This window comes from Ascaphus truei, chromosome 7 (assembly GCF_040206685.1).
Source record: "Ascaphus truei isolate aAscTru1 chromosome 7, aAscTru1.hap1, whole genome shotgun sequence".
In the NCBI taxonomy this organism is placed as follows: Eukaryota; Metazoa; Chordata; class Amphibia; order Anura; family Ascaphidae; genus Ascaphus; species Ascaphus truei.
This window is the reverse complement of record NC_134489.1, coordinates 3,699,539-3,771,627: the sequence shown is the minus strand read 5'-3', so window position 1 is coordinate 3,771,627 and position 72,089 is coordinate 3,699,539. Positions and strand designations below refer to the sequence as shown.

At 45.8% G+C, this 72,089-nt stretch overlaps 1 protein-coding gene and 1 long non-coding RNA gene across 5 annotated transcripts; one reads left to right on the top strand and one right to left on the bottom strand.

Moving 5' to 3' along the window:
• Nucleotides 1-14,134: 14,134 nt before the first annotated feature.
• Nucleotides 14,135-32,894, bottom strand: NOP53 (NOP53 ribosome biogenesis factor). Of its 2 annotated transcripts, XM_075606873.1 has the most exons (14): nucleotides 32,657-32,894; nucleotides 32,225-32,289; nucleotides 29,153-29,234; nucleotides 24,776-24,972; nucleotides 24,265-24,335; nucleotides 23,667-23,762; nucleotides 22,990-23,094; nucleotides 22,561-22,581; nucleotides 21,819-21,980; nucleotides 19,075-19,250; nucleotides 17,505-17,571; nucleotides 16,667-16,743; nucleotides 15,581-15,637; nucleotides 14,135-14,223 (listed from the first exon to the last, which is right to left on the bottom strand). In XM_075606873.1, the coding sequence occupies exons 1-14, from the start codon at nucleotides 32,860-32,862 to the stop codon at nucleotides 14,217-14,219; spliced, it is 1,389 nt and encodes a 462-aa protein (XP_075462988.1). In that variant the 5' UTR covers nucleotides 32,863-32,894; the 3' UTR covers nucleotides 14,135-14,216. The 2 variants fall into 2 exon arrangements, with proteins under 2 accessions (XP_075462988.1, XP_075462989.1); XM_075606874.1 differs by lacking the exon at nucleotides 22,561-22,581.
• A 52-nt stretch (nucleotides 32,895-32,946) lies between these two features.
• On the top strand, nucleotides 32,947-63,564 carry LOC142498637 (uncharacterized). 3 transcript variants are annotated; one of them, XR_012802511.1, is made up of 5 exons: nucleotides 33,036-33,349; nucleotides 36,111-36,199; nucleotides 43,613-43,853; nucleotides 53,401-53,499; nucleotides 60,276-63,564. It is a non-coding gene; the product is annotated as an uncharacterized LOC142498637 (long non-coding RNA). The 3 variants fall into 3 exon arrangements; XR_012802512.1 differs by having other exon boundaries at nucleotides 56,474-63,564; XR_012802513.1 differs by lacking the exons at nucleotides 33,036-33,349; nucleotides 36,111-36,199 and adding an exon at nucleotides 32,947-33,029.
• Nucleotides 63,565-72,089: the final 8,525 nt, after the last annotated feature.

Sequence of the window (72,089 nt, the reverse complement as noted above, 5' to 3'; positions counted from 1 at the left end):
GCACTGAATGCTGGTCCCCCAGAGAGAGCACAGCTGATGGCTTCCTGGACACGGGGTTAGACATACTACATGCCGCAGCGTATCGTGAACAGAGTCATCAGACAAGCCCAGCTGAGTGATCTCGTGTCGTCATTTCCATCGACGGGCTGGGGAGTTGGCATGATCGCCAGACAGCAGAGCAGTAGCGGCATCCATTAGAGCTTTACGCAGGAGCGCCCTGCTTTTCCGGTACCAGCAGCAGCTTTTCCGATGCCAACAGCAGCATACCTGCAGATACAGGTTACGGGTGCTTCACTTACACAGCTCAGCTGCTGGGGTGGCAGGGTACTTACCGGTTAAGGGCAGCTTACATTTGGGTCATGCATTGAGGTTACAAGTGGTGCTGCTGAGGTCACATCCTTTTGTATCTCTAGTTCCTATCTGTTATTGGGCCCCCGGTTAGTTTTATCATACCTTATAGCCACCCCTTACCCACATACTTTTATACCATTATTGTTACCTGCATTGAGACCACTTCCTTCGCTGTGCCTGGACATTGGCTAAATATATGCCTATACACCTACACATGATTGTCAGCATTGGAACACTGAAGGTCATTCTCCACCTTTTTATCTGGCTTTAGCAGGAGCTCGCGCACGCTACCGCAAGCGTGCGGAAGCGTAGCCGACAATCCAATTTTAGTTTTGGCGCTCACGGGAGCGCAGGGCCGGTCACGTGAGCGGTTCGCTCAATGAGGGCGAACCAGCTCCGGGACGTCACTGGCCTGCCCCCCCCGACACGCCCCCGGACAGCACGCAAAGTAAGGCAAGGGAAAGCATCCACTTTCCCTCAGCCTCAGCGCGCCTCCGCACAGCTGTAATCACCATGGACTCCGCCTAATTGTGGATGGGAACTGTCACTCTGCAGATGCCTTTGTGTTAGATGTGACTTTACAGTCTGCATGAGTGATGCAGCATAGTCAGAGATTAGCATAGATAACAGATATCAGCTGCTTTGACAGTAATTATAGGTATACCACTTTTTGTAGCACCACTACTCAGTAATCTGTTTTGCAATTCTAGACTATCCTGTATTGTGGTTAGTTCCCTTGACTATAGATGCAGCACACAGGAGTAGGAGTAGTTTTTACCATTAACTGGTTATGTCATAGGTCTTTATACATACATACTGTGCTGCACTGTGGTTTTTTCTTTTTGCTATATTTACATTGCATGTCAGCATAGGGGGTAGCTCCCACACGTGAGCCACTGGTTACCCTTTGCATGTAATAGAGGTATGTTGTTTATGGTTAGCGCATACAGAGATAAAAACACAATATAGATATGTCTCTCACTTTTGCAGATAAAGATACAGTGTTTGGGGAAGTGGCAATAAAATATATAAGTGCAAAAATACTCACACGGCCATGTGTGAGTTAATTCACATCAAAGAAGTCTTTGTGGTCAGGGATATGGACCCTCCTGTTCAATCCACCAATTGGATCGGACACTAATGGTGAGTAACTACCGTCTCACCCGAAGTCCCAATAAGAAGATAGGCAGATCCACCGTCAAAAGCATAAACAGTTTATTGATAACACAACGAATATCGAAGACTCACACATTAGAAGGCACTGCTCAGCTCGACACCGCCTCGAGTCCTCCATTTGCAGTGTGACCCTGCAGTCGTGTCCGACGTCGGGACCGCTTGCAGAGGGCTCGTCAATGGTACGGAAGCCGACGGTGATCAAAACTCCCAAGTATGCACTCGCTTCCTCAGGTTCCTGACGGTCGCATGCCTACCCTGTCATACTTATACCCTAATAACTGATTGGCAATTCGAACTTGATAGGCAGTTGTTTGCCAGAGACATGGGTATATAACATACTAAGTCGCTATGTTTACACAGCGTGATGTGTACACATAAAGGGATATTCCTTGTGATGTAATCATGCATCACTAGATGAATGAAAATAGCATTTCCCAAAAAAATAGGGGATAGAGAGTAGAGTTAACTACAAACGGTGACTCATCATGGTTAATACCTTACTGTTAACATACACGTATGGTATCTAGATATACAGATGGGTTTATTCATATAAGTTATACACAAATTAAAAAGCATCAAATGAATGCCAATATAGCAGACAGAAATTAAAAAATTAAAAGTGTTCATTCAACACAAGACCACAATAGAAGAACATAAAATTCTGGTCAGATAATATACGGTTGCCTCCCATAAATCCTTTTTGATAGTTTATCTAGTGTGGGCACATAACCAAATAGTCAGTATAAATGCTAAATATAATAATTCAATAAGACACACGTTATAAAAAGTATACAGACGTACTCCAACTCCAATATACAAGATATAATCCCGAAAGATGCAAATGTAATATCAATACAAACAGAAACAATTCAGATCTTAGCTTTAAAAATAGATATATTAAAAGCAATAACATTAAAAATTGAGTTGACACATGGTTCCAGCTCCTTCTTCATTGATTCTATGGACAGAAATAGATCTTAGTCGGATGATCATAGATTAAAAACTTCACTATCAAGGTGAAGTAATAAGAATGTTGGATAAAACATATATATATACATATATACATATATATATACATATATATATATATATATATATATATATATATATATATATATATATATATATATATCAGACTGCACATTATTCAATAAATGCACCTAGGTCAATATCTGCATTTAAACCCTGGGGTATCATTGTTTTTAATTTAAAAATCCAAAAAGTCTCTTTTTGGGCCAACTTGGTCATTCTATCCCCACCGCGCCTGTTGGCAGGGACCTGTTCTATTGCCCTATATATAAGGCCGGAAGGGTCACTATTGTGTTTGGACGCAAAATGACTAGACACACTGTGACAGTAATTTTCTCCTAATGTTGCCAATTTGCTCCAGTAGGCGGACCCTCAGTGGTCGACTGGTACGTCCCACATACTGGAGACCACATGGACAACACAGCAAGATGCTTTGTCTTAAAGACCTCACCCGTAACCGTTGACTTAAAATCTGTCTTCTCGTTAGAACCCTGTTTACAGGCCTTACATGTAAAGCATCTAAAAAAAACTTTGGGTTTCGGTAACCAATTCTGACCATTTACTGAATTACTCGACTTAAAAAGACTAGGTGCTAATTTAGTTTTCACATTATCTGCTCGTTTAAAAATTACCTTCGGCCTATCCGGTAGATGTTCTTTCATAAGGGGGTCACTCAAAAGGAGATGCCAATGTTTTTTTAAGAATGGCTTGTATCTTCCCATGATCATGGTTAAATTTGGTGATAAAAGGAATTTCGAATGTGCCGACTGGCTCCTTAACTTTTGTTTTAAGTATGTCTCTCTCCTTATAGTACTCGTTCTTACGATAGCATTCTCCAATGCTCCACTCTCATCGTTTCTATCTAAAAACCTATTCTTTAAAACTTCAGACTGTGCCTTGAAAATATGATCGTCTGTACAGTTTTGTATAACTCTTTTAAACTGCCCGGGTGGGATATTCTTCAGCCACCTTTGATGGTGACAGCAGTTTTTAAGCAGGTAGTTATTACAATCTTGTAAAACATACAGGACACCTACAAGCTCATATTGAACCCCCAAAATAACCACAACATATATATATATATAAGCATATAAGTGTCACAGAGGAGTGCTACTGAGCATGGCAATATATATTTTAAACCAGAGACCGAACATGAAACACAGACAGAGCTCAGTGCACATCCAGTCAAACTTATACACGGTACAGTGCCTAAATATATATGTGACAAATCTAATACAGAGTGCTTTTCCTGGTAATGTACAGGTTAATAAAAGCTTCAATCAGACTTAGAACTATGCAACTAATTTTGACAGATTTATTATAAATCATTCTTCCTGGTAATGCACAGGTTATTAAGAATTTATATTAGTGTTAGGGACCCTTGAGATGTGGTCTGCCGTGTAGTGGCTCAGGGGCTTACAACCATTTGACCAAAATGTTAATCTAAAAGACCATTTTATTGAATAGATATCTATACATATATATTTAGGCGCTGTACCATGTATAAGTTTCACTGGATGTGCACTGAGCTCTGTCTGTGTTTCATGTTCTGTCTCTGGTTTTAAATATATATTGCCATGCTCAGTGGCACTCCTCTGTGACACTTATATGCGTATATATATGTTGTGGTTATTTTGGGAGTTCAATATGAGCTTGTAGGTGTCCTGTATGTTTTACAATTCTTGTTCAGCTGGTCTTAGCTGATTGGAGGGTGGCAACCTCCTACCTAATTGAAGCTCACCCCCTCCCACATTTAAATGGTTAAAAGCTCACTCCATAGCATCTCCCACTCTCAGGGGAACTTGCTTGATTGTGACAAATCTAATACAGAGTGTTTTTCCTGGTAATGTACAGGTTAATAAGAGCTTCAATCAGACTTAGAACTATGCAACTAATTTTGACAGATTTATTATAAATTATTCTTCCTGGCAATGCACAGGTTATTAAGAATTTATATTAGTGTTAGGGACCCTTGAGATGTGGTCTGGTGTGTAATGGCTCAGGGGCTTACAACATTTTGGCCAAAATGTTAAACTAAAAGACCATTTTATTGAATAGATATCTTTATATATATATTTAGGCACTGTACCGTGTATAAGTTTCACTGGATGTGCACTGAGCTCTGTCTGTGTTTCATGTTCTGTCTCTGGTTTTAGTTATTACAATCTACCTGCTTAAAGAAAGTTTAAGTTTTAATCTGATTCATTTCTACATATATGGTCAAATCTAGGAAATCCAGACTCGGCACTTTTTCGTGATGCGAATACAAGATTGCGGTTATTCTCATTGATGTATTCCAGGAAGAGCCCAAGGTTTTCTTCGCTTCCCTGCCAAATAAAGAATATATCATTGATATATCTGCGCCGAAATCATGGGTTGACCAAATATGGTCTTTTTCCCATGCGCAAATAAACAAAAACAAAATTTTTGTCTGATATATTGGCATTTATTTGATGCTTTTTAATTTATTAGTATAACTTATATGTTTAAACCCATGGATACCATACGTGTATGTTAACAGTAAGGTATTAACCATGATGAGTCACTGTTTGTAGTTAACCCTACTCTCTATCCCCTATTTCTTTGGGAGACGCTATTTTCATTCATCTAGTGATGCATGATTACAACACAAGGAATATCCCTTTATGTGTACACACCACGCTGTGTAAACATAGCGACTTAGTATGTTATATACCCATGTATCTGGCAAACTGCCTATCAAGTTCGAATTGCCAATCAGTTATTAGGGTATAAGTATGACAGGGAAGGCATGCAACCGGCAGGAACCCGAGGAAGCGAAAGATTTCGCGAAACGCGTTGTTCCCTGCCGGTGCACGCATGGGGGTTTTGATCACCGTTGGCTTCCGTACCATTGACGAGCCCTCTGCAAGCGGTCCCGACGTCGGACACGACTGCAGGGTCACACTGCAAACGGAGGACTCGAGGCGGTGTCTGGAGCTGAGCAGTGCCTTCTTATGCGAGTCTTCGATATTCATTGTGTTATCAATAAACTGTTTATGCTTTTGACGGTGGATCTGCCTATCTTCTTATTGGGACTTCGGGTGAGACGGTAGTTACTCACCATTAGTGTCCGATCCAATTGGTGGATTGAACAGGAGGAGGGTCCATATCCCTGATCACAAAGACTTCTTTGATGTGAATTAACTCACACATGGCCGTGTGAGTATTTTTGCACTTATATATTTTATTGCCACTTCCCCAAACACTGTATCTTTATCTGCAAAAGTGAGACATATCTATGTTGTTTTTATCTCTGTATGCGCTGACCATAAACAACATACCTCTATTGCACTACGAGGATCAAGAGAGGATTCTCACCTTGTCAAGCTGCAACACTACCAAAGGGGCCAGTGTATATGTTTTATCATTGTATCCAGGTCCAATTGCATTGTGTTGGTGTATTTTGTTTGAATTTCTGGTACTGTAACACCTATTACATTACTCACAGGGAGCGCCCGTTATTCTGTTTCTATTACGCTTTGCGTGTATCTGAGGTGACGCATTCACCTATACATGAGATCTTGTACACGGACTGCCGACATTATGGTGTGCTATTTCATGCTTGGGAAGTACCCAAGTCGCTTTGCCTGGGACTCGAGAAATGGACCCGAAGTGGTAGCTGACCCCAAAACGTTGCCCCCCACACCTACTTTCCATTAAGGGTTGTTTACCCTTCCGTGATATCACTATCCCCCCACCCCCCACAGACTGTGCCTGTTTATCTTGTACCATTTTTTAGCCTGTATTCTTTGTTCACCCTTTATTGCGGTGTGTTACTTTGCTGTGTCAATATATGTGTCAATCATTACTTATGCATTACTACAGTTCTGTGTATTCATTGTGAGTGCTGGGGATGGCAGTTCTGTTCTAATATAAAATCAATAATCTAAAGTGAAATATAGATGCGTTTTAAAAGTTTTACAGTTAATGAGTAGAAAAATATTTGAAAAACATAAGGTTTTCTATGATCTGAGTGTAGAAATCTGTAGTTCGTCTGCTGCTACAATTGTTTAAAGCAAACAGTATCCCCAGCTCATGTTATAAATTGCCGTCAAGCTCTAATGAGTATTAGTCTTGAAGAGACTTGGGGAAATTTTATTTAATTTTTTAAGGGTAATAGTGTTAAAAGAGAGACGAAATAAAGAAGCTAGTAGTTAGAACATGATGAAGTCAGCAGCAGTGTCTTAGTGAGGCCACAAAAGAAATCACTTGTAGGCTCGGGGAAGAGAGGATAGGAAGAGAATAGTAATCCTGTAGGTACGCCGACTTTCTACTCTCGATCTCCGACCTAGTGATGCATGACATTGCTGAGAACGTCTGCCGTGAAGATGCACCCAACGCGTTTTGCCATAACAGCATCTTCCAGGGTCTTAGAGGGAGTGCCTTGTGATTTAAATGAAGGGGTAATTAAAAGTTAAGCTTTAAATGTCAGTTTGGCAATTGACCTATATAGGATTACTATTACAAACTAGTACACTTTCACTGATAAGGAGTGTACCCCAAATGAAGGCATGTGTGTATATTAAGCTGCTTTTCTAAGCTCAGTCCTGAGGTTACACCCTACAGAGACATTCTTACTCAATACATAGAAGTAGAGCAAGGTTTTTTTCTCTGCAGCGGAGTTGTTGATCCAGGAAAAAAAAAACAATAGAAACTGGTGACCTCTCTACAGTGAGAAGTGGGTAATGCAAGTTAGCAACACATCTAAAGCTCCATTGAACAAATGGCTAAAAAGTGCTGCTTCAGACTGTATAGACTAGACCACATAGCCTTAATTTAATACCAAAATAGCCTTGATAAATTTACTGCACTTACCAAAGGCCCATTCAGTCTGTGACTCTTTCTATCACTATTGGGCTGCGCTTATAGTGCCTGCTAAGGATGACATCACCCGTCTCCGTAGCCATTGCGAAAGTTGTAATTTGAGTTTTGAAGAAAGTCTCTGGCTACAAGGGGAGTGATGTCTCTGCTCCTCTGCCTGACAAGAGCAAGGGGGAAGGCTGAAACGGAGAGGAGTTGTAATTTGTTTGTATGCTGAATTTACTTTAAATTACAGCAGGGCCTCGCTCACACAGCGGTATCCGTTCCAGGCCACCGCCATAAAGCAGAAATCGCCGTAAAGCGGGGCCCTACTGTACTGTATTGTACCTTTGAAAACAGAGATGCAGAGCTGTAAACCAACTGTTACGCTGACAAATGGCATCTGAGAAGGAGTTGCGCATGCGCTAAAACTGTTGTTTAGTGACAGCCGGATACTTTGCTGCTGTGCGCGTCATGCCGAAAATCGCCGGAAAAACGGAACAAGCACCGAACCTAATGAATATGGGTGTACATTGGGAAGCGCTGTATGAGCAGAACGCCATAAAGCGGAGCACTGTAAAGCGGGGCCCTACTGTACGGGAGAATTTACTATGTTAAAGTTGTTAAAATAGTGTGTTTCACTTGACAGACACACAATAACACACAGGGCCGCCAACAGAAATCATGGGGTCCAGGACAAATGAAAGGAGCAGGGCCCCCACGCACCCCGAACCCCTAGTGCACCTACCACGAAAAAATATTTTTTAGCGCACAACTTTTACTTAACTGTTTTCTTCGTATTGTAATACGGAAAAAACATTACAATTCAATATGTTTATTTTTATATTTTCAACAAAAGACATGACTGCCTGCCTGGGTTGCTGAGTGACTGCCTGGGTTGCTGAGTGACAGGGTGGGTGAGTGTGAGACTGTCCTTGACCGGTGGGTGCTGTTTCCTTGCCTGCCAGACGCTTGCCCCCTGCCCCCAATATACCCGCAGCGGCTGCCCAGGACGGGAAGGTAGGCGGCGAGACTGGCGGGTTAATTCTGCGGCTGCTGCACGGGGCAGGAGGCAAGTGCGGGGGGGAGCTAGGTTGGTGGCCGCGGGCACACCCCGGTGCTTCCCATCCATCCCATGTTGGGAGCGGGGCCACAAGCAGCAGGCCGGACACCCTGCTTTCCCTGCGCGACTTCGGCTCTGCGCATGCGTACGGGAAGCGGCACTTTTTTAAAAAATAAATAAAACGGCCACGACCACGCATGGGGCCTGACTCACAGGGCCCGAGATGCCAACCCCGGCAGACCTCCCCCCCCCCGTAGGCGTGCCTGATCTCACACACACGCCCCCTCCCCCTGCACATCACACCCCCACCCCACACACATTCCCTCTCTACCTGCATCAGAAGCTATCTGATTGGTTTATAGCCTGTCACATGGTGAGTCGCTGTAAAAATTCAATTCTACTGACTACAGAGATTTAGGTTGCTCCGTAGCCATCACGCCTACTATAAGCGCATGCAACGCCTACTATAAGCGCAGCCTTACCCTGTGGTGGGAGGGACGGACTCCATGGAACATAGGTCCATTCTCTGTGGAACATATTCAATTCAGTCTATGTTACCCTGCACTACGAGGTACAATTTGAAAAGGATAAAAAGTCTCTTCTACTTTTGTCACTGTGTAACCATGCTGTAGGTGACTGTGACTCCATGGGCTACAGGACCCACTTGACCTTGCCAAACACCCATGCACAATAAATGCAATGTGTCTCCCTGCAGTGACAAGCTTACACAGAGCTTCTCACTCTACCTGTAATTGTACATTGAATACTCATGCAGGAGTACTCATGCTGAAAAATTCAGCCATGCACTGCACTGTAAAGTGATGCAGGCAGTAGTGGCACTTAGGAGGTTAAATAGGTGCAGCCACACCACTGTGCCTGCTTCTATTTCTGGCTCCTACAGCAAACACCTCTCCTTGCTGCTCGGCACAAGAAGCAGCACCCAGACGCCTCGCCTGTCAGAATAAATTGTACGCTGTGCTGGAATTTGCTTGACTGTGTAGAGGAGGGCATCCCCCAGGCATGAGCTGCACAGAAATAAGTGTTTCATCTGCTGATTTACACCGAGAAGCAGGTGCAGAACAGCGACGGAAGCCTCCCCCTCCTCACACACTGGTGCACCATGACCTGTATACACAGCATAGATACCACATGGGCGGCGGCACTTCTACACCATTGCATGCATATACAGCAAGTACAGTATCGGTAGTGCCAGCCTTCCTCATTGTTTAACCTGACATATATATATATATATATATACATACATACACTGTCCAGTATGGGCAGCGGCAACACCAGCTTGTCCCCCCATACACACACATTGCCGAACCTGACATGTATATACAGTATGGCACACAACAGTATGGACCCTGGCGGCACTGTCCTCCCCTCACACAACGTATACACAACACAGGTACCGGCAGTACAAGTCTTCCCTCACAAATACTGCCAAACCTGAGAGGCACCACATGGACAGCTGTAGTGCAATCCTTCCACCCAAACACACACTGCTTGCTAATTCCCTCTACTTAAACAAAGAACAGGTTAAACAGCTGCCATTCTGAGAATAGAACAAAAAAGACCACACGAGAACCTCTCGTGTCTCTAAGTCGATGCTTTCAGTTAAGCCACCCTTCCATCCAAAGGGAGGATGGTGGGTGCCGAGTCTGAGTGCCGACATCTCACATATGTTACAGCGAGAGTATTGCAGACACTGCCCAGCGGCAGACCCTGTGAGGCTAAACCTTGCAGATACCAAGCACACAGACTGCAGCTGCCAGTCTAAATGAGATCTACCACTGCTGCATATATGCATCTTGCACACATCACCCATCCCATTAATGCAGTCAGCATGGTGATGAATTCATGCTAAGCCTCATCGTATGCACCATTCTGCCTACACAGATCATCCTTTAATCAAGCTGGTTAAAGTACACTCCTTATGGACCAACAAAGGGGCCCTCTAATGAACATGTACTTAACCTAGCTGTAATTATCACTACAGAATTTTGCTTAGGTTAAATACTGAATTTGGAGCACCCTGCGGCACTTAAACCATACAGGGGAAATGGCTGCATTATTTTTTTTTTATCCAGAGATGCCCTCACCACCGTATCTTGACAAAGGTCCTACGGTGCACCGAAACATTGATCCTTTTCTCATTAGATTTCTCTGATGTTTATAAGACCATAATAACAATACAGGAAGCGCTCTAGCAAAATAAAGGTCCAAATTTTGAGAAGACATTTGCTATGGTGCAGCTTGAAAAGTCGAAATTGTTCCCAATTCCCAGCAGTAGTAAATGTTCAAGGTATTCAGCGCTCCTCGCTGAGAGGGAAGATAAGAGAAAAAGAGAAAAGTACAATAGTGAAGTACGTTCATAACATACAGTCCATATGTAGAAGTGGCGAGATATGCACTTACACTTTGAAACGCGTAGGGTTGCCGGGAGGACCAGTTTCGATGTGACACCAGAAAACCGGAAGTGACGTAGACCGCCGACTGGATCGGCGGTGGATGTCGGAGACTGGAGAGAGTAACGGAAACCCACGAACTGGTCTGTCCTTGGGTGTTTTTACACTGTTTGTGTACAAATTTATGCCCGATTTTATATAAAGCGGAGCTTTAAAAAGAAGTTCCTTTTACGGCTGTACAGAGGCCAAAAAAACTTAAAAAGATACCTTTATATGCCTGGTACAGGCACTATAATGTAAGTGCATATCTCACCACTTCTACATATGGACTGCATGTTATGAACGTACTTCAATATTGTACTTTTCTCTTATCTTCCCTCAACGAGGAGCGCTGAATACCTTGAACATTTGTTTATAAGACCGCAGTGCCATGCTTTGTTTTTTGTCTCACCATAGACATTTCCTAGCCTAATTGATCAGAAAATATATTTTTAAAAAGAAGCAATTGGGTATTGAAAACATTTCTGGGCCCTTTAAATAGAGATCCTGCGTAATACCTTTGCTTTAAATTTGTTTGACCCCATCCAGCACCGAAAGGGGTAATTACCATTCTGGCCCCCTCCAGCAGCATAGGAGTTAAAAGGATTTCAGTGGCAGAAGGAAGAAACCAGGGCACGGTAACCTACAAGACCAGTTCTCCCTTCTAAACACACGCGCGCCTCTCTGCGTCGCTCAGCACTACGGGGCCAGCTCGCAGCTAAACTTAGAATGTAAAAATAACAGGAGGGGGAAAAAAATCTGTGTTTCTATTTTTGTGCCATCAGTAGCAGGAGAAAGAGGCGCTGTGTCTATAAGGCAGGGAGACAAGCAAACTGCATTAAGCCTTTGAATAATACATGGAAACCAGCCAGAAAAACTCAGATCAGCAGGAGAGAGACAATTCAAGGCTTATAAGAGAACTAGATGACAACTCCACAGGAATGTAGGACAGAGGAGACTGGGAACCCTTAAATCCCCAGATACATTTAGGGCTCTATTCAAAATGCTGTGAAGTTATTTCCCAATGCTGGAGAAGAGATTAGCTCAATTCAAATGTGTGGGAGTGAAATGTTTTCAAGGGTAGGGTATCCTGCTCCACGGCATATTGAATAAGGGCCACAAATAAAATGGAAAAAGTTAATTGTTGTGTTTTCTTCCTTTAGAGTTCCCTCGCAGAAATTAAAATGACGGTATAAATGCACCAAGTGCCCATTTGCATGTCATTATCTAGTCTGTGGCTGTAGTGGAAGTACTGTATACTGCATGATTATGGGGTCACACAAGCTTACAGGACCAGCCGGAGACGTGAAGGTGCTCATCATTACTGTAATAAACACACACAGTTGTGCTTGCACTGAAAATTCTGACTGAGCTATAATCCCACAGCACCAGCCTCCTATTGCTTGATATATCCACACCATCAGAGTACAGCGGAATTATAGGCTCGCTATAACCACTGCCCAAAACACTTTCTAATGCTTCATAGAACGCCTCCCATTGCCATCTATAAATGTTCCTTTTGTTCCACAGAACTCCCTTCTCCAACACCTAATGCTTCATATAACTTCTATCTATAGTGTACATATTTGCTACGTTTGTCCCTTATAACCCTTTCTCAAACTCCTCCCATTGTATTACACAACTGTCCACTATCACTCCTGACTTCTGTATATAATCCCTCTCCAGTACTCCGTGCTATAGTATGTCTTTATTTATATAGCGCCATTAATGTGCATAGCGCTTCACATTAGTACTACACGTGGCAATCATATAAATAACAAATAATACAAATAACAGATCATGGGAATAAGTGCTTCAGACATTAAAGTAACATTTCGGAAGAGGAGTCCCTGCTCCGAGGAGCTTACAATCTATTTGGTAGGAAGAACGTCAGAGACAGGAGGGCGTTCTGGTAAGTGCGTCTGCAGGAGGCCAAGCTTTATGTATATAGTATTAGCCACGGTGCTACTCATATGCTTCTTTAAGCAAGTGTTTAAGCTTACAATAGCTCCTGTATTGGTATTCCATGTCACACATCATCGATTTCATTATTTTCATGGTCCTCTTTACACTGGGTAATTTCTATTTATACTACTTCAGTTTCATGTTCAATTTTAGGAACTCTTGCAAATACTGCCACCTTTCCAGCTACTATATAACCCTGGTCACTCCATATTTTCTACTGTTAAACTGTGCCCCTCACATAGATGAGCCTTTGCTTATTGCAAAGTTAATTTGCGTATCACTTATTTTAATAATGTATTGCCAAAGTAGTTTTAATATTTCCAATAAACCACACTTCCTCCACTACTCAACCAAGTCCCTTCCGACAATCTTACAAGAAATACTTAATCTTTTGCTGCTGTTTTGTGGATAACTGGCAATCTTGATGAGGCAATCTTCACACATACATATGTGCAGGCAGGTCTAGAAACCCTACCTGTCATCATTTTCCTCATGTAATTGTTAGAACCATCATGAACTTAAAACCTTAGAAATAATGTTAAAATACGATGATTTGCTTGAGTTTGTTTCATGTTCAATCATTCTGAATTTGTCTAAAAGCAGATAAACAAGCTGCATGTGTTGTCTTATTAAAGATACATAAGCAGGCTGTAAAAAAAGAGGAATACTCAATAAACCATGTATTTTACAACAGAGGGAACAAGTGTTTTTTGTTGATTGCAAAGAAAAGCTGACAGGCGAGCCGCTTTTCCAGAGAAGCAGAATTTGTAACATCTGTTTTGATAAGTGGGTCAAATCTCACACAGCTTCAATTACATCTTTGCACACATTAAAGAGGGTCTATGAGATTTCTCAGCCAAGTGACAAAGCAAAAGGGTGCCATTATTTCAACTTCTAGTTACACCATTTTGACCAAATTGAAGCAGGCCTGTAAAAGTGGTCAGTCAAAGCTGAAACATTTACAATGGTCAAAGCAGAACCGGGAGGAGGAGGGGGGAGAGAACAAAAAGGTTCACTTCAACTATTTTTAATCCTATGAAGGCAGGCCAGTCGAATGCAGAACAAAAAATGTAAATGCAGAATACAAATAATGGATGTTTAAATAATTCAGTGCTTTCAATGATGCTAATCCAATATATGGAATTAAGAGACAGCAGCTAAAATAAATGGCTGGAGGGTCAGTAATAAAAATACCATCTCCTTCAGCAAGCAGTGATGGTAACTAGCTTGCGCTTGCCCCTCCACCACCACCTCTACTGTGAGACACCCAGACGAGGCATGAAGTAAAAAGAACTTTATTGCAAGAGCCAGGTGTTGACAAGACAGCGGGTAAGGACATCAGGCGCGTCACAGACTTCACATTATAGCCTGAGGGAAGAGAATACATTTGTGATTATCTTAACCAAATACATCTGGTGAACACAGGACACACGCACAATGATCTCACCCTGAAGCACTTCATCACATGTGATGGAGAACCATCATTTATAAGCAATTCTAAACTGAATGTCACCAACGATCTCTAAAATATCAACTACTTTTAGTGAAAGTTTTGCAATAGTAAGAGTGCTTAAAAAAAAAAAGTTCACTTTTTAAAAATCATATCGATATATTGCCTACTCTAGTAGACACCTACTACTCACACAAACCATGTTATTATGATGCACATATTAGGAATACAAAAAGCACAGACGTTGGCAACACTAGTTACATAGTTACATAGTAGATGAGGTTGAAAAAAGACATATATCCATCAAGTTCAACCTATGCTAAATTTAGACAACAGATACTTTATCCTATATCTATACTTACTTATTGATCCAGAGGAAGGCAAACAAAAAACCCCATTAAGGGGAAAAATTAATTCCTTCCTGACTCCAAGAATTGGCAATCGGATTAATCCCTGGATCAACATCCTTCCCATATATACTTATTTGGTATATCCCTGTATACCTTTATACCTATAGTTAAAACCACAGTAACAAGAGAACATGAAGCAATTACAAATGCACATGGTTTTATACTCTTCTACCTTCACCCTCCAAGCAGTGGTTTCAAAACTTTTTTGGGTTAAGAACCCTACAACTATATTAGTATGAAATTCTGCGTAACCCCAACCCTTTAATATCACGTCTGAGATCAGATGCATTGTGTATTCTTCTGTATTTCATACAATTTAAGTGATCTGAAAATTACAGGGTACCCTTTGGTTCCTAGGAAACCCTGTGGGAAGAAAAAAAAAAAAAAACACTTCTATAGAACTGCCTCACTTTTCAATGAGTCAAATGTTAGATAGTTCTTCCATCCATTTAAAGACCGTCCAAACAGCCTGTAAGAAGCATGTGTAAGAAGCATGGTAAGGAACTCCTATTCCCCTCATATTGTGATGGTAATTTGTTTTTGTATGTTTGTCTGAGGGCCACTATCCAGAAACAAAAACATACGCACTAGTTGTTAAAAAAAAAAAAAAAAAAAAAAAAAGGGGGGGGGGGAAAGCAGACATTTAAAAATGGACAACGATACATTACGACAGAGGGCACCACTGCAAAGTGCTTTAGTGCTCAGAGAACCAGTTTCTTTATGAACACTTTTTTTGCATGCGCATCTTTTAGGACTTAAGAATTCAAGAAACGGAAAACTTTGGCCTAAGCCAGACTGCATGGACCAAATGACAAACAAGATGTTATATGGGAAAGGCATTGTACATAAACCAGTCGTAACTTACGTGATCTCACGGAAAGCACGCTTCTCCAAATATTTCACTTTTAGTTTTCTCTTGAACCTGTGAAACAGAAGCAGTCAAAATTGAAGCATAGAAAGGATAGAGGACAGATCTCAGACACGAGAGAAGTATTCATGGTGCTGTCCCAGACTAAAAACAGAATTCATCTTATTGGCTCGATTAAACTAATCCAACAACTAAAAGTAAATATTTGACTGCTAATGATTCAGGGCCTCTGAATGGAAGAGTTGATCAGGTGTTTTATTTACCCTTCCCCTACCCTGTCCTTAGAGAAATTACAAATAAGGGGTGAGGAAGAGCCTGCCGATGCAAACTCTTATTGAACACCACAATCACAGTAGCCAGAGGAAATGAAACCACTCCCACATCCCAGCGCACCAAATTACAAACTCATTTTAGAAAGTGATTAAAACGGATTGAAAAATACAGGTGTCAGATTTTCAATAAAATAAAAAAGCATAACATGTAATATTGCTCACATTACAGCTTTACTTTTCAGAGCGCTCCAAGCTTTCATTTACATCAGAAGTCCCCAAATTCAGTACAAAAATAATTACCAGGGGAAGGTTTTCAGGACAAGACGCACATAATTACATATAGGTTAATTACATACTGTATTAATGGCAACCTAGATTGCTGGCTGCTTGCATTTCAAGAGCGGTCTATACCATCTATTTGACCCTTCTAAACACCCTAGTGCTCTGTCAATTAAGTAATTATTCAGGTGCTGGTTCTAAAAAGCTTACAGCTTGGGGAAAGGAGGAAAATATCCACTAGAACAGGAGTGGCCAACATCAGTCCTCAACGGCCACCAACAGGTCAGGTTAAAGATATCTCTGCTTCAGCACAGGTGGCTCAGTCAATGACAGCCAGCTGTGCTGAAGCAGGAATATCCTTAACCTGACCTGTTGGTGGCCATTGAGTACTGGAGTTGGCCACTCATGTACCAGAATATAGGACAAACACCTCCTTGTTGCCAGAGTCCAGCAATGCATTGGGTTGCAGGACCAAACAATCTTAGCAAAATTGTAAAGTGAAGGATTTATTTTGAATGCGCCCCACACTCACTTGGCTCTCTCCCTCGGCTCAATCAAGTTCCTCTTCTGCAAACTCTTGAACCGGTCCTTTAGGATGCTGCCTTCAGGCTACGGTTGGGAAGGAAAGAAAATCGGATCAGTTGTGGGTTGCACTGCATAAGGCAAATCGAATACAGAGAACGTCGCCTACTGAAGTTTAGCTTCTTGTTACTTTTAGAGCCCCATGCATTTTACTAGTTATACATGTTTAATGCTTTAAGAAACAAGTGGAAACTTGTGTAAGTGTAAAGACTAGAAACAAAGCTAGCTTTTAGCACTTTCGCATCTACAAATATATGTTTCCACTTATCTTAAAGCATTAAAACTTAACAAGTACTGTAAATATGGCTGCCTACAATAAAAACATTTATTTTTTAAACACCAAAGCTTTGGCACTTTGACCATTGCATGTGATTTTGAGAATAATTAGAATTATAATTCATAATCGCCTCGGCCTAGAAATATTTATTCAGCAACATAGCGCATATATACTTTTATCTTTAGTTTTACAATAAAACCAAATCCATATTTTGCGGTCCCATCTAATAGCAAAGTAGTAAGGGAGTAAAATAAGCAAGCGTCAAATAAAGTGTTTCAGAACGGTGCAAATTAGTTTGAGATTTCACTTTTAAACCTTTAACTTTTTGCCCTCAGGGTCCCAGGATCATGCCCACAAGGCACAGCCCAGGAAACCCTGTTTTTGCTTCACATTTCCAGCATGCATTGCAGCAAATGCTCAAAGCGCAAGGATGGCTTTCATCATTGGGCAGAAAATCAGAATGAGGCAGTTCGAGCAATGGACAGGCTATGATGCAGCAAACACTGTGTACCTTTAGCTTTCGGAGGGATCCAGCGAGCTCCTCACTCAGCTGAACATCTGTATCTAGTTCTTTGTACCTGTGGTAACAGAAGAGGGTCAAGGCAAAGTGATTGGACAGTCAATGAGCAGTGAAAGGGATGCTGAAATACCAACTACAAAAACTGCATTCAACAAAACCAGAAGGATGGGGTTCAAACCTCAGAAGTGGACATTATGGCTTTTAATATGCATTATGCGTATGCTGCTTTAATTATGAGCTGCTTGCACTGATGAGTGGGTGTTGGGAGTTGCAAAAAAAAAAAAAAAACACAACACAAAAAAACAGAATTGGACAGCAGATAAGAACCACTTAGCTGACCTTGCTGACCCCATTGCCCATTAGGTCCTTTGGCTCTTTCATATTTAGGATTCCATAGTTAATCCTAAACGGCTTTGAATGCCCATACAGTGGTGCGGGCAATTTCACAAATCCACCAGTTTTTCTATGAAGTACTTCCTCACCTTTCCAGCTTCGTCGCAATACTTCTTGTTCTAGCGCGTTTCTAAAATAGGCGTCCCTCATGTACCTTATTGAAAAACTTTATACATTCAAAATATAATCGACAAAGTTTATCATATCCCCCTCTACTCCAGACTGTACATATGTTGAGTTCTTTCCTGATGGGACTATTAAAATGGTGCATCGTCTGCACCCGTTAAACAGGAGAATTTCCTTGTCGAACATATATTAAAGTGAACTAATGTCGTATTACCTCATTTCTCTACTTGTGCCAATTAAATGGGAATAAATCATTAGCTATCATTTTGCTTCCATGTCTCTGCTCTGCCCTCAGACCCCAGGGTGTGGTCAACGCGCCTCAGTCCTGGGATACCCTGTTGGCATCACATTCCCAGCATGCCCTGCTTGGAATTCACAGCGCAAGGATGTGTCTCATCACTGGGCAGAGTCAGACAGAAGCCAAGCCAATGGTAGCTCTAAGATAGGCAGTGTGTGTTAACATTTATACGACGACAGCAAAACACTTGCCATGAGCATAGTGTACACCTTGTTGTATACAGGAAAACAGAAGTATTGCAGAAAATAGTAGTCAATGAAGCTGCCCAGTCAGGGCTGTTCTAGACAGTAGCACCGTAGCCCATAATCCAGCCAGTCACCTTCACAGAAAGTGCAGTCCTTCTTATGGGGGAAACTGACGAGTTGGGTAAATCTTTAAGTGTATGGAGTCTGGAGGGGTGAGGGAGAAAGACGACCACTTACTCCTGGTTGAAGGAGTAACTCGTGGCAATGTCCCTTTCTGGGTGAACCTGGTTTGGACGCAAGTATTTGTTTTCCTTCTGACTTTGGGTGTCCTTAAAAAAGTATGACATCTGGCAGTTTAGGGATATCAAAAATAGCCGATTGGAAGCCAAACTAAATTAAGTGCTCGGCTTTACGGAGAAAATAAAATGCACCCTGTATTAACAGGGACGGGGGAGACTTGTATTAATGTAGACACATTAAGGGTCACGCTGTAGACATAGTATGACAGCAATATGTTTACAAACCACCTTATTTGGTAGGCGAGATCTTGCAAACTCACTTAAGCCGGCCTAGTCTCCGTGGCTGTGTAGCTTCTGCTTTCTGTTTCTCTACTCGCTGCTCCTTCCGCCGGGCGAGCTCAGACTGTCGCTCTTTGAGCTCTGAACGGATGGAGCGCAGCTGGAACACCTCCTGTTTCTTCTGCCTTTGGGCCTTCTCTGCCAGCAGCCTGGCTTTCTGACAAGGCAAAGAGAAAAGCACTCAGATTATTTTGCCCCATGAGGAAATAAAGCATCAGGTCAATGGCTAGCAAAAAAAAAAAAAAAACACATGTTAAAGCTAGGACTAACATTCCTATCCCAATTCCCTTTTTATTGGACAATTTTGTTTTGACATTGTATTTTTTATCATTTAAAGGCAGATTATAGTTTGTAAAACCTTCCTTTAATGTTAAAGTAGATAAATATTTCACAAAGCTTTTTTCTCCCAATGCGACTCACAGCATTTCACAATTGCAGTCCAGGGTGCACTACGTAGGAATTTTACACAGTCCCTGCCAAGATGAGCTTACAATCTATGATTTTGGTGCCTGAAGCAGAGGGAGAAAAAAAAAAAAGGGGACTTGCAAAGGTCACAAGGAGCAGACAATGAACCAGGTTCCTCCGATTCAAACTTGGCTTCATTCCTCACCCAGACACTCTTTGCTATTTGTTGAGCCTCTCTTTTTAGTCTTGCATTGCATTGCATCATACAGGGAGTGTGACATAATTAGCAGTGAGGCCTTCTAGAACAACGTCACTGTGCTCCTGCACAAGCCACCCTTTATACCCTTTATACCACTTGTGTGAAAAGGCAGAAGGCTAAGGCTGCGGTCCCAGTCACCGCGCACGGCTCGGCGTGCGCTGTGCTATCAAGCCCCGCCCCCCCAGTCCGGCCGGTCCCAGTCCCTACCATGTCGCGCATCTTTCCCCAGCGGTGCGCGACAGGTTTTCAGGGAGGCAGGGGATTTTGAACTTGACAGACAATAAGGGTGAACCAGCCGCGGGACGTCATAGCCACGCCCCCGCAATCTCACAGCCACGCCCCCTCCCGTCGCAAACCTTCCCTCTCCCCCCAGACCGCGGTGTAGCGCTGTGCACGCGCCGCCCCCCCGCCAGGCGCGCGTGTCACAGTGAAGACTGGGGACTGAGCCTAAAGCAGGAGGAATGTTAATTTCATTCTGCCGACATGATCACTTGAATTAACCTTGGTAAAGTCAGGGATCTTGCCGTATTTATATTAAAAAAGGTGCCATGTCCGCACGTAACGACTTTTTTTTTTGCAATGTCATGGTTTCCCTTAAATAAATGTATTTTGATTAATAGGCAAAAAACATTTGGAAGTTGTGGTTGCTTCGGACATGGGAATCATTTTTCACCTGGGCCTGTGAATGCGAGGGATGTCCCCTGTACCCTTATTGTAGGTCACAGCTAAAGATCAGGGAGTTTTGCATGTGCAAACTTATCTAACAAACAGAGACAGACAAGAGAAGCCGGAGGAAACCCCACCACTCCGACTAAGCTCACCACGTTTATTAAAAAAAAAAGCAATACTTTCAGTACATTTTAGACTATACTTAAGTTAGATTTTTACGGTCTTTCCCAATATCAGCACAACTAAAACATACATTTATTTGTAAGTTGTTTAATAATCTTCTACATATATTTTAGTTTTAAACAGTACTTATTGAAATGTACTTTTTATCTGTAATAATTTTTTTTTTTTAAAGTATAGATATGTTGGGGGGAAAATAGCAGACTTCTGCAAAAAACACTAATAACCCAGAATGAAACACGCACGTTTTGAAGCTGGCAACCGAAAACAAAAACGAAAGTGTATGTTGTGGACGGAGGTTATAACGGAGCTTCAGCAAGTGTCAGAGGGAAAGCACCTTTACAGCAGATGGAGGACTGCAGCGCGCTGGGTGGATTTAAGCTGGCGTTGGCTGCATGCCCAACACATGGAGCTGGGCTCGAAATTATCCAAAGGGGGGACTTAAAGCTACTGCTTCAAGGGCATCGCTGCTTAACGCTGCTGTCACGGGACATGCAGCCAATGCAGGCGATTACGTACACTATGAAGCGCCAACATCCCATGGAGCAGTACAAAGGTGGTTTAAAATACTTCACATAGTCAAGAAATCACACCCATTTCAATACGTTTGCAATATAATTTTGCCCTGTCACGACAGGCTTCGAGTACTACCAAGTATGTTCCAGGACATACTTGAAAACGAGAGGTAACACTCAATGTATTACTCCCTGGTAAAGTATAATACAGATTCAGTCTGGCACACCATAAATAACTCAATAGAAGCTAAATATTTGCGTTTTTAGTACCTTGGTTCAGGGGAAAACCTGTCAGGAGAATTCCTAAGTATAACGACAGGAAGGGAAATGCAAGGCACAGTGCCTTTCACTGAATAAATCTTCAGTTCCAAACGCCCTAGTGCCCTGGATTTCCCTTACTTCCTGGTAACACATTTTATAAATAAATGAATAATAAAAAAAAATAAAAACACTTGTACAGATGTCAAAAAATGATCTCATTGAATTTTGAGCCCCCAGCCCGCTCTGGCAGCGAAGGAGTTAAGGCAATAGCATGCTGTTTATTGTGAAAGCCAGTTTCACCCCTCCCCACCTTTATATACATTAAGAGCTGGCAAACAAAGGGCCACTCTGGCAGAGGCGCACCTACGGCTACACAGCCCAGGCTCCCCTCTCTGCCGCGAGGAGGAATTTAATCTCTGCAGGAAGGACAGCTCACCCGGAATTTAGCCTCCTTCTCCTTCTTCCTCTGCCGCTCAGTTTTCTTCTCTCGCTGATGCATGAAGCCTAATCCCTGCTCCTTACCAGCCTCTTCATCGGGGGCAGTTTCATCTTCTGACTCTTCCATCAGCCCTTCGCAGAGCTCCAGAAACTTGCTTGCCTGATGCAGACAAAAACACATTAGAAGCCTAGAAAGAGCAGATAAGCCCACATTTTCCCATCGCTGCTGTGAAGCTGCAGGCTTATCTAGATGAAGGAAATTGCAACAAACGCGGCAACAACAAACAAAAAACACGCAATTCCCGATAGCCGACTGCAACACAGCATTTTATTAAGTATGTAACAATGTAGTCGATTTCAAATTATTTCATCTTAAAGCAAGGAATCGCCTGCTTGTTTCTTTTGCAATGAATTTGAAACACACACAGACACCCCATTAAGGGCATTTTTGTCAAAAACTCATTAACATGCACTTCCAGATGTGTAATTTCTTGATATTTCCATTCTAAAACTGACACCGGGTTTGGTGTCCTACTCACAGAACCTTATGTAATCGTGCCCTTAGTAATGCAATAAATAGAAGAGACTTAAACCGGAGTATGAAGACTCATTTGCATTTTTAAATAATTTAAAAGTTTGAGTGTACAATTTTCACTATATTCTGTATTATAAGTTTTTTTTTTTAAGTACATACAGATACCCTATATGTTCAAAGGATCTGTTCTTACATATTAACCCACCTGGTACTCCAGCTTGTTTCTCTGTAAGAGATACAAGGGTAAGCAGATACCCAAAATGTGATTGATTAATAAACACACACCACGACCCTGTGTTTGAGATAGGAGTGCACCCAATAAAAGGTTATTGTTCCTCCCCTCTCCCTTTTGTAATTCCAATATCTTTCTAGGAAGCCATTATCCTGTGGTAGCACCCTTACAGTTTAGAGCAAGCTATCTCTGTCTGCTGTTTATGTTGGTATGTTTAATATACTTTAGTCCTAGGAAAAAATGGCGCTTTAAAAAAAAATATTTTGTTTAACCCTGTTGAGTCCCCGTTTGCTAATCTACTGTCTCGTTCAAAATATATCCGATTGCTTCTCGACTTCGGTGCACAAACTGAGTGGTAGCAGGATAGATGTGCAGCGAGGAGACTCGCTGCTCTGCACTGACCTCAGTGGGAGCTTCGGCCACTGTGGGGAATCTCAGCTGATTCTGCAGCTTCTCTTCCTCCTTCACCTTCTTCAGCTCTTCTTCATGTGCCTGAAGGAGCAGCGCCTGGCTCAAAAACAAAAAGGATGTTGAGTTACTGCATCCTGTCTGTGCAACACCAATCTGTACAAAGTATATATACATACAGACTTGTATATGCACATGCAACATCAACTCTACACAAGAACAATTCATTGGTTTGATATTTTGCTCACCCTGCATCGCACTAGCATACACTATAACCAATAGGACCGTCTCACCCCCAGTATGTCCTTAGGCCTGCATGCATTAAACCATTACCTTGAAGTATAGAGCTGTAGTAGCTCACAGCCCTGAAGGGTAAAGATATAACTTTATAGCTTCAAATGTTAGCAAATAAGTCTATAGCTTTTAATTTAGCTATCAAGTACCTGCAAAATTATATAGCATAGATATTAAATAAAATCACTTAAAATGGCATAACAAAAGGTTTGTTAAAAGGCAACATTCAGAAGATGTGCAACTTAAAATGAGATTTGCTGGACTATTACTCTTTTTAGCATCATGCATGGAAACCCGTCATTCCCCAGCTTGCTTTTTGCAATCTAGAATTCCTTGAGGTAGGTTTGGGTCTTAGAAGATCCATATTGAATACGTACCTGGTGGGACTCAAAAGAAGGGTTATAAGAAGCTCCAGAAGGAAGAACTTCCACAGCCGACAGCTGGGAGGGTTTGATATTCATTTTGGCTGGGCGCTTTAAAGAAAAGGAAAACAAGGGATGAGAAGAGAGAAGTGGATAGTGCAGTGACGACTTGCATCACAGGGTCAAGTTTTGGGATAGCAGGGGCTGCCGCTGGGATGTGGTGCAGAGAAAGCAAAGGATCCTAAAGAAAAATACAATGTTTCAATTGTAAAAAACAATTAAGGCTATAAAATCATGCCTCAACATTGGGTGAATTCATTTAACAAAAAATAAATTGATATTGTGCACAAAGTACCCAACATTTGCCCCCAATGGGACTGCATTTTATATCCTGAAGGGGACTGCAACAATGATCTTTTTTCTTTGCATAGCATAGTTATACATTTTCAATAGTTGAGGCTTCTTCTAATAAATGATGCAGTCAGCATTATGGCAGAGCGTGCGGCAGGGTTGGCTAGCAGTGTAAGATGCAGTGTGGGGTTGAGATACGAGAGGTGCGATGATGTGAATCAGTGTGCGCTGTAAAGCAAGCATCACATTATTCCAGGCTCACCTTCACTCTGCTTTTCTGTGTCTGCTCTAGGTACCAGCTATCTTTTCCTTCAAGAGCTGAATCTAGGGGGCCTAAAACAGAGAAGGGAAAAAAAAACCGTTCACAAAATCACCCTAACAGCAGGAAAGCCCCCACTGCGGCTGGCAGTAAACTCTCCTACGCAGACACCTATTCTCATCAGCATGTGCTCCTATTCACACACTCCCACTCTATTTGATGTGGTCAGGCATTAAAGCTTGATCTCTATCCTCCATTCAGTGCTGCCACCTGCTGCCAAGCAGTTACATGGATGTGTCAACAGGAACGTAATTTCTGTCCCTATTGTGGAAGATACCGCCTATTGTGGCTGTAAGACAACTTAAAATTACCCACGAGCCCTTTCTACTGCAGAGGATCAGACAAAAGGGATCTATGGTCGAACGTGTTCTTCCACTACAGGATGACAGACAATGAGAGGTATGGCTCATTGACATTAACAAGAAAGTGCCCATGACAAAGTTCACTTCCTTACTCAGTTCTCCCCAAATGTCATAGAAGCCTCTGTCTGGCTGGTTGTTTGCTTCTGCTCTGCACTTTGGTCTGGTCTTCCCCAGCTGGGCATTTAAAAGTCTCTCTGGGCGGGAGAGGATGCCTCTCTTCTCCAGCCTCGTCCTCAGCTCCTGTCTTCTTTTCAACTTCCGCCCATTGGGGATCTGATGTGAGGAGATGCTGATGAGACCACAAAGTATTAGAACAAGAAGCCGAGGCTTGAAACTAAAACATTGATGGTGACATAGAGGTTGATGAATGAACTGGATTCAACCTTTATTAGGTCTTAAGTAACAGATACTGTAACCCTATATTTATGATAAATGTCAAAGCAACAGCCTGCGCTTCTCTTGTTTGGGGACGGGACAGGTTTATATTACCCAAACTGGGGTCCCCTCAAGTTCAAGAAACTTAGTGCCTATGTCCATTTTCGTAGTTTGTCAGACCAACACAAAACAATTGGCAGGGCCATGGCTTGGAGGCCCATGGATAGTTACATGGGGTCCCCTGGTTCAGGTAATAGTATATAGAGTGTGAAAATATGGACTGGATTTAATGGACTAACCTGAACAGATGTTTACTTGTATTTCTACAAGAGCAGTGATGAGAGCTTAATATTCAAACCAAACATACTGATATCACAATATTATACAGCTCAATAGAGAAATGCAAGATGTACACAAGCGCCTGCTCTGTCCATACACTTTTTGCTTCCGATATGTATGTATTTATTTTGTATTAATGACAGGCAACTGACCGCGATATGCGGTCTGTAGGGAGCCGGAGCAGGGTAAAACTTTGCCAGGTCTGAGATCGTGGTGTCGTCCACCCCCCCACCACCACCACCACCACCCCCCACACACACACACACATACACTTCCCCCGCAGCTCCTTCCCTGCTCCCCTCAGAAGCCGCCTCCCATTCGTAGCTCCTTCCCTCCCCTCATTGGCCACGTGACGCGTCAGAGCTGCAAATCACTAGGAGCTTTGCAGCATCGGCCGGCTGACGCGTCACAGCACGCAGTCAGCCAAGTAGTAAAGAGATACACGAAGGATGAGGGAGTGTGTCCTAGACTAACCAATGGTATTCGGCTGGGACCTCCACACTAGAGGAAAGGGGCTGGTGGTCCGCTGCCCCCTGGGCCCCTAGCCCCTTACCTGAAGTGTGCTGGTTCCCGCTGCCTCCTTCCGACAGGGCTGACTGCGTGCTGTGACGCGTCAGGCTGCCGGAGCTGCAAGCTCCTGGTGTTTTGCAGCGGTGACGTGCCACGTGGTGCGGCAGTGAGCCAATGAGGAGGGGAGCTGTCTGGAGCTACGGACAGGAGGAAGGCGGCTTGGGAGGGAGGTCTGAGTGTGTGTGTGTTTTTCGGACGGGGACGGGACGATTGATCCACCTCCCACCCCCATATCCTGCGCTCCCCTCTCTAACCCTAACCCTGTGTTTGCTGATGGGAGACGTGGCACTTGGAAAAGGAGAGATGTTCACAGATCTGCTCCGTCTCTCCCGGCTATGGAGCTGCAGAGACCGGGGGGTGGGGGGCTGTGACATCCGCGGGGGGTTTAGATGAGACCGCACAGCCTGGAGAGGGACATTACCCCGTCATGGCCTTGCCCCCCGTGCCAAAAAAAACGTAGCTGCAGACCGCGGTGCAGTGAGTTGCACGCGCCGCCGGCAAAGGCGGCGGCCGTGCGGGCACATGCAGCAGGGCCTCGGCCTAAATGCAATGGCTTGTATCTGCAGGATGGAGCCAGTGTATGCAAGTCAAACATTTGAAAACTTGAACAAGACAGAAAATGCTACACATATGTAGCCATATCTCCGTCTCCCCCCCCCTTTCCTCACTATGTTGCTCCGCAGGGGGAACTACACTCCCCCAGAATGCCCCAGGAGCTGAGGTCATGTGACACAGTATAGCCAATTGGGCTGCTAGAATCTCCTTTGGGAGCGCTTGAAGTGCAAGCGGACAGTTAGTTCAGTTGGAGCCACGACTGAGACAGGGAAGATTAGATCTGGGTGTCAGTGGCACCCAGACTAGGTCATATTAACCCCCTTAGGTCCAAGATAGTTCCCAATCACCTAATTAGATTGTGGCTGCTTCAGGGAAACACCTTGCTAGGGACATTTCCCCATTAGCTGTATATAGTTAGTTCACAAGTGCCAGTGAAGACGCCACATTGTGGTCTGGGATCCAAGCCAGGCATACGTCATTAAATTCCATCTATTTCATATATTTTATGCTGAGTGTCATATATAATAATAGTACACAATTAATCGCCCCTAGTATACAGATACATCTATATATGTATTAGTTAGCCTTTATATACATGTATCAGTTAGTTTTTCTATGTATTAGTTTTAAGTTAGATTTTTTTAATGTTATTTAGATGGATTTTTGTTTAATGATTTTAAAATGATTGTATTAATAAAAACTGTCATTTAATATGTATTATACTGTGAGATTAGGATATACGGATAGTCCCGCCCACTAGCCAATCACTAGTGACTATTCCAGCCAATAGGAAGTGGTGAATTAACCCACCATCCAATCGGAACCAAGTAGGGGTATATATATATGGACAACGAAGCGTTTTGCCACAGATCGAACTCCTGACGAAGCTGCTACGCCAGCGAAACGCGTTGAGTGAACAAGCAGCAGTCCAGAAGTGTACCCCGGATGCCCCAGAGCCCGTGTGGATCCATTCTGCGATCGATCGCTAAACCGGAAGTGACGCGACGGGCCAGACCGGAAGTGACGCGACCTCGGGAGGGGGGTGGATGGTGTACGCTGATGCTGCGCATTAATTTTTATGTCTATGCACATGGTGCTCATGTAAGTGCAATAACAATTGCTTTTATGATTATATTGATAGTGAACATACAATGTTGCACTAAAGGTGTCGTTTTTTCCATCGAGGGTTTGTTCTGCTGACACCAGAGAGTTTATATCAAGCAAGACCTCCTTTCATACTGCTGAGTCTACATCATTGCATTTCATTGCTATTCAATGCTGTATTTCAGCTGGGAGAATGTGAGTTCCCAATCATGATTCCTGTTTAGATTGCTTTATCTGTTTAGACATACCACACTATTATATATTTTCTTCCTTACATATGGTGATACCTGCGCTCCCCACAAGCTTCTCCCCATACATCATTAATGACTTTTATTGGTGGGACCATCCTGATGGAACCCATCCCATGCAGAGGCGGAGGCTTCACTGACGTCGCTAGATCTCCATTGTTAATCAGCCGCTCCGGGTATTGGAGTACCCGGCAGGTACTTCAACTAAAGTGCACCAACGGTTCACGGGTAGCACTACCATACACAGGGTATTGGTGCCAAGCACCCTTTGTACTGTAGGGACACCGAGAGAGACAGAGACACACACCGAGAGAGACAGAGACACACACCGAGAGAGACAGAGACACACACCGAGAGAGACAGAGACACACACCGAGAGAGACAGAGACACACACCGAGAGAGACAGAGACACACACCGAGAGAGACAGAGACACACACCGAGAGAGACAGAGACACACACCGAGAGAGACAGAGACACACACCGAGAGAGACAGAGACACACACCGAGAGAGACAGAGACACACACCGAGAGAGACAGAGACACACACCGAGAGAGACAGAGACACACACCGAGAGAGACAGAGACACACACCGAGAGAGACAGAGACACACACCGAGAGAGACAGAGACACACACCGAGAGAGACAGAGACACACACCGAGAGAGACAGAGACACACACCGAGAGAGACAGAGACACACACCGAGAGAGACAGAGACACACACCGAGAGAGACAGAGACACACACCGAGAGAGACAGAGACACACACCGAGAGAGACAGAGACACACACCGAGAGAGACACAGAGACACACCGAGAGAGACACAGAGACACACCGAGAGAGACACAGAGACACACCGAGAGAGACACAGAGACACACCGAGAGAGACACAGAGACACACCGAGAGAGACAGGCACAATTATATCCGGTTCAGTGAAACCTGCTATATTCTACTGGTGTGTGTTTATTATATTGTCCTGCACAGGGTTATCTCACATTGTTAGGATCCCGTGCAGCTGGAGGCGCTGTCATTAACCGGATCGGTTCAGGCCTCCTGTCAGACACAGCTAAAGCACCACATACACCGTAGCCGCTGTATCGCCCAGGGGGTGGGGGAAAGTGCGTTACACATATATGATATGTGTATCTTAACAGTACTCCAAATGTAAAACATGCCAGATAAGTTAATAAGCGTTACTACAAGATCTCCCACCATCGTTTACAACAGAAATAAGTGGTCTCTATAATAATGGAATTCAGTTATTCAATGACACTCACTCTTTGGGTACAGGTACTTTGGAATCGGATTGCAGAATCAGGTCTATTCTCAGAGGTTTAGTCCTTTTATTTGTCTTGACATCTGGTGAAAATACAGAAAACCCCCAATTAAAAAAATACTTGACAGACACACATACACACAAAAGAGAAGATGAAGGACGACATAACTTTACATGTCCACTACAGTTACACACATTCTGAGTGGATAGTACATCTGAATGTGTCAATGCCTTAATATTACACCTACAAAGTCACCATTATCAGTGAAGGGAATAGGGCGCTGCGAAGCAGTGGGAATAATCAATGTGTATAAAATTAGGGGATAAATTATCAGCAAGACAAAACAAATACAAATTGTATCACTGCAATAAATCCAACACTATAACATATGGACTTTTTAAAAGTGCAAAATTGTTCCTAAAATAAATAAAGTTCTCATCTTTAGTGAAAAAAGTTTCAGGTGCCTGCAGCTCTACGTCGGAGGTCTTCCACGCCTTCAGAACACGAAGAAAAAGAAAGCGCACAAAACGCCCGTAGCATACCAGTTTCATTATAAAACAGATTAAAACAAGTGGTATGAAACTCACAAGGTTTCCAAAGTAAAAAAGAGCTTTCACACGTTAAGGAAGCGTGGTACCCACAGAGTTCATCCTGCTGTGTCTGTCTTCTTTCCTGTTTGCTGGTCTGTGTTCAAGTGGTGCGGTCACCTCTGTGATGTCACCGTCATTGCGCTCTATCCTGGTAGCTTGTTTGGGCAGACTGAAGGAAAAAACAGAAGCTCCTCTGTGGGCACTGGTGTACAGCCAAGAATGCAATTAACCCTAAGAATGCAATTAACCCTAAGCGTTTCGTGACTGATCACTTCATCAGGGGTATGGTTTGTCCATGACGCTATCAACATGTTATAGTGGCTGTTATTGGCAATCAATTCCACAATCAGCCTCTTAATTGGAAAAGTAGCGATGCTATGCAAATTATATCTGCTCAAACAATTCAAAGACCCAAACAGAGAATATAGGAATTCAGCGCTCGTGCTGGAAGCATTAATCCCCTTGCAGCATGTGTAGAGCGTCTCCCCAATAGGTTCCTGGAACAAGGTGACCCCCAAGATGGGGAGCACCTTGAGATGAAAAGAAGAAAAATGCACACAATGCGCACCAGGATTAAAATAAAGTATTGATATTTATTAATAAAACAAAAAATAACTGAGGGGATCCAATCCCACCTCAGTACACAAGTGCTATAGATCCGGGTTGATGTAACATGGGACAAAAACCACATAAAAGGGTAAAATGTATCTAATTAGACTAAATCTACAAACACAACGATTAAATAAAAAGACATGAATGTTCAAGAAACGGGATGCATATACCCAGAATTAAGCTAAAATAGTAGCTGAACAACTGCCTGAGACTGAAAGGGGGAGACGGAGACTTACACTGAAGCCCCGGGCGGGTTCCGCGGGTGAACGTATGAGGGTCCGGCCCACGCCACCGCAGAGATGTTACCACCGCAAGAGCTCCCTGCAAACGCCGTCTCAGCCGTTAGCACGAATCACGTTGTGCGAAACGCGTAGAGGTCACGACAGGTCACTCTGCGCGTATGCTGTTAGGCTGAGATGGCGTTTGCAGGGAGCTCTTGCGGTGGATACATTTTACCCTTTTATGTAGTTTTTGTCCCATGTTACATCAACCCGGATCTATAGCACTTGTGTACTGAGGTGGGGTTGGATCTCCTCAGTTATTTTTTGTTTTATTAATAAATATCAATACTTTATTTTAATCCCTGGTGCGCATTGTGTGCATTTTTCTTCTATAGACCCAAACAAAGCAACTAGACTTTCACAAAGTGAACCTGCACATTTTGCATTTATTTAAAACATCTGGATGAAGAAGCCTGTCCTTCACCCTACGAAGGTCTACTTTTAATTGGGATATTTATTGTTGCAAGCTACCAGTGCTTGTTTCAATATAGTTTTAGGCTTCTACCTACAGAGATGAAAATATAATAACCTATCAGATGCATTGTTGTGTTTTCATGTTTGTTCAAATTAATACACAACAGTGCACCTAATAGGTTATTATATTTTCATCTCAGTAGGGAGAAACCTAAAACTATATTGATACAAGCACTGTTAGCTTGCAACAATAAATATCCTAATTAAAAGTAGACCCAACTAGTAGGGTGAAGGTCAGACTTCTTCATACAAGATCTGTATTAAATAAATGCAAAATGTGCAGGTTCACTTTGTGAAAGTCTAGTCGCTTTTGATCTATGAATTGTTTGAGCGGATAGAATTTGAATAGCATCTCTACTTTTCCAATTAAGAGATGGATTATGGAATTGATTGCCAATAACAACCAATATAAAATGTTGAAAGCATCATGGACAAACCATAATCCTGATGAAGTGATCCCAACCATGAAACGCTCAGGGTTAATTGCATTCTTGGATGCACAGCCAGTGCCTACTGAGGAGCTTCTGTTTTTCCTTCAGTCCACCTCAAACAACATACCGGGATAAAGCGCACCGACAGTGACATCACAGAGGCGACGTACCACTCGAGCGCTGACTAGCAAACAGATGAAAGAAGACAGACACTGCAGGACACTTAGTGGGTGCCACACTTCACGTGTGAAAGCTGTTTTACTTTGGAAAACCTGCGAGTTTGATACCACTAGTTTTAATAAGTTTTATCATTAAACTGTAACGCTACAGGGGTTTTGTGTCCTCATATTTCTTTTTCTCCACAAAGTCACCGTTTTACTTTATGTATTCTTAACACCCAAAACATGTAACTATTATCTGCTGCTAAACGCACTTGCACATTTCAGTGTGATACAACAAACGACAGAGAAGCCCAATGCTACATCCAATATGACAAAAATACACAGTAAAATACTTATATATTCTCTTGAAAAAGGGTAATTTAGTTTAACCCTTTGGCCAAAGCTTGACAATTTTGGGGTTTTGTGTATTTTGTTTACATTTCAGCGTGATACAGAGAAACTTTTTTTTAACAGACCACCCATAGATAAGATGTTGGGTGCAGTAATATTTATAAGGCCATACCTTTCTCATCATTTCCGGTGTCCACATAGAACAGGCTCTCGTCTTCCTTCTCTGCCAACAGACCCCTTTGGAGAACAAAACACGCATCAGACACTACAACCCGGTTATAGACATGACACTGGCCGCTCAACAAGGAACCCCCTTTTGCTGTCCCCTATTCTCTCACTAAACCCAGGCTTATCCGCCTCGTATCCAGGTTGTAATCCCCCATTTACTCTCGTCCCATCTCACCCCACGTTCTCTCATCCTGCTGTCCTCTCCCCATCTCCGTTTGGGCCCACTCCCCCTCTTCCCGTCTTTCCCCACGTCGTTTCTCCCACCCGTGGCTCTCTTGCCCCTGCTCTCCCACTCCTCTCTGCCTTTTGTCTCCTTTCTGTCTTCCCCCATTTCTGTTTCACCCCTGCCCCGTTTCTCGCCCTCCACCTCTCTCACCCCGCCGTCCTCTCCTGCAGCCTGATGTCATCCAGAAATGCCTCCACATCCCTCACGTCGCTGTGCCGCCCCCAATTCGACTTCTTGTTCCTGTTTACCCGCTTCCTTCGCGGGGCTTTACCTCCGGATTTACCACCGGCTTTCGACCCGGGACCGAAGCCCAGAAACCCGGGGAACGTGGCGTCCACGCCACTGCGAGTCGCCATCTTGGAGAAGAAAGGAAAGGCGGAAGTGTGTCTCTTTTTTTAATAGTAAAAAATTAGACCGGAAGTGTGTCACCTAAAGCGAAGCAAAACTGTCGCCATCTTGCTGCAGGAAGACACCGTGTTTACATGATATAATATGCCAATATCTGCAATCTACAATCACACATGTAAACAGTGCGCAGCAAATGTGATATATTTGAATGTGCATGGACAAAAAAATGTATTTTTAAAGAAGCTGGTCTTTTATTCAAGATATGAATGCAAAACATTGTAAACATATACGTCATAAATATTACACACTCACACACACACACACTAATATATATATATACATACACACTAGGGTGACCATTTGTCCCGATTTTGCCGGGACAGTCCCGTTTTTTTCTGCCCTGTCCCGGTTTCAAGTCCGTCCCGGAAATGTCCCGGTTTTTGTCCCTGGTCCCGATATTGCGGGGCAGCGGCGGTGAGGAGAATGCGGCGGCCGGTAAGTATTTTCTATGTGTGTGTGTATGAATGAATGCTGCCGGGGGGATTGAATGAAGGAGAATGCCGGGGGCGTGACGTAGAATGCCGGCCGGCCCGCAGGGGATTGGTCGCAGGCATGTCAGAGGAAGCCGGGGGCGGGGCTTCCGCTTTGTGCAGAGCACACGTGACTGTGTCTGTCTTCCCGCTCCTGGCTCCTCTGTGCACGGTGAGTGTCCCCCTTCTGTCCCGGGTCCCAGCCAGGGGGGGTAATAGGAGGTGGTAGCGGGGGTGCGCCTGCCTTTGTACCACCTACCTTGTACCACCTTGTACCTTTGTCCCCCGGCGCTCCCCCCGGCGCTCCCACCTTTGTCCCCCGGCGCTCCCACCTTTGCCCCCCGGCGCTCCCACCTTTGCCCCCCGGCGCTCCCACCTTTGCCCCCCAGCGCTCCCACCTTTGCTTCTCCTGGCTCTCACTTCCCTCCATCCCCTTGGTGCGGGAGATGGGCTCGGGGGCGGGCAGTGGTGGCTGCGCGGTCGCTTGCGGTTGGTGCAGGGGCTTGCGGGCGGTGCAGGGGCAGGCAGTGTGTATCAGTGTGTGTATCAGTGTGTGTGTGTATCAGTGTGTGTGTGTGTGTGTGTGTGTGTGTCAGTGTGTGTGTGTCAGTGTGTGTGTGAGTATCAGTGTGTGTGTCAGTGTGTGTGTGTGTGTGTGTGTGTGTGTGTGTGTGTGTGTGTGTGTGTGTGTGTGTATCAGTGTGTGTGTGTATCAGTTTGTGTGTGTGTGTATCAGTGTGTGTGTGTGTGTGTGTGTGTGTGTGTGTGTGTGTGTGTGTGTGTGTGTGTGTGTGTGTGTGTGTGTGTGTGTGTGTGTGTGTGTGTTTGTCAGTATGTGTGTGTCGGTGTGTATCAGTGTGTGTGTGTGTGTGTGTGTGTGTGTGTGTATCAGTGTGTGTGTGTATCAGTGTGTGTGTGTGTATCAGTGTGTGTGTGTGTGTGTGTGTGTGTGTGTGTGAGTGTGTGTGTGTGTGTGTGTGTGTGTGTGTGTGTGTGTGTGTGTGTGTGTGTGTGTGTGTGTGTGTGTGTGTGTGTGTCGGTGTGTGTGTGTGTGTGTGTGTGTGTGTGTGTGTCGGTGTGTGTGTATCAGTGTGTGTGTGTGTGTGTGTGTGTGTGTGTGTATCAGTGTGTGTGTGTGTATCAGTGTGTGTGTGTATCAGTGTGTGTGTGTATCAGTGTGTGTGGGTGTGTGTATCAGTGTGTGTGTGTGTGTGTATGTATCAGTATGTGTGTGTATCAGTGTGTGTGTGTGTGTGTGTGTGTGTGTGTGTATCAGTGTGTGTGTGTGTGTGTGTGTGTGTATCAGTGTGTGTGTGTGTGTGTATCAGTGTGTGTGTGTATCTGAGTGTGTGTATCTGGGTGGGTGTGTGTGTATCTGGATGGGTTTGTGTGTGTGTGTGTGTGTGTGTGTGTGTGTGTGTGTGTGTGTGTGTGTGTGTGTGTCGGTGTGTGTGTGTGTGTGTGTGTGTGTCGGTGTGTGTGTGTGTGTGTATCAGTGTGTGTGTGTGTGTGTGTGTGTGTGTATCAGTGTGTGTGTGTATCAGTGTGTGTGTGTGTGTGTGTATCAGTGTGTGTGTGTGTGTATCAGTGTGTGTGTGTGTGTGTATCAGTGTGTGTGTGTGTGTGTGTGTGTATCAATGTGTGTGGGTGTGTGTATCAGTGTGTGTGTGTATGTATCAGTATGTGTGTGTATCAGTGTGTGTGTGTGTGTGTGTGTGTGTGTGTGTGTGTGTGTGTGTGTGTGTGTGTGTGTGTATCAGTGTGTGTGTGTGTATCTGAGTGTGTGTATCTGGGTGGGTGTGTATCTGGGTGGGTGTGTGTGTCTGGGTGGGTGTGTGTGTCTGGGTGGGTGTGTGTATCTGGGCGGGTGTGTGTATCTGGGTGGGTGTGTATATCAGTGGGTGGGTGTGTGTATTAGTGGGTGGGTGTGTATCAGTGGATGGGTGTGTGTATCAGTGGGTGGGTGTGTGTATCAGTGGGTGGGTGTCTCCCTCACACTCTCCGTCTCCCTCACACTCTCCGTCTCCCTCACCCTCTCCGTCTCCCTCACCCTCTCCGTCTCCCTCACCCTCTCTGTCTCCCTCACCATCTCCCTCACCCTCACCCTCTCTGTCTCCCTCTCCCTCTCTGTCTCCCTCTCCCTCTCCCTCCTTGTCTCCCTCTCCCTCCTTGTCTCCCTCTCCCTCCTTGTCTCCCTCTCCCTCCCTGTCTCCCTCTCCCTCCCTGTCTCCCTCTCCCTCCCTGTCTCCCTCTCCCTCCCTGTCTCCCTCTCTCTCCCTGTCTCCCTCTCGCTCCCTGCCTCCCTCTCGCTCCCTGCCTCCCTCTCCCTCTCTGTCTCCCTCTCCCTCCCTGTCTCCCTCTCCCTCCCTGTCTCCCTCTCCCTCCCTGTCTCCCTCTCCCTCCCTGTCTCCCTCTCCCTCCCTGTCTCCCTCTCCCTCCCTGTCTCCCTCTCCCTCCCTGTCTCCCTCTCTCTCCCTGTCTCCCTCTCCCTCCCTGTCTCCCTCCCTGTCTCCCTCTCTCTCCCTGTCTCCCTCTCGCTCCCTGCCTCCCTCTCGCTCCCTGCCTCCCTCTCCCTCTCTGTCTCCCTCTCCCTCCCTGTCTCCCTCTCCCTCCCTGTCTCCCTCTCCCTCCCTGTCTCCCTCTCCCTCCCTGTCTCCCTCACCCTCTATGTCTTATCTTAACTGCCGTATACCTACACCGAAGTAACCTACCCTGCTTTCTTCCAGATCTCACTCAAGTTTCACGCGGGAGACATTGGAAGACAGGTAGGGAACACCTCCCCTCCAGTATAGTACCTTGAGGGACTGCGGATCAGGTAAGATCCCAGGCAGGATGGCTGCTTTAGAAATTGTGAAGAGGGGGCATCCTGACACTGGTTAAGGGGTTCAGAATCATTCACAACTGGCTTTTTTTTTTGTTCGATTAGTGAGGTGATCCGACACACACACACACACACACACACACACACACACACACACACACGTAACTATGTAACAAGGACTAATGGTAGTAAAGTATAAGTGTAATACAATAAATAAACTGTTATGTAAAAAAAAAAAGTGTACCGGTTTTTCATTTTCAAAATCTGATCACCCTAATACACACACACCTTTTTTTTCAGGGGGAATGCAGTGAGACAGTTCCTGTACCTTTTTTCATAGACTACGTAATTTTATAGCATGATAATGTATTGTGATAATGTATGTATATATATATATATATATATATATATATATATATATATATATATATATATATATACATAGAGAGAGAGACAGAGAGAGAGAGAGAAAAGTAATCGGACACAAGACAGCACTCAAAGGTAAGTAAGAAAACTTGTATTCAAAAATAAACATAGCACAAACATGACCGATATATAGTGACTAGATTTTCAAAATGAAAAACCAGGACACATTAAAAAAATATTTCTAAAACAAATGACATCACGTGATGCACCCCGTTGCCATGACAACGAGACACTGACATGAGGCGGTGACATGTCTCCTACAGTCCAGGTCATTTTGGGATTGCCGTGGCTCCAGCTTCACAACCCGCGTGTCGATTGGACGGACGAATTGCCGATCCAGTTAATTCGGAACTCCACTTCCCCGGCCGGGGCAGGTTTCTTCTTCGTGAAGAAGAAGGATGGCTCCTTAAGACCCTGTATCGACTTTCGTGGGCTTAACAAGATCACAGTTAAAAACCGGTACCCCCTTCCTCTAATTTCGGAACTCTTTGACCGGCTCCAAGGAACCGCTGTATTCTCCAAACTCGACCTGAGAGGAGCTTACAATCTAATCCGAATACGCGAGGGTGACGAGTGGAAGACTGCATTCAACACACGCACGGGCCATTATGAATATCTAGTGATGCCGTTCGGCCTCTGCAATGCCCCAGCTGTCTTCCAAGAATTTATGAATTACATCTTCCAGGATATTTTGGGTAATTTCGTCATAGTATACCTAGACGACATCCTCATTTTCTCCAGAAACCTTGAGGAGCACATTCATCACACCAGGGTGGTCCTCGCTCGGCTTCGCGCAAATAGCCTCTGCGCGAAGATGGAGAAATGTCCCTTCCACCGATCATCCACAGCTTTCCTAGGCTATATAATTTCCGACAAAGGCTTCACCATGGATCCTGAGAAATTGAAGGCTGTTCTAGATTGGCCGTTACCGAACTCCCTAAAAGCCGTCCAGCGTTTCCTTGGGTTCTCAAACTACTATCAGATATTCATCCGTAATTTTTCCACTATTGCTCTACCCATTACCGCTCTTACCAAGAAGGGGGCTGACCCACCAGCATGGTCCCCTGATGCCATCAAAGCCTTCGAGTTTCTCAAAAGAGCCTTTGTCTCCACCCCCATCCTTCGTCATCCGGACACATCTCTTCCCTTTACCCTTGAAGTTGACACCCTTCCGATGTTGGAGCCAGGGCAGTACTCTCGCAAAGGTCCTCACCTCAAGAAAAACTCCATCCTTGTGGGTTCTTTCAAGGAAATTCTCTTCGGCCGAGAAAAATTATGATGTCGGGAACCGAGAACTCTTGGAAATCAAGTTAGCCTTGCAAGAATGGAGACACCTCCTTGAGGGTACCAGAGAGCCAGTGGCAATTCTCACCGATCACAAAAACTTATTGTACATTGAAGGGGCTCGTCGTCTGGGATCCCGTCAAGCACGTTGGGCACTTTTTTTTCCCGATTCAATTACACGATTTCGTATATTCCGGGTACCAAGAATATCAAGGCCGACGCACTTTCTCGCCAGTTCTCTACTGAGGAAGGATCTAATGAATCTTCGGAGACCATTCTGCCTGCAAAATACATAATTTCTGCCAATACTTTCGATATCCTGGATGAGATCACCAAAGCCCAGGCTCATATCCCTAGGAGATTAAAGGTGCCAGAAGGACGTCTGTACGCTGCTCCACGTTTTCGCCACAAGATCCTGGAGTGGGGGCATTCTTCCAGATCAGCGGGCCATCCGGGCTTCAAAAGGACAGTGGATTTAATCAAACGGACCTTTTGGTGGCCTACTATGAGCAAAGACATTTTTGATTTCACGAGAGCTTGTCCGGTGTGCGCTCAGAGCAAGTCCGCCTGACACAAACCATCTGGGCTACTCCTGCCCCTTCCTATCCCTGAACGGCCTTGGAAACATATATCCATGGACTTTATTGTGGAACTCCCACCTTCTAAGGGGATGAATATGATCCTTGTTGTAGTGGACAGATTTTCCAAGCACACGCACTTTGTACCCCTCAAGGGTCTTCCCAATTCGGTTACCTTGGCCGACATATTTTCTAAAGAGATTTTCAGGCTACACGGCGTTCCACTCACTATTGTCTCGGACAGGGGCACACAATTCATTTCTAAGTTTTGGCGAGCTTTCTCTCAGAGACTTGGCATATCCCTCCTCTTCTCCTCGGGTTATCACCCACAGACCAACGGCCAGACGGAGAGAATGAACCAGACCTTGGAGCAGTATCTTAGATGTTTCATGTTGGAATCTCAAGACAACTGGGTAGATCTATTACCCTGGGCGGAGTTCGCGATTAATTCACTGAGGAATTAATCCACGCAAGAGTCGCCTTTCGTCATTAATTATGGGTTCCACCCTAGCAGACTTCCTCTCTCTTCCTTTACATCTGGTGTACTGGCAGCAGATATCCAAGTTTCTAATTTACAAGTCTCCTAGAAAAGGATCCAAAAAGCCTTGCAAGGGGCCGTCCAAAAACAAAAGGTCCAAGCAGATCGTCGATGTCAGGTGGCACCGGAGTATAAACCTGGAGACAGAGTCTGGCTTTCCTCTAAAAATATCAAGCTTAAAACTCCTTCTCAGAAGCTGGCGCCCAGATTCTTGGGTCCCTTCAAGGTCCTTGAATGGATCAACCCGGTAGCGTATCGGCTTTCGCTACCTTCCACCATGAGGATACCCTCAGTGTTCCACGTTTCCCTCCTGAAACCCTTCTTCCAGAATGTACATTTTCCGGACCGTCCTCATAGACCCAACCCCGTTGTGATACAGGGGCAACAAGAATTTGAAGTCCAGTCCATTCTCGATTTACGACTTTCCAGGGGCAAACTTCAATTCCTTGTTCATTGGAAGGGATATGGTCCGGAGGAACGTTCTTGGGTACCTTGTCATCACATTCACGCCCCAGCTCTACTTAAACAATTTCGTCGGAAATTTCCTCACAAACCTTGGGAGGATCGTCCGGAGTCCGATCCTCAAGGGGGGTACTGTAAGGGATCGGGGGACACGCGCCTTACAGCGGCTCCCCATCACCCCAGCTCCCAGTACTGCCGCTCGTCCCATGCCCCCTCTCCGTCAGCTCCTTACCCGCTCCGGTCGGACGCCACGCCGCTCCTCCGTGGCACACGCTGCCTTCGCCCACACGCTGCAGGGGCGCATGTGCGGGAGTGTTACAGGGCGCGCGCGCACCCGTCCTCTTCTACACTCTTCCTGCAGCCTTGGCTCCACCTCCCAGCAGCTGGAGGCTATTCCCACTAGGGAACACCACACCAGGCATCCTAACCTATCCCTGGGACCACTCCCGCTCCGCCTCTAGCTCCCATTGGTTCTCCGGCATTTATAGTTCCTGTCTGCCCTCTCCTTCCTCGCTCTGCATAGTTTTCCTGTGGCTCTTGTTGTACGGAGGTCTATGCCTGGCTCTCTTTTGTATTACAGCTCTAGTTCCTGTCCCTGCCCCCATTGGATACCCTTGGATTTGATCTCGGCTCTCGTTAGACTTCGTGTACCTCGCTACTCCCTGGACTCGGCTTTGGACCTCACTACGCTGCTCTCTCCTGCCCCTGACCTACGGCTTTCGGATCTTTACCCTCGGACCTCTGGCACCCCGGACGCGGCAAGTATCAGGCTAACCCTTTCTCACCAGGCCCGGCAACGCATCATACCACACTCCAGGCACGCCCTCACTGCTGTGGGTGCGTGTTGTACCCTTACCCACCTCGGTATTGGGGACTGGCCAGGTCTGCAGGTGATCTTACAAAGAAATGAATGACTATTGAGAAAGGTTGAGAGTAGTTCCTAATGAGTGAGAATGCCTTCTAATAAGTGAGACTCTCTCCTCATGAGTTACACTCTGTTAGACCAGCGGTGCTCAAACTGGGGGACGCGCCCCCCAGGGTGGGGGGCGGGAGATTTGTCTGGGGGGGGGGCCTGGACGGTTGCAGGGATCCCATGCTCTTCCCCTAGGCATTTAAATTAAATGCCAGGGGATCGCGTGAGGCCTGTGCAACTAACTTACCGGGATTCTGAAGAGCTGCAGGGACACGTTGCCATGGCAACATGGCATCAAATGGCACCGCAGTGCCATGCGGAGTGACGTCACACGTCCATCTCCAGGGCAATGGGGTCAAGTGACCCCGCGGCAACATTTGATGCCGCCGAGCAAGGTGAGGGGGGCGCAAGAGCAAGGGAGAGCAGGCAGGGGGCGCAGCTGAAAAAGTTTGCGCTCCCCTGTGTTAGACTGCCTCCCAGTGTGAGAGACTCATTTCCAGTGAGAGTAGCTCCTAGTGAGTGAGACTCATTTATAATGAATGAAACTGCAATCTAACAAGTAAGGCTGCCTTCCACTGAGTGACTGTCTTCCCCATTAGTGAGACTTGCAGATGCAACTGCTGATTTTAGACCGCTTGCCAAGAAAAATCTGCGACCATCTCGCAGTAACTCGTGAGAGGGTCCACAGAAGGCTGTAAAAGCCCATCGGATTAATACAGCGGGGGTCCCTGTGTTTGAATGGGACTCCTAGCCCGGTAGGATTCACACAATGTGAGTCCCATTCAAATGCAGGGACCCCGCTGTGTTCATCCAATGGGCCATTAGTCTGGCTGCAGAAATCATGCAGCATTGGATCGTTTTTTTGTGCAGAATTCTCAAGGCAAGCGGTCTGCAACCGGCAGTTGCAGCTGTACTTATAATCAATGCTATTGCCTTCCAATGATCTGACCATTGCCTCAAACGACTGGTGCTAAAAAAAAAAAATTCCAAATCAATGAAACTAACAGAAAATCACTGAAAGTTGACACATAAAAGTGAATGTAACATCTTAGTTGGCATACAGGGCTTTGATCATGTGTTTTTATGCCTGATGGGGCATGCTCAGATATCTGTGCCACAGGCATGAATTCCATGTCAAAGCTCCGCCTACTTGTGAGCACATTGGGACCACGCTATACGTGTGCCAGGGATGCAATGCCTAGACCTGTCAAATGAGGGCACCAAAGCCTCACTCAACTCTTCCACTAGTTGGAACTCCATTCAGTTACCTAAATAGTCCCCTGTTATCTCTCCTGTATACATCTAGGGGGGACACCTGCTGTGTATAGGGAGTTGTTCTGGACTTTTAAGAGAGCGATCCTCTGGAACTCTGTAAGTGCAATTCATGTGTATGAGGGTTATCCCTTAAGAGGGTGAGGGAAGTCTATGTGTGTTGGAAATGGAGCCTTAACTTTACGAGTAGGCCTCCTCTAGTATTAAAGATGTTAGTTTCTCTGGAAGTCTAAAGGGGAAATTTGTGCGCAGGAAAAATGAGAGGGCTGTGATAAGCTTTTTAGCTCTGGGATCTGACGCTGAGCATTCCTCTTTGTGTAAATACCCTTTACATGAAATCTGACAACTAACACAATGCCACGTTAAGCCTTCCTAAATACCTCTCATACAGGGTGCAGGCTGGGGTCAGACCTGGGTTATCGCTGCGAAAATCTTTATACTCATTCCTGGGAAAAGCCTGGAAATAAATTACTGTATCTAATGTCACTCACAAATGTTACCACACAAAAAAGAATGTAGAAGGAATTTTTAAAGAATGTTATTAAAGCTCTGTTGAAAGTATGAACATGCTGCAATGTAGAGTAAACTAGAGCAGGGGTGTGCAAACTTTTCTGTTCGCGCCCCCCCCCCCCTGTCAGCTCTTCCCCCTGCTCGCTGCCCCCTTCACTTACCGGCTCGGAGCTTTGCGGCGTCATATAACGTCATGACCATGTTGGCATGGCGATGCGTCGCCGAAGAGGCAGCTCAGACCAGGTAAAGAGATTTAGGCCTCGCGCCTCCCCTGGCATTTAATTTAAATGCCTGGGAGAAGAGCGCAGGGCCTCTGTAACCGCCGCACCCCTGAACTAGAGTATGACTAAACCCTTCACTGCCAGGGCCCTCAATATCACGATTGGACACACCAGTCATTTTAACTTCTGACCCAGCCCCTTAATGGTCCTTAAAGCAGCAGTCCAATCTGACATAGGAGCAATGTAATTGAAGAGACCAGAGATGAATATACCTCTCTTATCCCCAACTCGTAAGCAATTAACTATTTGAGCAGGAGCTGCACCCAGCACCCCAATCACACCTCTCCTCCCGAGTAACATCTCCTTGTTCCAGCAGCGAGAAGCTGTGAGAAGAGTTCATCATTCCTATGCACTGAGAAAGCTATTTCATCACTTCTGATCTTCTGACCCTGCATATTTGCACTCTTGTGCGGAATGTAAGGAAACCTTGCAAGAGTGGGAGACATACTGCGGGGCAGGGCAGTGTTTCCAAACATGTGGGGCTCAGAAGAGTTACAAGGGTGGGGACCAGAGTGACAGGAGATGCAGAAAAGGAAGGACATTGCGTAACGGATAGAAAGTAAGACGGGGTTAGAAAGAGTGATAGAGGGAAATAATCAAAATTTCCCCTGTATTAGGAATCCAATTAATGTATTCCATCTCGGAGATCATCAAACATCACCTTTGTGCACTGAATGCAGAACAGACGGGACCACAGGAAACATGAATGCTTTTGGGGAAATGGGTTGGGTGGGGTAAACCCCACTTTAAAGAGACTGGAAACAATTGGTGTAGGGCAGGAGATCTCAACTCCAGTCCTCAAGACCCCCCAACAGGGCAGGTTTTCAGGATACCCCTGCTTCAGCACAGGTGGCTCAATCAGTGGCTCAGTTAAAGACTGAGCCACTGATTGAGCCAACTGTGCTGAAGCTGAGCCACTGTGCCAAAGCTGAGCCACTGGGTCACAGTCGAAGACTGTGCCACTGACGGAGCAACCTGTGCTGAAACTGGTATATCCTGAAAACCTGACCTGCTGGGTGCAGTGGGGGGGAGCTCTTGAGTACTGGAGTTGAGAACCCCTGGTGTAGGGGTTAAACAACAGAATGTGTTCTTCAGTACACAGCGTGTTTTTGTGAAACCAAATTCTTCATTAATCCTTCTTAGATTGTGAGCTTCTTGGAGCAGAACAATACCTACCAGTGACGTCGGCGCACGCCGGAAACAAGCTGGACTCAGCTTCCGGCATGCACCGGCATGTGAGTGAGGCCCGGCACACGCACCACGGTGTCAGAAGCTTGGCATAGGACAGTCAACGAGGGAGACCCGCAGCTGGGGGAGAGCAAGGCCTGGCGGAATGAGAGGGCCAGCAACTGGGCCCGGCCAGATGCCTGAGACCATCCCTAAGGTAAGTCTGTATATTGTATGTATTTGGGGGTGTTTTTTCTTTATATGTATTTGGGGGGGCGGGTTATACGTGTAGCCACGTCCCGTCGGTGCGGGGGCGTGCGCGAGCACAGCCTCCTCTCTCCCATATGCGGTCGGTTGCTGGGGACGTGCGCGGCCCGTTGCTAGGGTCGAGGGCGCGTTGCTGCGATCCCGGCGGCTCGGAAAGCAGGGCGCCGCCAATGCGAGTGGTGTTGCGCATGCGCAGGAACCAGAGGCGCCGGAGGCCCACAGACAGCTCGCGCATGCGCAGTGATAGCGCGAACGGCCTGGCCAGTAGGAAGAGGGCTCTTGGAAGGGACTATATATCCCATGAGCCTAGGAGCGCCCCACGTGACCCCAAGGAGCCAATAGGGCTGCATCATCTCCCTGCAGGGGGATTGATACATTTTCGCGGGCTTGCAGCACGTTGGGCAGTTGGTGACCGGAGCAGCTAGGGGAAGGAGGTAGGGTGCAGGAGTCAGTGACTCTCTGCACTAGGCCAGCAGCCCCCTTAGGACCCAGATAGCCCTGAGTCACCGTAGCTGAGTGTTGTAGGGACAGGCCCTAGGTTAGGGACCCTGCCCCATTAGCAATTTGCTAGTTCGGGACACAGCGGACGCTGCGTTTTCTGCTGAGAGACTTGGGCTCAAGTCTCTGCCATTAAAGAGAGCTGGACTATCTTCAAGGTGGGATCGCCCCTGACGGATCACCACGCGGGTGGATCCTGGATGTCATGTAGGAGCTCATCTGATCCTTTGTGAAGCCAGTTGCAGGCCCGAGCGGTAATCCGTAACAACAAGTGCACCAACATCCATTAGCTTTAACAGTGACTGCGCAGTCACACATATCCTTTCTCTGAAAGCGCGGGACATTGTGTGGGGTTACTGGACACGGGGTGGGATCACCCGGTGGAGGGCTCGGGGAAGTGTTGGCGTCCGCCGTGGCGCATGATAGGGTTGGCGTCCGCGTGGCGCAAGATAGTGTTAGCGTCCTGCGAGACGTAGTAGTCAGTGTCTCCTCTAGGGAGGGACACCTGTTGATACACGTGCATGTTGATGTTATATGCTAACTACGTTCTATGCTCACTAGTAAAGTCATTGATTGTTTACATACGTTGTGTGGAGTGATATATATGTGTCCTGCGAGGAACAATTCCCGCTTTGCCGGGAACCATCGCAGGTGGAGGCGCTGCACCGAGTACAGGGTTACTCCTAATATAATTACCCCAGGTTCCCCGTGGCGGAAGCTCAGCCCTCCTGTGAGCCTAACAGGTAAAGCACCACACCTGGTAACACTAAGTTCCCCGCACCCACACTATATCTGCGATTGGGTGGGGTGGAATATCCGTTACATACGTATTTGGGAGGTGGGGGGAGAATCTATGTATTTTGGGGCGTGATCTTTTTTATATGTATTTTTTTATATATGCATTTGGGGGTGGGAAAGTTGTTTTTATATGTATTTGGGGGGTGTTTAAAAAAAATGTATTTGGGGGGTGGTGGAGGGTTTGTATGTATTTGTGGTGTGGGAACTTTTTTGTATGCATTTGGGGGTGTGAAGGTTTTTTTATTTGGGGGGGTGGGTTTTTTTGGTATGTATTTTGTGAGGGGATTGTGTGAGCTGCTGCAGGTGCTGCTTCTAGTCGTCGCACACTGTTGCTTCTGGGTATCGGGGGATGACGTCACATTGCCACGGAGGTGTCTCAGTTTCCTTGAATCTACTGGTGTCTATAATTCCAAGTCAACAAATGATATGTACTACTTCTTAACAAGTAAAACTCATTGTTAATGTAACTATTCATAAATATGCAAAGAATATTTGGGAGTAGAATATTTTCAAGTTGTTAAAAGGTTGCTATTAACATCCTAATATAAATAGTTCTAAATGGCATTGTACCGTGCCTGAAGAGAGGTACAGATTGTGATACTATGCGGGATGTAAAGAATATCTGGTTACTTTGAAGGCAATGTTTGGCTCATGGCCAATAGCTAGGTATAATCAGGCAGGGTGGAGTACTTACTTCTGAAGGTTGCACAGAGTATGAGAGGCCAGATCCTTGTGTGTGAATTTAACAATTGTGTATGTATGTATGTATGTATGTATGTATGTATGTATGTATGTATGTGTAGCCTTTGTACCCCCTCACCCCCCTTAAGTGTGTTTGGGGTGGGTATGTGTAACAGGGGACTTATCCCTGTTCAGTAATGTTCCTTTAATCTAGCAGTGTGGTAGTTAATTACTAAACACCACCTGCCTGATTAGATTGTTTACAAAAAGCCTGCCTTTGAGACAGGAAGTGACTCTCTTTAGCTCTGACTGAAAGCTGACCTTTGGAGAGACAGAGCAGAGGTTCTGGAGTCTCAGGAGAGACTGACCAAAAGAAACCCTGATCTCTGGAGCTGATCAGTCTTGAGCTCTGCCAGCCACACAGCAGAGCTGATTGCAAGACACCAAATAAGACTTCTAAACCTGGATGCTGATATTTTTCTGTGCACGCACGGGTGCGGTTCCAGGAGAGCAGAGAAGCTTACTCTACAGCAACTAAACAGATAAGACTTTCATTATTAAGAGACTGCTTATATCTGCTTATTTTCATGTTATGTGTTTGGGCTGGGAAAATCTTAACTAATGGAGATGTGAACTAATTGCAAGGATTTCACTAGAAATACTCCCAAGTGAATGGAAGCTTTGTCCCCCCCCTGTGTTTGGATAATTTCCTGATAAAAAGGAAAAAGCACAATAAAGCCTATTATAATTTCACATTATAAACGTCTCCAAATTGTGTACCTCTGTGAACGTCCATCTACAGTATGCTTCTTCAGCTACTTCACTAGGGGTTGGGCTGTACCTGTTGGTAAACATGAGGGCTGAGTACTCCGCGATGTTGTGGGGAGAAACAGGACAGGTTCACAGGGTACCTTAGTTCTAGCTTGGTGCAGCACCTCCAGTCAGCATGGATCCTCTGTGATGGCAGGGATGGCCCATACTGACACCTCTTCTTTTCTCAGCATAAGACAGTGAATTACACTACATATTTTCAGGGTCTTTATTGCATGCAGATCACATAACAGAGCAATTACATTCTTCCCTTCTAGCGGTGCCCTGACTCAGGCTTTAGGCCCAGGTCAGGCCTGTTGATCCCTCCTCACATCTACTTATGAGATGGAGGCCAGATGTTGCTCAATCCACAGAGGGAGGAGAGAAAGACACAAGGACCCAGAATTTGGGAAAGTGACAATATTTATATCCTTTGGGGAGTGACTGTAACTCTGACTCATAACAAGCCAGATCTGGATACTGATAGGCCCTCACATCCAGTGTGTGGTTCAATCAGTACCCACCCCTCGGGTTGGCATTCTCTGGCTATTGCTAAGGCCCGCCCTTGGATACTTACTCATCCAAGTCTGCAAAAGCACACAAGGCCTTAGGAAGGAATTATCCCATCCACTGCCTGCACCTAACAGGGCTTACATTGGTAGGGCTCAGGAAAAGACATAGTGGCCGGGAGGCTATGCTATATTCTCCCCCTGGTGAAAATTCCAATGCCCCTGCTTGGACTGCAGTAGGTATAACACTACCTTACTGTGCAACAACCAATAATCACTTCACATGAATGCAATAAACATTTGCACATTCATGGCAACACAACAGTAACATTGCAATAACATAGCAGGGCTACCTCAATAGAGTGGGCCGGATCAGGCTTCATCACCCCATTGCCCTGACTATCATGCACTCTTATGGAATAGCATAGTTTGTTCCCAGATGCAGAGATATATTCTACCCTATTCTTGTGGATACTACACCCCACATTCCATACTTTTATCAACCTCTGTATTTCAGCTTGTTCTGCAGCCTTGTGCTGACCTTCCTCCTCTCGTGGTGATACCCCTACCATAGGTGTGATAGGCAGAGCAGGCATAACAACACCATTAATCATGGGGACATCAGGCATTACTGGTGACAAGGCCCGAGGGGTCATAGTGCTAACCTTAGGGTGAACAGTATCAGGGTGTACTGGGACAGGGCAGGGCGGAACAGGCACATTAGAGTCCTGAAACTGGGAGACCATTAAGATCTCCTTGAGCGGAGCCATGCAAGTTTCCACAGTCCCGGCAAGTATCTTTATGCCACGGCCCCTGGCAATACTACTGTAGATCCCGCCGAAGCAACAGTGTGAGCATCATAGGAGCTCCATCCTTCTTTTCTCTTCCGGCACTGCAGGGAAAAGGAGTCAGAGGACTTGGCACTCACCGGGGCGGCAGCGATATCAGGTAAGCCCATCTGGCCGGGCGGCTTTGCAAGCTTCTCTTCTCCCGGTGGTGGAGCTGAACTCGGCATGGCGTCACGGACATCAGGGATGGAGCCAGCCTCAGGGTCAGGAACCGATAGAACGATCGCCAACTTGGGAGCGTGGGAGGCCCTGACCGGTACCTCGGAGGTTGTAGCACCCTCGCTGTCAATCAAACTGGAAACAGACGCTCCCTCTGCATGATCCTGGACGGCAGATAGCTGGGTCACCTCACCTTAGGCAGGTAGATCGTCAGCATGGATCTCGAGCAGAGTGTTCAGCGGCTCTGATGTCAATCCGAGCGTGACAGCAGTGAACCTCGGCAGGACATCGGGTACGTTGCGGAGGGTCTCAATCCATACCGCAGAGCCAGAAAGGGAGCTTCCCTTCCGCTCTTCTCGGCATGGAGAGTCAACCTCAGATTGGTGACTTTCTCGCTGTTCCCTGGCATCGACTACCGGAACCTGCAACTCCGCAGCAGACTGTGGAACGTAGGAGGTATCGGCAGGTACCTCTGGGATGTCATCGACCTCATCCTTCGCAGATTTCTCCATACTGGAGCAGTTTACCAGAGCGGCAGTAGAGTGCACCTCATAGTATGAAGGTGGTGCGTCTCCGCGGCGCTCAGACGGTTGGCTACTTGGGGTAAGTGGTACACTTGACACGGTGGAGCACATCTCTCAACTCCTCCTGTATTTGCTGACCGACCTCGGCAGAACCCTGGGAAATGCTTGCGGTCTGTCTGGTTACAACCACGAACGCTTTTGTTGAATTCTTTTTCTGGATGACAGTTAGTAGAGTTGGTGCACGAGATACCTGGGGGGTCTCGGCAGAATCCCTTGACTATTCCCACGTCTCCCCGATAAACTTCGGTTACAACCGTGAACCCCTCCGTGGGACTCTCTCTCTAGAAGCGGTCAATAGAGGTGATGCACGGGGCCTGCCGGTAGAGCAGGGGATCTTCCTTGCATTTCTCCAGCACACTGGCCTGAGGTTCATATACTTGACCACGTTCTTTTATAGTGGAGTAATTAAGGCAGCTTGGATACACAACTGGTGAGGTGGAAGTACAAGCGTATCTGCTCCTCACATCATGTTTGCTCCGTTAGGCCACACCCAGCTCCTCCCCCTGGTGATTAGTATAGTCCAATCAGGAGCAAGGAAGGGGGAGGGGTTTCGGCAGTTCGCACGGTTTCTGCAAACTGGAATTCAGCAAAAGCTTGCAACTGGATGCAACTTTTGCAAAACAGCATGTGGCTTCCCTGGTAGCTGCGGGAACCGCCATTTTGAGGTAGTTGGAGTCCATGCGGCTCCCAGTTCTCTGGAACCGCCACTTTGTGCGCTAAAGTCCAGCAACCATGCGGTTCTCCTATCAGGGAAAACCAACATCTTGTGAGCTAGAAAGTACATGTGTAACTCCCTTTTCTTCATTAAGAAGCCACACAAAACAGAACACTTCTTGAGTACCACGCACCCTGGTAGAGCCTCAGGGAACGCCTCACTCATTATTACAATAGTCCATTATTGCGTGGGTACACAGGGGTCCCTGGTGACGCCTCAGAGGCCCTGTCCCCTTGCTGCTTATTTTTCTGTGGGTTACAGGAGCGTACCCACTCCTCCCTGGTGAAGCCTCAGGTTGTCGCCCCAACTGCAGTGCCTGGACAATAGGCTGCCAGCTCCCTGGTGTCGCCTCAGGAACTGGCTCCCTATTTTCTTCTTGTTATAGTGATATGCAGGGTACCCACTCCTCCCTGGTGAAGTCTCAGGTAGTCGCCCCAAATCATATTTTTACGATTGAATGTCGGTATCCACGCTCCTTGGTGGTGCCTCAAGGAATCGCCTCACAGATTAATATTCCGCTGATATGAGGGTGTCCACGCTCCCTGTCACGAAGCCCAGGGGGTCGCCCCAAAATATTTTCTTTGGCAAGGGCCTGGGTAACCCCCTCCCTGGTGTAGCCTCAAGGAGAGGTCCCCCCTTCCTTTTATTTCTCAGTGAGGGAAGCATGAAACAGTCTCTGTTGCACACATAATAAGTCCCAAAATCCTGCAGCTGCAAAACCTGTCCTGTGAGCAGTTCACTATCTCACTATCTATGTAGTGCTGTACCTGTTGGTAAACAGGAGGGCTGAGTGCTCCGCGATGTTGTGGGGAGAAACAGGACAGGTTCACAGGTTACTTTTGTTCTTACTTGGTGCAGCACCTCCAGTCAGCATGGATCCTCTGTGATGGCAGGGATGGCCCATACTGACACCTCTTCTTCTTTTAGCAGACAGTGAATCACACTCCTTTATATTTTCATGGGTCTTTATTGCATGCAGATTACTTAACAGAGCAATTACATTCTTCCCTTCTAGCTGTGTCCTGACTCAGGCTTTAGGCCCAGGTCAGGCCTGTTGATCCCTCCTCACATCTCCTTATGAGATGGAGGGCAAATGTTGCTCACTCCACAGAGGGAGGAGAGAAAGACACAAGGACCCAGAATTTGGGAAAGTGCCAATATTTATATCCTTTGGGGAGTGACTGTAACTCTGACTCATAACAAGCCAGATCTGGATACTGATAGGCCCTCACATCCAGTGTGTGGTCCAATCAGTACCCACCCCTCAGGTCTCTGGCTGTTGCTAAGGCCCGCCCTTGGATACTGCTGTTACAATCCAAGGATACAAAAGCACACACGCCTTAGGAAGGAATTATCCCATCCATTGCCTGCACTTAACAGGGCTTACAGTAGGAACAGACATAGTGGCCTGGTTGGCTATGCTATATACAGTATGTATGTATTGTGACATAGTCCCAGGATATTAGGTAGCTTTCTGTCGGATTTAGATCAGAAAGTGCAGACATATTTGTGACGGTGAGGGGGTACCCAGGCCAGTAAATAAAGGTATTATGCCCGGCTGGGTGCCCCTGAGTCATATGGTAACTGTGAAGTGTCAGCTCTGCAGCCCACTGCGGGTTGAAAGCCTGTAAATACATTAGAATTGTCTGTGTGGGTCCAGCTAGGGATAAGCGGACCACACGCGCTAAAATGAGCTACATTGAATGACTGCGGTCACCGTTAATGCACTGGTTCCGAGGGTTGCAACCACACGTACCATATCACTGTATTTAGGTCAATTTGATAAGTGGGATTGCGGTTAGGTTAGTTCGGCACAATGCTACACTGAGTCACGGCCTAAACCGCAGGTTAATTGGATAAGTGCAGTTGCGGTTAGCTTAGTTCCCTGCATTGCTACACCGAGTCACGGCCTAAACCGCAGGTTAATTGGATAAGTATGGCTGCGGTTATGTCTTCGCTTCAGGCCTTGCAACAATGAGTCACTGCCAAACCGCAGACGGAGAAAGTTTAAACCGCAGACCACACATAATTAGATAGCTAACTTGAGTTAGGGACATGCGGGAAAGATGAAAATTGGTGTGGGTATTGCTGGGGTCACAACAGTAAGACAGCCATGTTTTATGGGTTGTTAACTTTTGGGGAAAATAGTAAATGAAGGTTCCCCTCTTTTTTGGTATTAAAATTATAAAGAGCCAGGGCATTTGCATTCAGGCAGGCGAGGCAGCGGATACATTGGGAATTAGCAAGCTCAATATATGAATGGCCATTCCGGTGAGTAACTCATGCATATCTTAAGTGCGGAGTTCTAAGACACCATGCTGAGACCACTCCAGAGTGTCTAGGAAAGTCCGGACTTAAAAAGGTACCGACATTGGAAAGTGTAAAGTGGAGGGAAGTAAATATAAACAGGTTTCCCTACCAGATGTCCGGGACAGAGGTAGACATTCTGCCGCCAGAAAAGGGGCTTGGTCAGGTATGCTAAGCGGCTCAGGTTTGAGGTTAGCGCATGACCCTTGGCTTACCGTGAAGCCCCTTGCCCGGATGCAGGAACTCTGGGCAACTTTGACATAGGGTGGCAATTTAGTTCCCACGGAGTGATTGGCTGCACATTATACAGATAGGACTTTGGTCCTTTCAAAAGTCTGTGCTGCCAATCGGGAGAGTAGATTAATCTGAGCTACATCGTGCGGTACAAGAAATTCCATCGTAACTAAGACTTGTACCCTGCTTCAAAAGTTTGTTAGAACGAAGGATTCCCGAACGAATCCTGCAAGGACAGAACGAAAAGTTGCACTATGGATGTTTAATGTCATTAAATAATATTATTTAGTAAGGTTTCAAAAACAGATATCTGCATGTTTCATGATCCTCTCAGATATGGATAAACACCTCACAAGTTAGATATATGTTTGACATCATAGAACAATTGTGTGAATAACAATATATAAGTAGAAATATTATTACATGGTACAATATTTTTTTTGTTATTTGAATATGATGTATTATAGGTGACTCAGGATACGGGATCAGACCGTGGCTCTTAACCCAGACCATGTGACTGCGTAATGCTAAAGACTCCAACAGTAGGATAAATGAATGAATGAATAACCAGATACTTGTAGGGGGGACCCCTACACATAAACTTAATAGAAGACAGTTACTGGGTTGCAGTCCCGGATGGTAAGCTCACTAATAAGTGACGCTGTTGTTAACAATAACACCAGAAAGATTGAGCATAATAACCCCCTATAACGTACCAATTGTCTAAATAAAGTCCTGAACAGGAAAACATGTAGCAAGCGATTGACTCACTCTGAGTGCTGCACAGTCCATGCAATCCAAAGGTGAGGGGTCCCCAGGTGTGCGTCCGTCCAAGGGGTAGGCTAGTAGAGAAGGAGAAAAACTGGAAGAGCACTACTGTAGGTATCAAAAAAGTAGAAAGGAGGGTGCGTATTCCATAAAAAGATTATTTATTGGTCATGGAAAAATAGGGCAATGGAGAGCCCTACCAACATTTCACGGCTCACAGAGCGCTTTCCTTGAGAAGTGGGAGAAGGGAGAGAGAGGCAAGGGCGAAAGGAGAGAGGTGGGGGGAGGGTGAGAGAGGTGGGGGGAGAGAGAGATAGGTGGGGGGAGGGAGAGATAGGTGGGGGGTGGAGGAAGAGAGGTGGGGGGTGGAGGAAGAGAGGTGGGGGAGGGAGAGAGAGGTGGGGGAGGGAGAAACTCTAGTCATGGGCACCCAAAAGCTGTCTGCGTTCGTAAATGTGACAGTCTATATAACTCATAATAAGTAGCTGCAACCACAACAAACCATTCAATGTCTGTTAAGGAATTTGGTGTAACCGGTAACAACGGTCTGTTTGCTTGTCTAATAAACGCCACCGTCTCTCCATAGCTACGTCTTTAAGGTAATTGGAGGAGGGCCATACGCTGAAGAAAACATCCGTAAATTCAGCCTGGAGGAAATATATCGATTTAACAGACCCCACGAGAGGTACAGGAAAGCACTGTGTAAAAATACCATGTGTTGATACGATATTTATTTCTAATGGTCTAAGTGGCCCAGTGAATAAAGACACTGACTGAAAACAATGGCACTGAGGGGCCTATGCAGTAAAGTCCGATAGAAATTATCGGCAGGATTGAACTCGCCATGTTTTTGCCGTGTTGATCTCACGGTATTCAGAAAGGGCCGAATACCAGTGAGAGCAACATTTCTAAACATGGCGAGTTGCCGGCGCTGAGATGACCTGCCCTCCGAAAAGGGCTCACCCGGCGACTTGTACCTGCTGCAGAGAGATCCGCCTCACTCTGCGAAAATCTCGCCGGAAATAAAAATATTTTTACATTTAATGCAGGGGGTCTCCGGAGCAGAACCGCGTTGGTTTCAGGTCCGGGGACCCCTGCTTCCCGAGATACAGGCCCCATTATGGGGTGCCGGTATCTCCTATGCATGGAAATGTCCCGATCATGTAACGCAAAACATTTCCATGCATAGGAGATACCGGCACACCATACCAGGGTCTGTATCTCGGGAAGTAGGGGGTCCCCGGACCTCAAACCAAGGCAGTTCTGCTAGAGAGAACCCCTGCTCATCTACACTAGTCATAAAGGGGGGAAAGAGAGTGGGGGGGGAGAGGGGGGAGAGAGAGGGGGGAGCAGAGAGAGATAGGGGGAGAGGGGAGGGAGATAGAGGGGGGAGATGGAGAGAGGGGGGATAGATAGAGATGAGGAGGGAGAGAGGAGGGAAGGGGGGACAGGAGGGAAGGGGGAGAGGAGAGAAGTGGGGGAGAGAGAATGTAGGGGATAGGGGAATGGGGGGAGTAGCCTGTGGGGACCTGGCCTAAGAAGGATGGGACCACCCGCTTCTGAGAGAGGGCAGAGAGAGAGAGAGTGAGAGGGGGGAGAGAGAGAGGGGGAAGAGAGAGGGGGGAGCAGAGAGAGGGGAGAGGGAGAGAGAGGAGGGGGGAGCGGAGAGAGGGGAGAGAGAGAGAGAGGAGGGGGAGAGAGAGGGGGGAGAGGGAGAGAGGGGAGAATGGAGAGAGAGGGGGAGGGGAGCGGAGAGAGGGGGGATAGAAGAGAGTGGGGATTGGAGAAGGGGGAGCGAGGAGTTTGGGGAGCGGAGAGGGGGAGAGAGATGGAGAGGGGAGAGAGAGGGGAGGGAGAAGGGAGAGAGGGTGAGGGGGAGAGGAGGGAAGTGGGCGAGAGAATAGAGGGGATAGGGGAAGGGGGGAGAGAGAGAGGAGGGAAGGGGGGAGAGGAGGGAAGGGGGGGAGAGGAAGGAAGGGGGAGAGTGGAGCAGGGGGAGGTTTATTGGGGAGAGAATGGAGAAAGGAGAGAAGGGGGAGAGAGAGGTGGGAAGGGGGGAGAATGAAGGGGAGAGGGAGAGAATGGAAGGTCACAAACACACACAGAGACACACACACAGCCCCTATCCAGCCAATGACATGCCCCCTCCCTTAGTAGCCACGCCCCCCGCTCCTGCTCTAAAATTATTGCAGGACAGTCGATCGCTGATGCTTGGAGAGTTGGTGACGTCACCACTCTCAAGCATGAGCGAGCTCAGCGGAAGCATGGCCGCAGCCTAAGAAGGTTGGGACCACCCGCTTCTGTGTGGACTACCAGAAGCTCAATGTAGGGACGGTTTCAGATGCTTATCCCATGCCCCGCATGGATGAGTTGCTAGATGAACTCACGGGTGCAAAGTATCTGACGACCCTGGATTTAAGTAAAGGCTGCTGGCAGATCCCCCTGACCCAGGAGGCTAGGGAGAAGACAGCCTTCACCACTCCGAGTGGCCACTATGAGTTTTTAGTGATGCCATTTGGGGTGAAGAATGCCCGGCTACCTTCCAACGCCTGGTCAATAGGTTGTTAGAAGGGATGCAGAGTTACGCAAGGGCATACCTGGATGATATTGCTGTCTTTAGTAATTCATGGGATTCACATTTAGTGCATGTAGCAGCGGTGCTAGATAGAAATAGGGAAGCAGGGCTTACCTTGAAACCCACTAAGTGCTTAGTAGGAATGGCTGAGGTGTTGTATCTAGGGCACAGGGTGGATGGAGGGCGGAGGGCATCTGAACCAGATAAGGTTAAGGCAATAGTGCAGTGGCCCGTCCCCAAGACAAAGAAGCAGGTTATGGCTTTTTTAGGCACCGCTGGCTATTATAGGACGTTTGTCCCTCAGTACAGTGCTGTGGCTAAACCCCTGACTGATTTGACATAGAAGCGACTCTCAGTTCTGGTTGTCTGGTCTCCCGTCTGTGCAGTCGCATTTCAGGCATTAAAGACTGCACTGGCCAGTGCTCCAATCTTAGTTGCACCAGACTATTCTAAAAAGTTTTTGGTGCAGACCGATGACTCTGACTTTGGTATCGGTGCTGTGCTCAGCCTAGTGGGTGAGGAGGGAGGAGAGCATCCTGTGGTGTACCTGAGCCGCAAACTGTTGCCCAGGGAAGTGGGTTATGCCACTATTGAGAAAGAGTGTTTGGCGATTGTATGGGCACTGTGCAAGATGCAGCCCTATCTATACGGTTGCCCATTCACCCTGATCACTAATCACAATCCCCTAAGTTGGTTACAGCGGGTGTCCAGGGAAAAATGCCAAGCTCCTGCACTGGAGTCTTGCTCTGCAAGAGTTTGACTTTACAATACAACACAAAAAAGGCAGTGAGCGCAGCAATGCGGACGGACTATCCCGTAAGGACAGTCCCGTTGAACATGTAACCTCAAGAGCTGTGCGGCCAGCCAAAACCGCCGGATGGGGCGGTTGTAACAGCGCCTACACTTTGAGGTGGGGAGGTGTGACGGTGAAGGGGTACCCAGGCAAGTAAATAAAGGTATTTGGCCCGGCTGGGTGCCCCTGAGCCATATTGGGGAATTGTGATTGTCAGCTCTTCAACCCAATCATGGCATGTACTGTAACTGCATTTGTAATAAAGGTGTATGTGTAATTTTACTGTTCCAGGAGTGCCAACAAGCGGAGAGGTGCAGGGCGTGAGTTTCAGAGGTGATTTTACGGTAAAATGTTGTCAGGGTGTGTTTGGGTAGAAGGGGGCCAGTATTGCGGGTTACTCCGAAACCTTTACTCAGGGATCCCCTCAGATCCCTGAGGACATCAGGAACACAGACCACCGGATAAAATCCTCCCTAGAAAGCAGTAGCAGCTCACCACCAAATCTCCCTGCTTCAGCACAGACCAGAACAGTAAGACTGGGCAGGGAATTGAATTACATTCAAAGATCCCCGGTATATGCCCCCCCAAAAAACAGAACAAAGGGGGGGGGGGTTCAGTGTATGATTTGGCAAGGTTTCTCTGTATAAGTGGAAAAGAAAATGGTTTTAAAAGTACCCAAGGTTTATATTTTTATTAAAGTAAGCTTCAAAAGGCAATCCAGGATATGGAGGTGTTAACCATTTTGTTAACAAGGGGGAGGGGAAGAGGAAGATAATTTCAATAAGCCCTTCTGGCCAGTTTCAAAGGCAATCCAGGATATGGAGGTGTTAACCCTTTTGTTAGCAAGGAGGGGGAAAGGCAGGAAAACTTCAATACGCCATCCTGGCCAGCTTCAAATGCTATCAATACAAACCTTTTGTTAGCAAGGAGGGGGAAAGGCAGGAAAACTTCAATACGCCGTCCTGGGCAGCTTCAAATGCTATCAATACAAACCTTTTGTTAGCAAGGAGGGGGAAAAGAAGAGAATTTCAATAAGCCATCCTGGCAAATGGCTGCTCTGCCCAGACTGAGCGGCGCCAGGTAGAGGGGACGGGCCTCATACAGTGGTGGCCGTTTTTAGTCTCCTGCAGCCGCCACCGCGGGATTTTTAAATGTGCGGGCAGACGCGGGCTTTTTTTCTTTAGTTTCGACGCCACTGGCGCTTTCAATGTTCAGCACCATTAGCGCTGAATGGAGATGCGGCTGGCGCGCGGCCAAGAGATGCGGCTGGCGCGCGGCCAAGAGATGCGGCTGGCGCGCGGCCAAGTTCGGCTGTAAAAGCAAACAGCCCCGAATAATTACGGTGATGTTGGAGATTTAAGGGGGCCGTGACAGTATGCTAAGCGGCCAAGGTGCAAAGTCGGTACATGCCCAGAGCAGACTGAGAAGCCCCCCTGCCTGGTTTGCAAAGTAGTGGCAAATCCGTGATAGGGGGAAGGAATTATTCCCACAGAGTAGATTGGTTGCATGGGTTAAGTTGAGGCCTGTTTAGTGCATAAAAAACCCTGCAGCCCATGGGGAAGGAGTTCCATCATGTAACAAGATTCATCATGCAGTGAAAGATCCATCCTGTAACCAGACTTAACAGCGTAACTAGTAAGTGTATTTTTTGTTGTAATTGTAAATCAAGCTGTGTATGTTCATTCTGTAAATAAACCACAATTTATTTTATCTCTTGCTTTGCTCAATCAAAGGATCCGGGTATTTTGGTGTTAAAAGCATTGGTTTCCCGTGACACTATTGTATCACTTTGCACTTATCCATGTATTCCTGCAGCCTGCATTTTGTACATTTTTATGTTTGGTGCACCCCTATCTGCTTTAGACTTTTTAAATTTTTAACTACTTCCTACCACCATGCTCACCAAGCTACCTAGGGTAGTGTAGCCTCACTTCCCTGTCCCCGTTCTTACCCACCCTCTTACTCCGCCACACTTTTATGCTGTGCCTTTGTGTATAGAGCTAGTTAACAGGTCCTATTTAGAGAAAGAAGGGTGGACATATACATTTGTACTATCTGCGGTGTGCTTCTGTATTTCGTTTCTTCTCTTGCATGCACATGCATTGGTGGGTATAACAGGGACTTATCCCTGTTTAAATAAAGCAGCCTCAGAGCTCTGAAATCCATCAGGGAGCTGTTTAATTGCAGGCAGTCAATTAACCAGTTTCCACCTGGTAATCAGACATGTTAAAAAGCCTCCTGTGAGAGAAGCCTAGAAAGGACTCCATAGCACACAACTGTGCTGACACATGAGAGCAGAGAAGACTGCACACAGATACTGTATTGAGCAGAAAGGATGTGCTGAGTTCAAGACACCCAGCCACCTATATTCCTGGACACAGAGGACCCAGGAACCTGCCAGAGACTGACATGAAGGGCCACCTGATTTAAGGTACCGCTTGAGACTTTGGGATGATATGCTAGTAAGGGGCTTTTCCTTCCAGTCTTGTAGAGGGGGACTGGGGAAGTAAGTTAGCCCTTACACAGGGATAGGTGTTTGTTGCTTTGTTTATTTTTGTGTTTGTATGCTGTAATGTGTTTGAATGGACAGGCTCAATAAAGCCAAGTTTAATTTCACCCAAAACTGTCTCCTTGTGTGTATGTCTGCACCTCCCTCTTACAGTGGGGTTCAGGCCTTTTCCTACCAGGCAGTTCTAGCACCCATACAGTACCTCACAATTGCCATATATTCCAATTGTTCATTCTTTTTGTTTATTCCTTATTCCCCTTTGAAGTATGTTTAGAAATTTAGGTTAGGGGCAGATAAACTGAGGGGAAAGCAGCATGGGTGCCATACAGTAGCTGTAGAGATGAAGGTTGTAAAGCAGGATCTACAAAATGAATAGTAATGCCAATCTGTTTAAACTCCTCTATATGGCACCCACATGACGCATCGCACTACATTTTAGATTAAAATAACACCTGCTCAAAAAAGGTTGGGAACCACTGCTCTAATTAGTTAAACAATTGCCTTGTAGTGCATTTGGCATTCTTAAAAGAATACAGTGACCGTGATGACATGCTGCCCCATGTCTGAAAGACAAATAGGTTGTACATTATTGTTGGCATTGCCGGTACGTGGAGACATAGGACCTGGATTGTGGTAAATGACCTAGTTATAAGTTATTGTTCAGCCACTTTGATGCAGTTTACAAAAGTTTTGAACATCGGTACTAACTGGAGATTTATTGTACATTGTAAGACTTTCAAGTTTTTACTTCTAGTTTTTCTTCTTCACTCTAATAATAAGATTTAATAAGGAAGTAATAGAGTTGACTGCTGTGTGTGACCCTGTAGTTAGGCGGTATAAGTGAAACACTGTAGGCTTTTTATTTCGTCTATCTGTGTGTTGGGGGAAGTTTACAATAGCAGTGTTGGTGCATGTCATGAACGACACACCTGTGAGCACGTGTCTTGTGTATGTGACAAGGATTAATACCTCCAGCTATCCAGCTGACTCACTTATCTTCCCACAGGGTCCCTAAAATGAGTGATATCTCCCCCTAACCCCTCACACTACACATCAATTCACTGCCACCACCAAGGATAGTTTAAGTCTTACTGCCGCTGTCCTTGTCCCTGTTTCTTAGGAAAAAGATGATTAACACACCTTTTGTAGAAAAATGTCTGAAGCGTGCAAAGTTCAATTAGAACCCCAAAACAGTGCTTATATTATAGATTTAATATACAAAAATAGTACAGTGCTTAGTTACAGAAAAAGAATGTTACAAGAACATACAATATAATAATTGCAGACAGTTTCATAAAATAAACAGAATCAAAACAGAAATTCTAAATACATCACCACATAATAATAACAGATCTCTCCAAGAGGTCGTGGAGATTGGAATATGAGAATTCATGTGTCTTATTGACATAAAACACTCCTGTTGCATTCTAATTTCATATCCCAAATACAGGCTTTTTATCCATAGGCGTGTCCTTAACTCCCCTTCATCAATCTCTTGATATTTATGATGGGGTGAGAGGATCTTTAAAACTCAAAAGACTTAGAGTAAAAATAACCTCATAACTTTCTTTCTGTATCTCCTAGAATAATGAAGCCCGCTTTATTGCATCCTGGCGTGGAAGTGAAGCCCGCAGCAGCTGGAGAGACCCGGAGTCTGGCAGCAATCAGAGACCCAGCAGCTGGACGTAGAGGTTGGGCCCGACATCTGGCCAGGCCAAACTTCCAGGGCTAGCCGGTATAGCCTGCTGCAGCCACCGGGCCCGGGACACATGTCGTGGCTCTCCCCCCCCTGTCGGCGGCCTTGACCCCATAATCCCAGACTAGGTTACACTACGAAAACCCCATTTTAGACATAATCACAGAAAAACGCCCGGATCATTCTGGCCTGACACCAATAAAACAAAACATGTATTTTTAAGATGTAACGTCTGACTAAAATAAACCTTTTGTGTCCTGGAGTGTTAGAATACGGAATAGTAAGTAGGTCCTATCGTCACAGTGCAGAATATTACCACATCCCACCAAAGGGGGACAATGAAACCTGCCACATCTGTATATAAATGCTCAATGCTTTCCACAAAATGCTGCACCTGTTGTGAACAGCGGATATTTCCTTTTCAGTTCTCAAAGTGGCCATGCTACATCATGACATGTATCAGAACATTCTCTTTGAACTTGCTGTCTTTCCTACATCACAGAACCTCTGCATACAGACTTCTCTATCTCCTGCACTGACATGTCTGTCTGCAGTTCCTTTAGGCTCTGGATATCAAACAATCACTTCTTCCCTTTATAATTATTTTAGCAGAACATGTTGGAACAATGGAATGAAAGGCTGATGTCTTATTAATAATAAAAAAAAACACGCTCAAACTAGTGAAAATAATATGCTTCTGAAAGGGCAGAACTCCAGTCTAAAGGGGATTCAATAGTAAGAGTAATGCCGCAGGGAGCTGGTTAATTACAGCTACAGACAATTAACCAGTCTCCACCTGGGTTATCAGATAGGTAGAAAAGCCTGTACATATTACTGTGCTCCTCCCTATAGAGGTTTGCTGCTGGTAAAAAGACAGGCTTTACAAATAGAAAAACAAAAAGAACGATTCCTGCGCTCCTACCAATTGGGTTAAAATAAAAAAGTGATCTCATGAATAAGGGTTATTTCGTTAAATCCTTTGGCCAAAGCGTTATAAGCCTGCAGCGAACATCAAGGCATAACCGAATTTGCAGGTACCTACACTGAATATATGTAGTTATTATCCCATGGACTAGTGAAAATGTGAGAAAGCCCTGAAGGGGTTAAATAAAGCATATGCTTATTGGGAGTAGTGCAAGGAAAAGCTGCCTAAAGCCAGTATCATAGTTACCTTACTATAGAGGTAGTTGTATGAATATAAAAAACTTTATTAGTAACCAGCAATGTACAACAGCATGAACACTCTTACGTGTTTCGTCCAAGCCAGTTGTTAGGCACTGCAATGGGCACGAGTTTTGCACCATCATATGCAAACTTATTTATGGGTTTATGGGAAGCACAATATATTTATCACAGCAATAATATCTATCGTTCACAAATAATTTATTTCAAAAGATTCATCGACGATCTCATCATAGTATGGGACGGCGATGAATCATCACTTCTTACATTTATCAATCTACTTAATTCTAATGACAGAAATATTAAATTTACTTATGAGCATAATATTAATTGTATAAATTATCTAGACCTGCTCCTGTACATCGACCATGATCAAAAAATCCAAACTGATATATTCCGTAAACCCAATTCTAGGAATACATTACTGTCAGCAAAAAGTTGCCACCCCCAATCATTACTCAAAGGCATCCCTAAAGCTCAATTTATACGGTTAAGACGTATATGTTCAAATGATGAGAATTTTTATTCACAATCAAAAGCATTGTTTCAAAGATTTCAGGCCAGAGGCTATAACAGCAGGGATATCCAAACGGCATTTGAACATGCAAGATCTTTGGATCGTTCTGTACTCCTGGAAAAATATAAGAAAAAGAAACGTTTTATGGATCAAACAAAACCTGTCCCTGAGCTAAGTGATTTGAGTCCATTTTTTGTTACCACATATAATCGACAATGTAAACAAATATGTGCTATCATACATAAACATTGGCATACTCTGTCACTTGACAGGGATATTGTAGAGTATATAAAAAATGGGCCAAGATTCACATTTAGGAAGGCTAAATCTTTAGCATCACACCTGGCACCTAGCCATTTTCAGTCAAACTCTAATAAAATAAAAGGGATCCCTAAGGGCTTTTTTGCATGTGGAAATTGTTCTATGTGTAGGTATGTCCACAGTACCAAATATGTAAAATCGGAATCTAACGCAAAAAAAACCATTTTATTAAGGAGTTTCTAAATTGCAATACGTCCTTTACTATATATCTTTTAAGATGTGGCTGTAACAAAATGTATGTAGGACGCACAATTAGACCTGTTAAAACTCGCATAGCAGAACATCTAAGACTAATCAAAAGAAATGATACTACCCACCCTGTCCCTAGACACTTCTCTAGATGCCCCAAAGGAGGTATAAATAATTTCTCCTATACTGCTATTGAGCATATACCTTGTCATGCTAGAGGAGGACATAGGGAAGGTGTATTGAATAAACAAGAAATGTACTGGGTGTACACCCTGAACACACTCCATCCGGCTGGAATCAACCAAGACTGGGAGCTCAAGCACTTCTTGGTGGGGTGATGGCCCAGTATGAAAGGTGTTCAGGGTGTGCTTAATGTCCAAATTATGTCTATTTGGGTATCATTACCCATTATAGAAAAATCATTAATATAATGTTAATTCAAAATGTCCACAATGTGTATTATAACATTTATTAAGTTTTGAGAATTAATTCTATGTTACATTATTCATTTATTTCTATGATTATGTAAGTTACAATTCCTATCCACTTTCTTTCAGATCAAATTTATTAATTAATTATTATACAATTTATTAATGTTTTATTTATACCAGTATTTGAACATAATGCCTTGTATGATTTTAATTTTAATTTTATACAGCATTAGGCTGTCATTTTAACATTGTTAACAATGTATGCAATATTTGCATCTCTGTATGTCCCTTCATGTATAGAGCGATGTGATATAAACAGTCCTATAGTATAGCGAATCACCTAATTGATTTCCGCAGTGGTAGATTTATCTGACCTTAGAAATGATTGGCTGTTGATCTAACTCTCTCCCTATATAAACTGGGACATTGTGCATGAACAGCACTCTTTGAAAAAGTCCTGGCTTGGACGAAACGCGTAAGAGTGTTCATGCTGTTGTACATTGCTGGTTACTAATAAAGTTTTTTATATTCATACAACTGGCTGAGTGAAGGTGCTGTGAACCTCGGAAGCAATCTCCATTTTTTTCATCTGTGACATCATATCCGGTTGGGGCACGCAGACGCCAGCAAGCAGAATCCCAGCACACAGAGCCTCCAGGATCAAGCTTGCAGCCGCAAACAGGAACGGCTTTCAAGGGACCTCCACGCGATACACAGGGGAGACAGGTGAGGATATATTGGTAGCCGGGCCGTGATTTACTTGGGGGCGCCCCCTTGGGAGGTGTCCCCTTGTACCTCTAACCGGTTTTCCAGTACCCCACTCCCCTTGTTAGTATCGGAGATACCCCAATATTGCCTTATTACCTGCATCACCTGTATACCGGCGTCAAACCTTCTTTCCTAAAACACACTCCATAGTGCCTGGTAGTGGCCTCGATAATTGGGGTTACCCTATTTTTCCATTTACTATAGAGGTAAACTGTGGGTGCACAAATTCCCTGGTGTGAATATAATAAAACTTACATATATTTATTTCTGCCAGCCTTATACATTCACCTACTCTTGGAGGGTGCTGTGCAGACTGACACTGAAGTGTGATATACCTGTTCTAACTGGAAAAATGGTAGGGGTTCTTTCCTGAAGGGAGGAGACATATCCCTCCAAGGAAATGCTATGTAAAGCAGATAAGCCAATAAGCCTACCCCTACGACGTTTCAGTGACACTATATTAAAATGCTCCTATGGGGTATGCAGCAAGGTAGAAAAGCCTCCTGCTTGAACTGCAGTAGATCTCTTGAGCACAGAAGGACTGTGTTGCCAGAAGAGACTCACAAGGAACAGTTGTCTTGAACACAGAAGGACTATGCTGCCGGAAAGACACCCTAAAAAAGACCCTCTATTTCAGGGCGCAGCAGATCCTGGAACCCCAATAGTGCCCCCCCAAAGGACCCAACCCAGAGACCGACATAAAGAGCCCCCTGCTTACAGGTACCTCTTTGGACTTTGGGGTCATAGGTTGCCAAGAAGCCTATCCTCCCAGCCCTGCAGTGTGAGGATTCGCCATCCTGGCGGCTTAAACTCATCATATCATACCTTCCCTTCAACCTCTGGAGACGCCCAGGATGCGCAACGTTGCGGCGGCCCTCCTACACGCGCGCACGCGGATGGTGCGCGATCGGCTCGTTCTGCGGGTCCAGCCTCCGGACTCCGCCACCGCTCTGACGTCGGTGGCATGCGGTGAGCGCGTGAGTGGTGCACAATCGGGTCTCCACGCTCTGACGCTGGTGACGCGCGGGGTGCAATATACCACACGGAATTCCGCCCTCACTTCTAATCAGGCTGCACAATAGGGCGCACCTGTGCGACCCAGCAGCCTATCAGGTTTCTTCTTCCTGGCTCCTTGCTGTCTTCCTATTGGAGGGAAGTCCTTTATATGATTTGCCTGCTCATTCTCTCATTGCTGAGCATAACCTTGTGTGACGCAGTACCTTGCTACATCCCTGCCTTGTACCTAGTTGCATCCTGCCTTGTTCCTGCTGCTGCCTGACCCCTGCTTCGTTACTGGACTCCACATCACTCCTGTCCTGACCCGGCTTACGCACGACCATTCTGAACTCTCTACTCCTGACCTCAGCTATCCTCGCAACGATTACTCTCCGCTCTCCAATCCTGACCTTGGCAAAGTACCCCAACGATCCGCTACTCTCCAATCCTGACCCGGCAAGTATAAACGGCAATTCTACCTTCTATACTCCGGACCCGGCTTGCAAGACTAATCTACACTCTAGGTGCGCCCTCGCGGTTGTGGGTTGGCGTTTATACAATTCCCTACCTCAGCCTCGCGGTCGTGTCTGGTTTGTGGTGAGCTATGCGTTACAGTATGCTCAGCCACACAAACGTCGACCCGGCTGAGGTAGGAAGAGTCCTGAGCATGCACGCTAACGTTCTGTCTAGTCTTACATAGTTACATAGTTACATAGTAGATGAGGTTGAAAAAAGACATAGGTCCATCAAGTTCAACCTATGCTAAATTTAGACAACAGATACTTTATCCTATATCTATACTTACTTATTGATCCAGAGGAAGGCAAACAAAAAACCCCAGTAAGGGAAAAAATTAATTCCTTCCTGACTCCAAGAATTAGCAATCGGATTAATCCCTGGATCAACATCCTTCCCATGTATACTTATTTGGTATATCCCTGTATACTTTTCCCATCTAAAAAGATGTCCAACCTTTTTTTGAACAAATCTATTGTATCTGCCATCACAGTCTCCATGGGTAATGAATTCCACATTTTAACTGCCCTTACTGTAAAGAACCCTTTCCTATGTTGCTGGTGAAATGTCCTTAACTCCAACCTTAAGGGATGGCCCGAGTCCTTAGTACTGCCGTGGGATGAATAGTTCTTTTGAAAGCTCATTGTATTGTCCCCGAATATATTTGTATATAGTTATCATACCCCTCTTAGATGCCTCTTTTCTAATGTAAATAAATCTAATTTAGCTAGCCTCTCCTCATAAATTAGATTGTCCATCCCCTTTATTAATTTGGTGGCTCTTCTCTGTACACTCTCTAGTTCCATAATGTATTTTCTTATGATTGGTGCCCAAAATTGTACTCCATATTCAAGGTGTGGTCTTACTAGTGCTTTGTAAAGGGGCATAATTATGTTTACTTCCCTTCCATCCATTGCCCGTTTGATGCAAGATAAGATCTTGTTTGCCTTTGCAGCTACTGCATGACATTGGGCACTATTTCTAAGCCTGCAGTCTAGAAGTGTCATGGAACAAGAACTACATTTCTGTTTCACCCCCCTCCCTTCCTTGCAGTTCTGCCCGTCAGTTTCTCATTTCCAGCTGCATGTGTTTTGCTCTGTGCACACACACAGTGCCTGTGTGATAGACACAGTGTTATTTCCCCTGTCCCAGCAGCTTGCTGTATCAGAAATGCAACATTATTGCTACATGTTGTGGCTCCCTTAGACATTTCAGTGAGTTGCTATAGCAGCCCCAGCCTTTCTCTCAAATGGGCTAGCCTGCTTTCTCCCCCTCTGCTCTGCCCACAGATGGTCTGTCCCCAGGCTATCTTGCTACCCAGCATACATTGGGACTTCCTTTTCCACCATCCCCACTGGCTGAGTGAGTACCTGCTGTAACTGCTCTCGTGGTAGGATTACCCTTTTCACCTGTCCTTAACTACAAAGCACCCACAGAGAGACATTATCTAAACACCAACATCTCTTCACAAGTGCCTGTCTTTTATGCTGCTTTCCCCAAATAAAGTAAAGAAAAGATACAGAACTTGTTGTGCTTTGAAAAGAGGGCTGAGTTGAAACTATCTGGGCTAATCATCTTACACATGACCCTGGCCTCCAGAATAGTGAAAAGGATACCGTGTGCCTTACAGACACTTACAGGAGCTGCTACTCTAGACATTATGATAACACAGAGCAGCCTTTCAAACAGAAAACTGCACACAGCCTGCAGCCTTACAAATAAGCAAGCAGATTCACACTGGACACAGCCAGCAAACAACCTTGCACACAAGGCAGCAGCCTTGCAAACAGACAGTGCATCTTACACACACAGCCTCTATTGCCTTCTCTGTCTTTTTGAGTCCACCCTCTGCACAGCTCCATAGTGGGGAGTCACCATCTCACCTACCCCTGCGCACTTCCCCATGGCTTGCGCCATCAAGGGCCACGCTACCGGACACCCACCAGGACACGGGTCAGAGCCACCGGACACCTGTGAGTACAGCTACCCCTACGCTGCACGCTGCAGGACACCGCTCGGCATCATCTGAGACAGACGCCCATCGCTGATCCAGGTAAAAGACCGCACGCCACACGCATTGGCTAAAGGCCTACACACACCTACAGCATGGCAGAACTCAGAGCCTCACCAGATATCACGCAGGAGAGTGATCACTCAGACACAGAGACTTCTGCGCAACTGCAACAGGCGCAGGCAGACGCAAGGCCTAAACGGACAGTCACACTGACACAAAAGGGCCGCGAAAAATACGAGACTGACATTGAAGCACACCGCGCTAAATTAGAGTTGGCCTGGGAAACAACCACACTGGGAATACGCAATGTTACTAGTGTTGGCAACTATGCGCAACAGCTCGAGCAGGCAATAACGCAATTAAGGACGGATCACTCGCATTATCAAGAGCTGTCAGAGGCATACATTACTTACCTGACCAGTGTCAACACCAGCGAAAGCCTACAAGAAAGAGACTTACAGAGTAACATTGACCTGACACGAGACAGCCGCGTGCGTACCACTATCACGGAGGCTGAGAGTAGGAGAAAGGATCTTTTGCTGGAAACCGCATCACAGCGCTCCAGCGCATCCAGGCACTCATCAAGGTCAGCAAGATCAGCGCAATCTCACGCGTCAAGCGCAAACGCCACCAAGGCGCGAGCCACCGCAGAGGCCGCACGTGCCAGGGCCGCATACGCTCAGAAAGAGGCAGTCATAAAACTAGAAAGGGCCCGCTTAGAAGAGGAGGAGCAGGCAGCCACTGCCACCGCTGCATGGAAAAAGGCAGAGGTGGACGTCAACCTAGAGGCCCTAAATCAAGAGAAGGAAGCCGCCGCCACCATAGCCCAAGCTGAAGTCCTAGAAGCAGGTGCGAGACAGGATGGCGGGGAGCAACCGTACAGACGGATAGCCTCAGAGGATCCAGCCCAACGCACTGAAGACTACGTAAGGAGCCTCTTCAGTGTAAACACCAGCGCACCATCTCAACATGGAGGGATTGACTCCACAGACACCGAAGACTTGCTAGGTCCACGAGGAGAAGACGCTGTTCCTTCAATGGTACATGCTGCCTGGGATAGCCACAGCCGCAACAGTGATCCACACGCCAGCGCGCACACGGATGCACCACAACAGGCTCGCAATCCAGGTACACCCACACGGGAGAACACAGCCCCTCACACTGACCAGCAGTCACCACGCGTCCACGCCAAGGAAGAGGCGACCGCACGGACCCTCCCAGCAACTACCTCAGAACTGGACCAACACGCCGATGCCTCAGGCCTGACAGACATAGCCAAGTACATGATCCGGCGTGACCTGGTGCAAGCAGGACTCATCAGCTTTGACGACCGCCCTGAGAACTACCGGACGTGGAAGTTCACGTTCAAAGACGCAATCAACAGCTTGGACTTCTCAGCAAGGGAAGAGCTCAACCTGCAATTCAAATTCCTGGGGAACGAATCCAGGGAGCACGCGAAGAGACTTCGGGCGGCAAACGTGCACCAACCCCAAGTAGGTCTTGACTTAGTGTGGGAAAGGCTAGAAGAGTGCTACGGTAGCCCCGAAGCAGTCGAGGATTCGCTCTTCAAAAGAGTCCACAGCTTTCCCAAGATCACAACTAAAGACTACTCGAAGTTACGAGAGCTCAGGGACCTGCTGCAAGAGCTGGAGTTTGCAAGGAAAGACCATTCCTTAACAGGTCTCAACGTCTTGGACTCAGCTCGTGGAGTGAGACCCATCTTGGAGAAGCTACCCTTCAACCTCCAAGAAAGGTGTATTTCACAAGGCTCCAAATACAAAAGGGAGAAGCAAGTCGCCTTCCCTCCATTCTCATTCTTCTTGAGCTTCATCCGCGAAGTGGCAAGGACAAGGAACGATCCCAGTTTCATCTTAGGTGCGCAAACCACACACAGTGCAAGCAGCCTGAGGAATGAGAGACCAGTGACGAGATACGGTAACACCCAAACACCCATCTCGGTCCACAGGACGGACGTGCCTCCCACGACCCAAACAACTCCCGATCAGTCGGTCGCCGGAGACAAGAAACCAAGGGACCTTAACAAAGAATGCCCTATACACAAAAGGCCGCATCCACTTAACAAGTGTATCGGATTCAGAATGAAACCCATAGAGGAGCGAAAGAACTTACTCAGGGAATGGGGAGCTGGTTTCAAATGTTGTGCTTCCACAACTCATTTATTCAAAGACTGTAAAGAAGAAATCAAATGTACAGTGTGCGAAAGTGACAAGCACATGAGATCGTTACACCCAGAGGCGCTGACACTCCACCAACTCAACAACCCATCCTCCGTAGCGGAGCATGGCGGGGAGGAAGGAGAAGGAGAGCCAACATCCGTCACATCTCAGCGCACCGAGGTTTGCGGAAAAGAAAGCGGCAAAATGTCCTGCTCCAAAATATGCCTTGTCGCAGTGCACCCCCAAGGACAACCTGAGAAGGCTATTCGGATGTATGCAATCCTCGACGACCAAAGCAACAGAACATTGGCGAAGACGCAGTTCTTCAACTTGTTCAACTTACAAGACAATGCCTCACCCTACACCCTCAGAACCTGTGCAGGGTCAACTGAGTCAACAGGGAGAAGAGCAAGCGGTTACGTAATACGTTCGGTGGATAACAGAGTGAAGATAGCTCTCCCCACACTCATCGAGTGCAACCACATGGCCACAAACAGGGACGAGATTCCCACACCAGACGTGGCACGCCATTAACCGCACCTCAGAGGAATAGCCAACTACATCCTGCCGGTAGAACAAGGCGCCAAGATCTTGCTGCTGCTCGGTAGGGACATCATGAGGGTACATAAAGTCCGTAAACAGCATAACGGACCCCACAACGCGCCATATGCCCAAAGACTTGACCTAGGATGGGTGATAGTGGGCAACGCGTGCACTGACAAAGAGCACGGACAAGACTATGTTGACGCCCGCAAAACTGTGGTAACAGAATCTGGGCACACATCTCTCTCTGAACCATGTCTTGGCCATCTCCAAGTGACAGAAGGGCCAAGTGAAGAGAAAAGACAAGGTCATACCCCTGAGATCAACAAAAACATCCTCACATCGGGGGGATGTGACAATGGGCTAGGATGCTTAGCGGTTCAGATAACCAAGGATGATGAGTCGACTCCACTGAAGGAAGAAAGTAACCTCCCAAAGGTGACCGACAAAGGGATCGTCCATCTCTTTCCACCAAACGCCAGGTGATAGGGTGATAAACTACCACGACTGGCACATCCACGAACTGATGCACTCTGTAGAGAAAACTACAGAGTCAAAGGGACTGTTCTCTCACGAAGTTGAAAGGAAACAGTACCAGAGACTTTCACAGAAAGACATTGCGGTGAACCCAGCTAACCTGGACCGGTTCATCCACCCAACATCCTTTGCTAAAAGACTTTGCCAAGGGATTTCAACGCCAGTGGTACCGGCCGGTATCACCTCGTTATGTGGACATGAACTTTGCACTGTTATGTTATGTTATATTGCACATATGTTCCACATATATCTAGAATATAGTGGTATCTCCAGATACCAGACTGGAAGTGTCATGGAACAAGAACTACATTTCTATTTCACCCGCTCCTTCCTTGCAGTTCTGCCCGTCAGTTTCTCATTTCCAGCTGCATGTGTTTTGCTCGTGTGATAGACACAGTGTTATTTCCCCTGTCCCAGCAGCTTGCTGTATCAGAAATGCAACATTATTGCTACATGTTGTGGCTCCCTTAGACATTTCAGTGAGTTGCTATAGCCTCCCCAGCCTTTCTCTCAAATGGGCTAGCCTGCTTTCTCCCCCTCTGCTCTGCCCACAGATGGTCTGTCCCCAGGCTATCTTGCTACCCAGCATACATTGGGACTTCCTTTTCTACCATCCCCACTGGCTGAGTGAGTACCTGCTGTAACTGCTCTCGTGGCAGGATTACCCTTTTCACCTGTCCTTAACTACAAAGCACCCACAGAGAGACATTATCTAAACACCAACATCTCTTCACAAGTGCCTGTCTTTTATGCTGCTTTCCCCAAATAAAGTAAAGAAAAGATACAGAACTTGTTGTGCTTTGAAAAGAGGGCTGAGTTGAAACTATCTGGGCTAATCATCTTACACATGACCCTGGCCTCCAGAATAAGAAGCACTCCTAAATCCTTCTCCATCAAGGATTCCCCCAATATATCTCCATTTAATTTGTAAGTCGCCTTTTTATTCTTGCATCCCAAATGCATAACCTTACATTTATCTGTATTAAACCTCATTTGCCATTTACCTGTCCATGTTTCCAGTCTCTCCAAGTTCTTCTGAAGAGAAATTACATCCTGCTCTGATTCTATCACCTTACACAATTTAGTATCATCAGCAAAGATGGAGACTTTACTCTCGATCCCAACCTCAAGGTCATTAATAAACAAGTTAAAAAGCAGGGGTCCCAGTACCAATCCCTGAGGTACTCCACTCACGACTTTAGCCCAACCTGAAAAAGTTCCATTTATGACAACCCTCTGTTGTCTGTCCTTTAACCAGTATTCAATCCAGGTGCATATATTATTACTGATTCCAATTTTCTTTATTTTGTACACCAACCTCTTGTGTGAAACCGTATCAAAAGCCTTTGCAAAATCTAAATAGACCATATCAACTGCATTACCCTGGTCTAAATTCCTACTTACCTCCTCAAAGAAACAAATAAGGCCTGGGACATAGTTGTTTGCCGAGTGCGGAGGCGCGCTGAGGCTCAGAAAGCGGTGCTTTCCCTGGCCTTAAACAGCACGCCATC

Coding starts and splice junctions, on each gene's coding strand:
- NOP53 (XM_075606873.1), bottom strand. CDS start 32,862: ATGGCGACTCGCAGTGGCGTGGACGCCACGTTCCCCGGGTTTCTGGGC. Junction 32,290..32,656: donor CTGCAGGAGAGGACGGCGGG/GTGAGAGAGGTG, acceptor TGTTCTCCAAAG/GGGTCTGTTGGCAGAGAAGG. Junction 23,763..24,264: donor CACAGAAAAGCAGAGTGAAG/GTGAGCCTGGAA, acceptor TTTTCTTTAAAG/CGCCCAGCCAAAATGAATAT.